Source organism: Vigna unguiculata, chromosome 1, assembly GCF_037176805.1.
Source record: "Vigna unguiculata cultivar grain cowpea cultivar isolate G323 ecotype 2 chromosome 1, ASM3717680v1, whole genome shotgun sequence".
Taxonomy (NCBI): Eukaryota; Viridiplantae; Streptophyta; class Magnoliopsida; order Fabales; family Fabaceae; genus Vigna; species Vigna unguiculata.
In genome coordinates this window covers 4,687,325-4,759,413 of record NC_140792.1, presented here as the reverse complement: position 1 = coordinate 4,759,413, position 72,089 = coordinate 4,687,325, and the positions used below count along the sequence as shown (strand labels likewise).

The following is a 72,089-nucleotide window of genomic DNA, read 5'->3' as shown; positions in this document are numbered from 1 at the left end:
TGTTCTTTGTATCATTTTGATCAAATGATGTATTATAACTTTTATTGGTGTATAAGAAAGAGATTCATTAGAATTTAAAAGATTGAAGTAAACAAACATTTAAAATATATTTTAATTTGAATATTTGTTTTCCTTTTATATTTTTTAAAATATATTTTTAAATTTTATCAACTAGGTTTCATTAATGTTTGTAAATTTAATAAATGTGTTGTTGGTTCTCATGAAATTTTATTTGGTATTATAATCTAAAATATAAACAATTATAATTTATTTTAAACTTTTATTATGATTATTATTTTTTCTTTGCATTATTTGATCAAATGATGTATTATGACTTTTATTAGTATATAAAAAAGATATTCATTAGAATTTAAAATATTGAAGTAAACAAACATTTAAAATATATTTTAATTTGAATATTTGTTTTCCTTTTATATTTTAAAAAAAGTTATTTTTAAATTTTATTAACTATGTTTCATTAATATTTACAAATTTAATAATTGTTTTAGTTCTCATAAAATTTTATTTGGTATTATAATCTAAAATATAAACAATTATAATTTATTTTAAAGTATTTAATATCGAAGAAACAACCATCCTTCTAGTATTGAGTATTTGATAATATTATGTTTTCTTTACCATAATTTTTTATTATTTTATAAAAAATAATTAAAATTAATATTAAAGTAGTAAGAAAATAGGTATGGGTACGAGATTATACCCGTTACCCGGTGGGGATGGGGATGGGACAAAACTTTGATACCCGTTGGGTTTAGGTATGGGGATGTGGATGAATTTTTTTTACGGGGATGGGTATGGGATAGCGAAACCCGTGCCCGCCCCGTCCCGTTGCCATCCCTAATCTTATGGGCCTAGGGATTGGCCCAATACGAATTCAGACCTAATGTGCCCTAACCCTAACCATTATGTTCACTTTCGTAAAAACAGAACTTTCACACCCTTGAGCTGTTGCCGTCATCCTCTACTAGGGTTTGGAATCACCATAGCCAAGCAAGCCTAGTCTCGTTCTTCCACTACGCGTAAGTCTCTTCCAACTCAAGCTCTTGGTCCATTTCATTTCTTCCTTGTGCTTGCAGCTAGAGCTTATTCTAGTGAACTCGTTTAGAACTTGTCCCACTGCTTTTCAGCTCTCGAAGCTGCTCTTTGAACTACTGTTCTTCACGGTTCAAGTGTCAAAGCCTTAGCTAACACTTCCCAGGTAAGGGAAGCTAGAGACTCTTATTTAAAACTGATTCTTGCACATTTGTCGCTGTTTTTCATGATTATATGGTTGTGGTGCTACTGTAAAATATTGGATGACGTGTGTTACTGTTGGGATGTGATTGTGTGGTTGTTGCAGGATGAACAGTGGCGAGACCCGACGTTCTCGCTCAAGCGACCCAGTCTCGCCTAGGCGAGACTTGCAGAAACTGATTCGAACTCGTGTTCGAGCTCTCGCTCAGGCGGAGAGCTTTTGTTTGAGCGAGACACAGTCTCGCTCAGGCGAGAGAGGCTCGCCTAAGCGAGGCCGAGTGAGGGGTTTGAGGCACGTTGCTGCATGAGTAGCTCAGGCGAGGAACCTCGCTTTTGAGCGAGGGGTACTCTCGCCCAGCCGAGTAGCAGCTCGTTTAAGCGAGAACCCGTGAGTCTTGCAGGGTCCTCTGTTGACAATCTCGCCTAAGCGAGAACCTGTGGCTTGGGCGAGACTGGCACGGGACTTCACTATAGAACTATTCCTTTCATGTTTTTGGGCTGTTAATTGTATGTTTGGCTTGGTATGCTTTACCTTGAGTATGAACTGTATGGATTGAGTGACTTTGTATGAATAAGATGGATTATGATTTGTGATTCATGAGTTTTAACATGATGTGAGCATGATGTTTGTATGGGATGATTCATGGAATTAAAATGATGAGTTTGGTATGGATTTGACATGAGACATGAGTGAAGGTTGGTAATGAATATGGCATGGTGTTGGTATGAAATAGAATTCTACATTCGTGGTTTGGGAAGGATGAATGCAATGAATTCAACATGGATTACAAATGAGGATGGATTGTAAAGGTTGGCATGAGATATATACATATGCATGTTAAATATTACTTGTTTGATTATTGTTGGTCCATGGTCAATGCGTAATTCCTTGAAATCTCTAGGTGGGGTTTCATGGTCGTGCTTCAGTGGTCGGGACGTAATTCCATGACCCTTGTTAGTGGGTGTCCATGGTGGTGCCTCATCTATATAATTTGGTAAGGATTCAAGGTAAGGATTGCATCTTGACACTCTAAGGAGTCAGTTAGTCTCACTTAGAGCGGACTGACTCTTGTGGTGAGAGTAGCAAGAGGCCTGAAACTCATTAAGGGCTAACCTTGTGTGTGGGGGATTGATTCATTGTAACACTAGTAACACTTAGCTCGGGGGTGAGCAGCTTGGGGGTGAGCAGAGGTATCCACCATAAGTGCAAGCATCCGCTGAATCCGACTAGATTATATGTATCCGGATGAGTCGAGTCGAGTCATAGTGTATTGATTGGAAGGTCATAACATGCTTGGATGATATATGTATATTGGACTGTGAAGGTATATCTGATTGCATGATAAAATCTTTTTGGCTCTAGCTTACCCTTTGCTTGTTTGATTGTTTTGTATGTTGTTCTTCTGTTCTTGCGATGATCATCAATTTATTGATGGGAGCAGATGCGAGAGATACTCGTGGTCAACAGAGGAGAGATGATTCCGCTGCATAGTCTACATGGGCTAGACTTCATGTTCTTAATGGGCTTTTCTTTAGGGATATGACCCATGTACCAGTCTGTCTTTTAGATTTCTATATGTTCTATTAAACTTTATAACTTGTTTCTTTTCGGGCATTGTGGTGTGCCTTGGGTTGTAAGGAGTTAAGTTTTAAACTCCAAGACTGCGCTGTTATATTATCTTTATGTGATGCTTCCTTTAATTTCGTTTATTAAATTAAATGGGGTGTTACAAATGTAGTTAAAAATATTCCATATGTTGCTTAGACGAGTATAAAAAAAATTATTAGACAAGTATAGGAATTCATTGAATAGATGAGTAAAGTAAAAAATATTGGATGAATCTATTGATATATTGATTAGACAAGTCAAATAATACACATTAGATGAGTCATTCATATTGATTATATGACTCTAACAATATACCATAACTAAGATCCGCCTCTAAGTCTAACAATGCACATTAGACGAGTGTGTCCATATACTGATTAAACGAGCCTAACAACACATATTTAACAATTATTCAATGCATTGATTAGAGGATCCTAACAATATACATTAGACCTATTCATACACTGGTTTTTATTTTTAGTGAGACTACTTTATATATTTCTCGATATCCTTTATATTTTTAGAATTTACTCTATATTTTTGCACATGTTTTATATCCTTTATATCTTTACAAACTATTTATATTTGTATAGACATAGAGATATTTATAAATAATTTCTCAGGTGATTGTATTCAAAACTTAATTATAAACTTAAAAATAATTGTTATTTCTTTCTTCAACCTCTAAATTTCTTTTAATAAACAACAACCAAATACCAATACGTGGGTAGACACGAGTTTAGAACTAGTTCTTAATAAAAATTAAGAATGTCAAAATAAACCAATCTAACTCACACGAATTGACTAACTACGAATTGGGTTAAAAATGAGTATAAATCCAACCTGACTAACTTTTTGATGAGTTATAATCTAGCTCAACCTATCACGAATTAGTGAATTTACTCATATATTCTCTCCCATTTTGACATATTAAATAACTTAAAACACATGTGTTATTTTTTAAACAATGAATTTTTTACACACTTCTATTAATCACATCAATTATATTGACTACAAAGTTCTATATTGTTTTTCAGGGAAATTAATAAAAAAAAATAAAAAAATATTATAATAAAATAATAATTTTTAAACGTGTAAGTTGGGAGTATGAGAAAATTTATTTCTGGATCTTTTTACAGAATATATTCAAATAGTTTCCACTGAAATGGAGATGTAGTAATATATATATCAAACTATCACTTTTTCACATTTTTTTTAAACGGTAGTTTCAAAACCAGTGAACATTAGCACAACACTGAACACAGAACGAGTTCAGAATGAGCACGGACAGTGGCAAAGTAGCGTGTGTTACCGGCGCTTCCGGTTACATCGCTTCCTGGCTCGTTAAGTTTCTTCTGGAACGCGGTTACACTGTTAAGGCCACTGTTCTCGACCCAAGTATGTGTTTTGATCGGATCTGTTAGGGTTAAGATTACTGGTTTTTTATCAGCAATCTAGGATTTAGTTTTGTTCCGTTTTGCAAAACCTGTTTAGAATAAGTTTCCCTCTTTTGTTTTGTAACAAGCAAAATACTTTTGATCCGAAAGATTATGAAATACATACATGTCTTCTTCTTCTTCATTGATTCCTTTTCTGTGTGTCTCTGCCATAATATAATGTGTGACGTGCAGATGATCCTAGAATGGTGGATCACTTGCTTAACCTTCAAGGTGCCAAGGAGAGATTGCATCTCTTCAAGGCGAATCTTCTAGAAGAAGGTTCCTTTCACTATGCCGTTCAAAATAAGCCATATGTGCCAATGTTTAAAGTTTCGAAGGAAAAAGCGAAGAGTTTGGGAATTGAATTTACTCCTGAAGGAGACTGTGGAAAGCTTGAAGGAAAAGAAATTTACCAAATTTTAATTTGTTACCCTTTGAGAAACGACGAAACCTTCTTTAGTAGTTCATTTGGCTTCTTATTCTCATGTTTATGAATAGGAAAATAATTGTTTTTACCGTTAAATTTTTGATAATTTTTTTTTATAATTTTAGGTGACAATTTAGAAGATAACACTTATATTATAAGAAAAAGTTATTAAAATTTAATAGTTAAAATATATCATTTTCGTTGCAAATATATTTAGTCCAAAATAAGACTTGAATCAGAACCGGTGAGTACTGAAATAAACTATTTTTTGTCTGAAGTAGTGTTTGTATTACAGTTATAGATTTATACCACTGGAATATTTTGATTGTGTTTTTAGAATTTTTGTTTATGACAATAAAAATAATAAACAAAATTAAACTTTTTTATACTATTATTTAACAAAAAGTAATTACTAAATTATAAAAAATAAAATACGAAAAGTAATATTCTATTTTTTTTAAATCATGAAAACAAAAAAAAATTAAGAGGTAAAATGTAAGGCCCTATTCTTTTATAACCCTTAATAAAAGGGGCTGTCCCAAAATCTGGTAGGCCTAAGAGCTGACCCAGTAGATAAAAATCCCCTTCGTTGTCCTAAGTCTCACTTTTCACTCATTTTTAGAAAATCTAAGACTGCAGCCGTCAACCCCCTCTGCTAGGGTTTGCTTCCGTTGTCACGTTAAGTTAAAGGAACTTGTACTCCATGTAAGTGTCTCTTCCAGCCGTGCTAGTTCCCTTTCTACTATCTTTTTGTATTTTCGATTAAAAGCCTCCGTTAACTCAGTTTCTCTGGTTCTGTTTCGCTGTTCCGCCAGTTCTGCAAGTCCATCACTCGAGCTGCTGTGCTCCGAGGTCCCGTGCCGAAGTGTTGTTAGCCCTTTTTCCAGGTACAGGAAGTTAGGATTTCCAGTTTTGAGTTATTTTGGCCTGTCCTTGAATTGGTTGTTGATTGTATGGATTAAACCTTCGTTTTGATGCGTGAGAATACCTTGTATGATTGGTTGGTTTGAAAAACATAGCTGTTGCAGGTGAAACAGTGGTGAGACAGTCTCGCCTAGGCGAGACAAATAGGGATTCGCCCAAACCAGTTTGCGCGAAAGGTCGCCCAGGCGACCCGCTCAAATAGTGAGCGGACATCTCGCCCAGGCGAGAGGGATCTCGCCTAAGCGAGATCCCGCATTGGTTTCTGCATGCTCTTTTGAGCCCTCGCCTAGGCGAAGAGGGCTCGCCTGAGCGAGACCCTTTAGCCTGAGCGAGGGGCTGGGCGAAGCAGTACGCTGTTTGGGTGCTTGTTTATTCTTGGATGATTGATATTGGTTTGAGTATGAATGTTATGATGAGAAACATGTATATAATGGAATATTATGTATGCTTGGCATGAATCATGAATTGTAGATGATGGGTTTGGTATGAAAATTGGCATGTGAACTAAATGAGATGGGTATTACTAAAGTGGTATGATAATGAGATGAGTTGGGTCCCATGTGTATGGATGGACTGTGACGAGTTGGGATGAGTTGGATCTGGAACGTGAAAAGATTGGCTTTAAAGGTTGACGTACTGGTTATATTCTTGCATGGTGAATACTTTTGACTGTGTGATCTTATTTTGGTCTGTGTTAGTGCATAATTCCTTGGGGTCTCTAGGTGAGACTTTCAGGGTTGCGCTTCAGTGGTCGGGACGTAATTCCATGGCCCCTGTTAGTGGGTGCCCATGGTGGTGCCCCATCTGTATAACTACGTAAGTATTCAAGGTAAGGTTGCATCCTGACGCTCTAAGGAGTAAGTTAGTCTCACCTAGAGCGGACTGACTCCTGTGGTGAGAGTAGCAGGAGGCCTGAAATTCATTAAGGGCTAACCTTGTGGTGAGGGAAATTGATTCATTGTAACACTTGTAACACATAGCTCGGGGGTGAGCAGAGGTATCCACCAGAAGTGTGGGCATCCGCTGAATCCAACCAAGTTATACGTATCCGGATGAGTCGAGTCGAGTCGTAGTGTATTGATTGAAAAGTCATAACATGCTTGGTTGTCGTATGGATATAGAATGGTGAAAGTATATTTGACTGTATGATGAAAATGTTGTTGGCTCTAGCTTACCCTGTTTGTTGTATGGTTGTCTTGTATGTGACTCTTCTTTCCTGCGATGATCATCAATTTGATTGATGGGAGCAGATGGGCGAGGTTCTCGTGGTCAGCAAGGAAATGGCGATTCCGCTGCTTAGCCATCTGGGCTGGATTTTATGTTCTTCATGGTTTCTTTAGGGCTATGGCCCATGTATTGTTTTACGCTTTACTACTCTATTCTCTTTTGGTAGACTTGTATCTGATTTCCTGTTGACATCGTGGTGTGCCCAGGTTATAGGGGTTATGTTAAGGACCCCAGGACTACGCTACAGTACTATTTTAGTGTGACGTTTCCTTTAATTTTGCTTAATAATTCAATGGGACGTTACATTTATGGTATCAGAGCGGTAATTCTTTAGGTCTGTGGACTTGGATGTCCGCTTAGCTTTCTCTATGTCTTTTGAGTGTTCTTAGTTAAATTATTGCCTTATTCGAGCCTAACAAAGTGATTTTCTGTGTGCCAGTAAACTATAGCACCTCCTCGTAGGAATTCGCAATCGTTCCAGGGTGACACACCCGATATCGCTAGGGCAATAGAGGCGATGGTGGCTGCCATGACGCAGCAGAGCACCGTGATGATGCAGCAGATGGAGGCCGCTAGGGCAGCTGCTGAGGATGCCCATCGGCAGCACATGGAGGCACTCCACAAACTGGAGGAGAACAGGGCAACTGCCCCTATGTTTGGCCAAGAGCCACGACCACCAGTCAGGGAGTGGAGTCTAGAAGACTTCCTGAAACACCATATCGTGAAGTTCAACGGGTGGACTAGTCCAGATGCAGCCGATCAGTGGCTGAAGGATCTGGAGAGAATCTTCGATGCGAAGATGTGCCCAGCAGATAACAGGTTGGCCTTTGCCGCCTACATGCTGACTGGGGAAGCTGAACACTGGTGGATGAGCATGAAGTCCATCATGGTGGAGAGAGGAGAGCCTGTGACTTGGGAGGCCTTCCGGGGAAAGTTCCTCTCAGAGTATTTCCCCGATAGCGTCAGATACGCCAAGGAAGTGGAATTCCTCCAGCTCACACAGGGAGGGAAGTCAGTAGCTGATTATGCTGAGAAGTTCAAGCACCTCAACCGTTTTTACACCTTGCCACTCGATGAGGAGTGCAGATGCTGCAAGTTTGAAAATGGACTCTGCGGAACATTCGCTTGATGGTAGCACCCTTGTCCATCAAGGATTTTGCTGCTCTGGTGGAGAAGGCCAGGGTAATGGAGAAGATGAAGAATGAGGTGGAGGGCCAGCGATCTCAGCAGCCTCAGAGGATTGGTGGGCCATCTAGGTCCAAGCCCATACATGATGATCGGAGGAGACCATACGACAGACCTCACCACCAGTCTCAGGGGTCTAGGGTTCTTCCTCCCCAACAAGATCGAGTCCAGTGCTATATATGTGGAGGTCCTCATCTGAGGAGCGCTTGCCCACGCATGAAGGGCTACCGTAGATGCAACAACTGTGGCAAGGAGGGCCACTTTGGGAAGGATTGTCCCACCCTTGATAGGGCAGCAGCATGCCCTCTAGTTCAGGCTTCTCACCAGCACCAGCGGAGAGATAGAGGCAACAGGCCTCAGGCGACAGGCAGGTATATGCCATGACCGGAGCAAAGGCCGCAGGCTCAGGCAATCTTGTTATGGGTCGATGCATGATAGCTGGTGAATCCTTGTGTGTACTGTATGATTCTGGAGCGACACACTCATTTGTGTCAATTGATTGTCTGGATGGTCTGGGTCTGCCGGTGCGCGAGCTGCAGTGTGAACTTTTAGTATCTACCCCGGCATCGGGTCTGGTCAAGACGTCGTCCTTATGTTCTAGGTGCCCAGTGGAGGTGGAGGGACGCAGGTACAAGGTAAATCTAATCTGCCTACCTCTATAGGAGTTGGAGGTAATCTTAGGGATGGATTGGCTCTCTGCCAATCGCATTCTGATAGATTGTCGGGAGAAAAGATTGTTGTTCCCCGACTCAGAGGAACTGGAGTTGGTGTCTCCTCAAGGAGTGGTGAAGGAGATCTAGAGTGGCGCGCAATGCTTCATAATCTTCGCCCGTATGGAGGTGGGAGAGAGAGAGGGAACTTCAGTGATACCGGTAGTGCATGAGTTTGAAGACATATTCTCGGATGAAGTACCGGGATTACCCCCAGTAGGGAAGTAGAGTTCTCTATTGATCTGGTACCAAGGACGGGCCCGGTCTCGATGGCCCCGTATCGTATGGCTCTGGCGAAGTTAGTTGAACTTAAGAAGCAGATAGAAGAACTAACGGAGAAACAGTTCATCCGACCCAGCACTTCGCCTTGGGGAGCACTAGTGTTGTTGGTGAAGAAGAAGGACGGGAGTTCATGCTTGTGCGTGGACTACATGCAACTAAACAAGATGACGATTAAGAATAAGTATCCGCTCCTAAGGATCGACGACTTGATGGATCAGTTGCATGGATCATCAGTTTTCTCGAAGATAGATCTGCGGTCGGGATACCATCAGATTTTGGTAAAGGCTGATGATGTATAGAGGACGACCTTCAGGTCCAGATATGGCCTTTTGGTGTGACCAACGCTCCAACAGTGTTCATGGACTACCTGAACAGGATCTTCCGGCCCTTCCTAGATAAGTTTGTCGTAGTCTTCATAGACGACATCCTTATCTATTCCAGGACTCAGGAGGAACATGCAGAACACCTGAGGTTGGTACTTGGCGTCTTGAGAGAAAAACAGTTGTACGCCAAGTTGTCCAAGTGCGAGTTCTGGATGGGTGAAGTTCAGTTTTTGGGGTATGTGATATCTACCCAGGGGATTGCAATAGACCCAGCGAAGGTCGAGGCAGTGGTAAAGTGGGAAATTCCCAAGTCGGCCACAGAGATCAGAAGCTTTGTGGGGTTAGTGGGCTACTATAGGAGATTCATAGAAGGATTCTCCAAGATAGTGGCGCCTCTGACTTTGCTTACTCGGAAGGACCAACCTTTCACTTGGACGGACAAGTGTGAGGAGAGCTTTCAGGAGCTAAAAAGAAGGTGGACGAGTGCTCCTATATTAGTAATTCTGGATGTGGGGAAACCATTTGAAGTCTATTGCGACGCGTCTCATCTTGGGCTTGGTTGTGTGTTGATGCAAGAAAAGAAGGCAGTGGCGTATGCTTCACGACAGCTTAAGGTGCATGAGCGTAATTACCCAACTCATGACCTATAGTTGGCAGCCATAGTGTTTGCTTTGAAGATTTGGAGGCATTATCTTTATGGTGCTCAGTTCCGCGTGTTCAGAGGTCATAAGAGCCTCAAGTACTTGTTTGATCAAAAGGAGCTGAACATGAGGCAGAGGAGGTGGATGGAATTCCTGAAAGATTATGACTTCGAGCTTCTATATCACCCAAGGAAGGCAAATGTGGTAGTTGATGCCTTGAGTAGGAAGACCGTACATGTTGCACTCCTTATGGTCAAGGAGGTGGAGTTACTAGAGAAATTCCGGGATATGAAGCTACAGGTGGAGGTAAGGCCTGAGTTCATTAGATGTAGTACCCTAACTATATCTAGTGACTTCTTGGGCTCAGTGAGAGAGAGGAAGTTATTGGATGCCAGTCTGAACAGAGTCAGAGAACAACTTGGGTCAGATGAGGCTAGAGATTTTGCTTTGGGTGATGATGGTATACTGAGGTTTCAGGGTAGGGTATGCGTACCTGATGATGTCGAGGTGAAAAAATTAATTCTAGAAGAAGGACACAAGAGTCGTCTTAGTTTGCATCCCGACATGACTAAGATGTACCAAGATCTTAAGGAGACCTTCTGGTGGCAGGGAATGAAGAGGGATGTTGCTCAGTTTGTATCAGCCTGTTTGACATGTCAGAAGGCGAAGGTGGAGCATCAGAGACCCGGTGGGATCCTACAACCCTTGGAAATACCAGTGTGGAAATGGGACAGCATCTCGATGGACTTTGTGACCCATTTGCCACGGACCTTTAGAGGACACGATACCATATGGGTGATAGTGGATCAGTTGACCAAGAGTGCCCACTTCTTGGCGATGAACTTGAGGATGTCCATGGCCAAGTTAGCTGAAATGTACATTAAGGAGATCGTGAGGTTGCATGAAATACCTTCGAGCATAGTTTCTGACAGAGACCCACGATTTACATCCCGGTTCTGGCAAACCTTACAGGAGGCTTCGGGGACCAAGTTGACTATGAGCTCAACCTACCACCCCTAGACTAATGGCCAGTCGGAGAGGACCATCTAGTCACTTGTGGACTTGTTGCGGACATGCATACTGGACCACCTGGGAGCTTGGGATGAGGTACTGCCTTTGATAGAGTTCACCTACAACAACAGTTTCCATGCGAGCATCGACATGGCACCGTACGAGGCTCTTTACGGTAGGAAGTGTAGGACTCCCCTGTGTTGGTACCAGGATGGGGAAGCAGTACTTGTCGGACCGGAATTATTAGAGCAGACCACTGAGAAAGTGAGTATGGTGAGGAACAAGATGCAGGCTTCTCAGAGTAGGCAAAAGGCCTATGCAGACCGTAGGAGGAGACCTCTAGAGTTTGCGGCTGGTGATCATGTATTCCTGAGGGTGACCCAAACCATGGACGTGGGGAGGGCTCTCCGCTCAAGGAAGCTTTCGCCCAAGTTCCTTGGCCCCTATCAGATCACGAGAAGGATTGGGTCGGTGGCTTACGAGATAGCCTTACCCCCGCAGTTGGAAAATCTTCACCCAATGTTTCATGTCTTGCAGTTGAGGAAGTATGTGTTTAACCCGGCTCATGTGTTGGAAGCCGAGGATATACAGATCAGGGAGGACCTCGCAGTGGAAGTACCACCCGTCTCTTTAGAGGATAGCAAAGTTGAGGAACGCCGAGGAAAAGCGGTCAGCCTTGTTAAAGTCATCTGGGATCGGAGGACAGGTGACTCGACTTGGGAGTTAGAGGAGGACATGAGAAAATCACATCCACATTTGTTTACCTGGTGAGTCTTTATTTTCGAGGTCAAAAATTTTTGTTGTTGGGGAGAATGTAAGGCCCTATTCTTTTATAACCCTTAATAAAAAGGGCTGCCCAAAAATCTGATGGGCCTAAGAGCTGGCCCAGTAGATAAAAACCCCCTTCGTTGCCCTAAGTCTCACTTTTCACTCATTTTCAGAAAACCTAAGACTGCAGCCGTCAACCCCCCTCCGCTAGGGTTTGCTTCCGTTGTCACGTTAAGCTAAAGGAACTTGTACTCCATGTAAGTGTCTCTTCCAGCCGTGCTAGTTCCCTTTCTACTATCTTTTTGTATTTTCGATTAAAAGCCTCCGTTAACTCAGTTTCTCTGGTTCTGTTCCGATGCTCCGCCTGTTCTGAAAGTCCATCACTCGAGCTGCTGTTCTCCGAGGTCCCGTGCCGAAGTGTTGTTAGCCCTTTTTCCAGGTACAGGAAGTTAGGGTTTCCAGTTTTGAGTTGTTTCGGCCTATCCTTGAATTGGTTGTTGATTGTGTGAATTAAACCTTCGCTTTGATGCTTGAGAATACCTTGTATGATTGGTTGGTTTGAAAAGCATAGCTATTGTAGGTGAAATAGTGGTGAGACATGTAAATCTCGCCCAAGCGAGCCAGTCTTGCCTAGGCGAGACAAACAGGGATTCACCAAAACCAGTTTGCGCGAAAGGTCGCCCAGGCGACCCGCTCAAATTTTTGAGCGAGCGGACATCTCGCCCAGGCGAGAGGGATCTCTCCTAAGCGAGATCCTGCGTTGGTTTCTGCATGCTCTTTCGAGCCCTCGCCTGGGCGAAAAGGGCTCACCTGAGCGAAACCCTTCAGCCTGAGCGAGGGACTGGGCGAGGCAGTACGCTGTTTGGGTGCTTGTTTATTCTTGGATGATTGATATTGGTTTGAGTATGAATGTTATGATGAGAAACATGTATATAATGGAAAATTATGTATGCTTGGCATGAATCATGAATTGTAAATGATGGGTTTGGTATGAAAATTGGCATGTGAACTAAATAAGATGGGTATTATTAAAGTGGTATGATAATGAGATGAGTTGGGCCTCATGTGTATGGATGGACTGTGACGAGTTGGGATGAGTTGGATCTGGAACGTGAAAAGATTGGCTTTAAATGTTGATGTACTGGTTATATTCTTGCATGGTGAATACTTTTGACTGTGTGATCTTATTTTGGTCTGTGTCAGTGCATAATTCCTTGGGGTCTCTAGGTGAGACTTTCAGGGTTGCGCTTCAGTGGTCGGGACGTAATTCCATGGCCCTTGTTAGTGGGTGCCCATGGTGGTGCCCCATCTGTATAACTACGTAAGTATTCAAGGTAAGGTTGCATCCTGACGCTCTAAGGAGTAAGTTAGTCTCACCTAGAGCGGACTGACTCCTATGGTGAGAGTAGCAGGAGGCCTGAAATTCATTAAGGGCTAACCTTGTGGTGAGGGAAATTGATTTTCATTGTAACACTTGTAACACATAGCTCGGGGGTGAGTAGCTCGGGGGTGAGCAGAGGTATCCACCAGAAGTGCGGGCATCCGCTGAATCCGACCAAGTTATACGTATCCGGATGAGTCGAGTCGAGTCGTAGTGTATTGATTGAAAAGTCATAACATGCTTGGTTGTCGTATGGATATAGGATGGTGAAAGTATATTTGACTGTATGATGAAAATGTTGTTGGCTCTAGCTTACCCTGTTTGTTGTATGGTTGTCTTGTATGTGGCTCTTCTTTCCTGCTTTGATCATCAATTTGATTGATGGGAGCAGATGGGCGAGGTTCTTGTGGTCAGCAAGGAAATGGCGATTCCGCTGCTTAGCCATCTGGGCTGGATTTTATGTTCTTCATGGTTTCTTTAGGGCTATAGCCCATGTATTGTTTTACGCTTTACTACTCTATTCTCTTTTGTTAGACTTGTATCTAGTTTTCCGTTGACATCGTGGTGTGCCCAGGTTGTAGGGGTTATGTTAAGGATCCTAGGACTACGCTACAGTACTATTTTAGTGTGACGTTTCCTTTAATTTCGCTTAATAATTAAATGGGACGTTACATAAAAGAAATGTGTTTGCCGAAAAATTAAAAAATTTTAACCTTAGTTTTACTTGTTATAAATTAGTAGAAAATAGTTGTACATATCTGGTATTGTTTGTAATATTAAGACAAAACTTGTAAATAAGACTTGTGAATTTGACTCATTTGAGAATGGAGTTGTCTAGAAATTACATTAATGTGAATTTGTACTATGGCCTACACCGGTAGATTTTCAATCTGAATGTATACAATCTTTAAATATTAAAGATAAATAGATTTACAAAACACATTAATTCTATTCAAAATACTTTTACTATACTTTTATCAAACACATTATATCTTTAATATATATATATATATATATATATATATATATATATATATATATATATATATATATATATATATATATATATATATGAAAACATAAAGTCCATACATTGTATTAAAATGGTAAAGCTTTAGAAAAACTTTATTTATTAATTTTAAGGGAATATACGACAATTTAGTAAAATAAAAGTTAAATTATGAAACATAAATGATTAGAAATTAAAATATCTTGAAGCATAGACAATCTAAGAGTTGCAATGATTTTTGTTTCATAAAATACAAATGAAATGTTAAATGTAAATCAGAAGATATATAAATTACCATGGATAGAAAATTAATATGCACAAGAAATATCAAATATGAGGATTAACACTGGGGATGACAACGGGTCAAATCGAACACGGATAATACCTATCCAAAATCAAAAAGTTCGTCTGCAACCCATCCGTTTACTTGTTGGATATCTGCTTAAAAAATACCCGTGAGTATTTTAAAATCCATGGATATCCACAAATATTAAAAAAAAGATATTTTATAAATTTTTAAAATAAAATTTAAATAAAATTACAAAAACATATATAAAAAAATATAAATTAAATTAAAACTAATAAAATATAACTTTAATTTTTTTCGTATCAAATCCCAGCAGACCAATCTCAAACTTTTGAAATTATTAGGTATTATTTTTTCGTTAAATCATTTCAGAAGCCCCTATTTTTGTAGCAAAATCTCAAGTAGGTCCCTCATTTTTACATGACTCAATTGAGTCCCTATTTTGGAAAATTCGTTATAATTAGGTCCTTTCCGTGAGTAGTACACTAACGATGTTAACTCTGTGTCATGTGTTAGCACGTGATTTTTTTTATAATTTAAAAAAAATAAAAATTGTCACGTGTCAATATTACATTGTGTCATGTGGCAATGACAATGTGATGAGACAATGACAATGACAATATGATGTTTGAATTTGATCCAATTTTTTTTAAAACTGAATCAATTTCCTCCGTATATCAAATTTAATTTTTATATAAATTTTACAGTGGTATTTTTATTATAATTGATATTTTTAACAAAATTAAGTTTATTTAAATGTAGATTTTGCATTGAACTTTATTTAAATATTGTTTAAAATATTTATATATCAATAATTTATAGACAAGTGTTAGAGTTGGTTTAAAAATGAAAACTTTATAAATTGAATTGTAAAATTTTAAATAAATATATTTATTTTAAATTGTTATAAAATTGTTTTAAAATTTTATATTTGAATTTATAAAGTTTTTAAATAAATATATTTGAATTTTAAAATTATTGATAAAATTTTACAAGAGATCCTCACACTTTGAAATATTTTAAATGTGATTCTTTTTTCTTTCATAACTCATAAAAAGTTTTATCACAATCTTTTGTGTTCAAAATATGGTATGCAGTATATTAAATTTCACTAATATAATGTTAGACAAGCTAGAATTTGTAGAATAACATTTACCATATCAAAGCATTTTTTTTCTTTCATTGCACCATTAGATTAATACTATATGAAAATGTTACTTAACGAATAATATCATGAGTTTCACATAAAAACACTTATTTCTAAAGACATATATTCATCACTTTCCTTTTTAATTAATTTTGTACCTTAAAATTTTATAATTTGAATAATCTCTAACCAAACTTCTCTAACAATTGTAATAATAGCATCTCATATATCACAACTTTCAACATTTGTAATAATCAAATACAAAAGTTACTAAATATTTTATTACAAGATAAAGGTACTTAACTCAAACAAATCATCACAAATATATATTTACCAATCAAAACACATGTCTAAAAATAATAATCATATTGCACTTAAAAATCACTTCATAACCTTGTGAACAACAAGAAAGTTTCTAAATTCAAAACATGAAAAACTCCTTTTTTTATATAAAAAAGAAAGATAATTTCTAGAAGACAAGTTTAGTTTGACTTGATCATCCATCAATTTTTGATATGAAGATTTTTTTTTTTAATCAGCACACACATGATCATAAGCATGATATCAAATAAAACATTTTAATTTCATGTCATAAACAATATTTTAAAATTCATAAATCTGATAAAATTATGCTTTTAGTCTTCTCCTTTATATTGTCTTTAATTTTAGAAAAGAATAAGAGTTTTTCTCTCTAAGAATGTTAAAAAATGTACAGGGTAATACAAATACACAATCATATATGTTTCAAATCATGTGTTTCTCTCCCAATATACAACAACTCATCAAATCGATCGAGTGCAGTGAATGATCTCCGAACCTTATGAACACCATTGTCTTAAAGATAATACAGAGAAGAAAAGAAGAATTGAGAAATTCTCTAGTGTTTTTTATTTTTTGTTGTCATTGTTGTGTCTTTAGCCATAAATAACGTTAACCCATAAGATTAAAAGTTCATGAAAACTTCACTATCAGTATGATTTTTATTTAAATTATTTATTTTTTAAATTATATTAAAATATTTCCAACATGTAAGATAATATAGAGAAGAGAAGAATAATATTTTTGAGAAAACTCTAGTGTTTGTTATTTTTTATTGTCATTGTTGTGTCTTTAGCCATAAATAACATTAATCCATAAGATTAAAAGTTCATGAAAATTTCACCAGTAATTTTTAGTTGTTAATTTTTTGTTAGCAGGGGAGTTAAATCCACAACCTCTGATATCCTCCCTACTAAACCCCACCGAACCAACCTTATAACTTTATGTCTTTAAATGAATTATTTATCTTAGTCTTAATGTGAGCTAGTTTATAAGAAGAGAATAACTTTGATTTTTGTTTTGGGTAAAAAGGGACTAACATTTTCTTACCCAATTTGTCTATCTTCACTTCCTAATATTCTTCTCTCTGCTAAGGTATCCCATTAAAGATAATATCTAACGAATTAAAACAGTTTTAAGTTTTAAATGCGTATTTAATATAATTTTGATGAAGGATTGACCCCAACCAAGGATGGAGGCACATGCTTAAGAAGACTAAGCATGTTTAGAAAGGAAGTTCATTAATCCTTCATCCCTTTCATTTGTGTTTGTTATTTTCGATTCCCTAAGTTAACTTAGTTAAATCAACTTTAGTTGACTTGTTGACCTTTGACTAGGTTTGACTTGTTGACTATAGTTGACTTGACTTAAGCCAACATGCTAATCTATGTTTATTTGCTTTGTAGGTTAATTAGGAGTAAGAAAGCAATGCTAGGTGGTGCATGGTGATTGGGGAGCATAAATGATGTGGAGGAGAGAGTAAAGCAAAGGCATAAAGCATAAAGTAAAAGCCATAAAACAAGTGTACCTATGTACCTTTGGTCTCCTTTGTTTTTAGCACACTTTGGCCACATTTTGGAGACATATGAGACACATTCTTTGTCTCCTTTTGTGCTAGAACGAAATTAGCCTTGCACACACCATAGTTAGCTCTTTTGTCTCTCATTTTTTGTAACCTTATTTGACCTAGTTTCTAGAAGCTAGGGTTAGGTTTTTGTAGAGACATCCTTAGGTATCTTTTATTTGCTTAGAGGCCCCTAAACTCTTCTATATAAGGGGTGCTCCTAGACATGTAAAAGGGTTGAACATTTTGAAGTAAAAACACTCTTGTGTCTCAACCATTTGTGAGAGTTTTCTCCCTTGGGAGTGAATACTTTTAAGTCTTATCTTGCATAGCAAGTGGCGGCACACATCCACTCATCTTCAAGGTTGCCATGGCTTCTAGCCTAGCCTTGTAGTGGCGTGTTTCTCACATTTTTACCATTTCTTTCCTTTCCATTTTATGTTTTCTTCTTCCTTTAATTGTTCTTGGTTTTCTATGGTTTATGTGCTTTCCATTTCCTTTTTGTTTTGAATACATCCATCATCTTCTTCTCTTGAGCTTTGTGAAAGGAACCTTCACATCTAGATAGCTTGCTATCTTAATGTCCAGTGGGGATTTCACTTAGCTTTCATAATCAACTCACACCATATTCAATATTCTTAAAAAGGAACAAGATAATCCTTCATCATTTGGTATCTAGAGCTTTGGTTGTCCTTGAATATGGTGTTTTCATGTTCTAACCTTGTCTTGTGTAGCTATCTTTTAATGGTTCACATAAAAACAATGCTGGCAGAAACTGTTCACGATTTTAAAAGATTAAACTGCACCTGCTCAGTGGTCCAAAAATTACGTTCTTGATGTCCAAAGAAAGCTCTGTTAGTCTAGTTTTTAACAAAAAAAGAACCAATGCATTTGGAGTTCTGTGGAGAGAGTTATGATTGAAATAGTGAGCAAAGGTCAGAGCTGCCGAGATCATCGCGAATCAACGTTTTTCAGGTTATGTTGGACAGTTTTGGCTACTGTTTTTGTTACTCTTCTTACTCCTAAATGTTGTTGGATAACATGTCTTTGTGTGCTTAATCATTGACCTTCATTTCCAAAATTTTAAATGCATGATAGCTACATGTTTGAGTCTTTAAATGTGCCTAACTTTTGCTTGAGTCATATGTCATATGTTAGCTTGAAGTTTTCTTATTCTTGTTTTTCCAAGTATTTGAATCTTGCTTTCACTTTATGTCTTGCTTGATGTATGCTCCATGAAATTGATTTTGGCCTAAAACTTGAGGAACTAAGTGTCCAAGCCACCTAAAACTCTTTCTCACCATTTTATGAAACTAGTTGTGAAAGAAGAAAAATTTGCACCAATTTTTGCCTAAAAACCGAGAGCAACCTTGCTCCTTAGTAAACTAAAAGTGTGTTTTTCACTAGGTGTTATGCTACTAGTTTTCATACTTGAGAATTGGGTGATATTGGCTAATTAGTTCCATGCTTTAACTTGGTTATGATCTTTCTTGGTGTATGCATGATTTAAGACTTGAAGATGCTTGTTAAGTGTTTTCCATAGAGTCTTTAAAATGTGCTTTTCTTGTTTTAGTCTTGTTAAAAGTTTTGTCTCAAACTTTTCTTCTTTAGAGTTTAGCTTTCCTTGTTTTTGTGCTTTTCTTGCTTGTCACTAGGTGTTCTTTGTTTTGTCTTAGTAGTTTTCTTTTCTTGAAACTCTTGGGATGTTGTGGCCGAATCACTTGCCTTGCATTTGAAAGGTTTTGAACAAGTTTTTAAAAGTGTTTGCTTCACTCCTTTGGAGGAGCTTTGAGTGTAGCCTTGCCTTATTACTTTGGGAGAGTGATCTAAACACTTGGGTTACTTCTTGGGTTGGAATTGGTCTCGGTTTTCATGTTATCTAACTCCTAATTCATTTATTTTGTCTTAGCTTTGAGTGTTTTGTTGTAGGAATCATGGCAAGTTCATCAAATGCATCTACTCTAAACAAAAACAATACATTGATGAGATTACTTCGGGATTTAGAGTTTTCTAGGAAGGAGTCCTTTGAACAATTGAGAAAAGAAAAGGAGCAAAGTGACCTAAGAATCCAAGAGCACATTGAAAGGCTTGAAGCTAAAGAGCAAGAAAGAGAGGCTAGGAAAAGAGGGCATTCTAGGCGCAACCCATCACAAGAGAAGCAAACTCCAAAGATTTATAAGTTCTATGGTGGAAGTGATCCAAAAATCTTCCTTGATTGGGAAGCTAAAGTTGATCAAATTTTCAATGAAAATCATGTAAAGGATCAAGCACAAGTTGATCTAGTAGTTTTAGGATTTTTGGAGTATGCCAATACTTGGTGGCATAAAGTTTGTAAGAATTATGACCAAGGGCCACCCGCGGCTTCTTGGATGGACATTAAAACTCTTATGCGCGCTAGATTTGTTCCTCCCTCCTATAAGAAGGAACTTCTTTTGAAGCTCCAAAGGCTTCACCAAGGTTCTATGAGTGTGAGTGAGTACTTTAAAGAATTAGAGTCTCAAATGCGTAGGGTTGAAATAAAAGAAACTACTAAAGAGAAAATAAAAAGATTTGTGAGTGGTCTTAGGAGAGACATAAAAGACCAAGTAGAGTTGTATGAGTACTCCACTCTTGAAAATGTTTTCACACTTGCCCTTGGGATTGAAATTCAATTGAAAAGAAAAAGAAGGGCAAAGAAGAGTTACTCACCCAACCACTACTTTAGTCACTCATGGAAGGGAAAGGATAAAAAGAAACATGATAAGTTCCCTTCTAACTCTCATCAAGAACCACCAAGTAAAAGTAAGTCTACAAGTGATCACATTCACCATTCCACTTCTTCAAGATCAAGTTCCATTAAATGTTTTAAATGTTTGGGTTATAATCACATTGCTTTAAATTGCCCAACCAAGAGGACCATGATCTTAAAGAAGAATAATGATGTTGAAAGTGAACACTCATCTCCCCATTATCTTTCAAAAGAATCTTCTTCCTCTAGTAAAACTAAAATTTATGAGAAAGACCCTATGTTATTAAGGCGCATGATAGGTCAAGATCAAAGTGAGCTTGAGCCAACTCAAAGAGAAAACATTTTTCAATCTAGATGCAAAATTAACAAATGGGTTTGCTCTCTAATTGTTGATGGAGGAAGTAGTACCAATGTAGATAGCACAAGGTTGGTGGAAAAGCTTAGCTTAAAGACCATTCCCCATGCTAAGCCCTACAAGCTTGCTTGGATAAGTAAAGAGGGAGAAATAGATGTCAATAAACAAGTCCTAATTAACTTCTCTATAGGAAGCTACAAAGATGAGGTGCTATGTGATGTTGTTCCCATGGAAGTCACACATATCTTACTAGGTAGGCCATGACAATTTGATAAACAAACTTTACATGATGGCCATACCAACCAATACATTTTCTTCAAAAATGGGAAAAAGACAACTTTACTACCTCTATCACCTCAAGAAGTTAATAAGGATAGAAATATAATAAGAAAAGATAAAGAAGAAAAACAAAAGGGGCAAGCTTTCACCAAGGTGTTACTTGCCTACAAAAAAATTCTTCCAAAGCAAGATGAAAATCACCCTTCCTTCCCTTCCCAAGCCAAAAAGGAAGGCCCAAAGCACAAGAAAGATAGGAAGAGTAGTCTAGAAAAAAAAGATGGCCTAACCAAAGCAAGGGGTAATACCCTTAGAAAGGATGGAACAAGAGCTCATAAAAGGGAGGTGCAAATCCTCCCCCAAATCAAGTCAAGCTCCATCTACAAAGGCTTAAGGAATTTGTGGTCAAATTCTCTCCAAGGAGGGGAGGATGATGAAGGATTGACCCCAACCAAGGATGGAGGCACATGCTTAAGAAGACTAAGCATGTTTAGAAAGGAAGTTCATTAATCCTTCATCCCTTTCATTTGTGTTTGTTATTTTCGATTCCCTAAGTTAACTTAGTTAAATCAACTTTAGTTGACTTGTTGACCTTTGACTAGGTTTGACTTGTTGACTATAGTTGACTTGACTTAAGCCAACATGCTAATCTATGTTTACTTGCTTTGTAGGTTAATTAGGAGTAAGAAAGCAATGCTAGGTGGTGCATGGTGATTGGGGAGCATAAATGATGTGGAGGAGAGAGTAAAGCAAAGGCATAAAGTATAAAGTAAAAGCCATAAAACAAGTGTACCTATGTACCTTTGGTCTCCTTTATTTTTAGCACACTTTGGCCACATTTTGGAGACATATGAGACACATTCTTTGTCTCCTTTTGTGCTAGAACGAAATTAGCCTTGCACACACCATAGTTAGCTCTTTTGTCTCTCATTTTTTGTAACCTTATTTGACCTAGTTTCTAGAAGCTAGGGTTAGGTTTTTGTAGAGACATCCTTAGTTATCTTTTATTTGCTTAGAGGCCCCTAAACTCTTCTATATAAGGGGTGCTCCTAGACATGTAAAAGGGTTGAACATTTTGAAGTAAAAACACTTTTGTGTCTCAACCATTTGTGAGAGTTTCCTCCCTTGGGAGTGAATACTTTTAAGCCTTATCTTGCATAGCAAGTGGCGGCACACATCCACTCATCTTCAAGGTTGCCATGGCTTCTAGCCTAGCCTTGTAGTGGCGTGCTTCTCACATTTTTACCATTTCTTTCCTTTCCATTTTATGTTTTCTTCTTCCTTTAATTGTTCTTGGTTTTCTATGGTTTATGTGCTTTCCATTTCCTTTTTGTTTTGAATACATCCATCATCTTCTTCTCTTGAGCTTTGTGAAAGGAACCTTCACATCTAGATAGCTTGCTATCTTAATGTCCAGTGGGGATTTCACTTAGCTTTCATAATCAACTCACACCATATTCAATATTCTTAAAAAGGAACAAGATAATCCTTCATCAAATTTTAAAAAATATATAATTAAAATGTTATCTACTATTTTGATGTATTTTTAATTTTATGGATAAATGCTATTTATAGTTAACAGTTATAATTGTAAATCAATATTTTATTTAATGAGACTTATTACAATTAACTTTCAAGTCTTTCTACTATCTATATATACACCTATTTTCAAGAGAATAAAAAAAATGAACAATAGAGTTCATGTAAAAGTGTTTTGTCCTCTTCTCTATACTTATATAAGGTTCAGAGATCATTTGCTCTACTCGATTGATCTGACGAGTTATTTTATATTAGAAGAGAAGCGCATATTTCTACTATTTCCCTCATTTTCTTTTCTGTCTCGTACTTCTAATCAATTGATTTGACGAGTTGTTAATTAATATTCTTTGATTCATATATATGTATGATTGCTCAAATAATTATTATATTATCCTTATTTTTATTATTACTATTAGTATTACTTGATTAATCATTTTAAACATTTATAGTATTCTTCAACGAATTTTGATTAGGTACAGTTTTATGACGGTCCAACCTCTCTTAATCATGTTTGTTGTCTTACTTAATATAATTCGCATACTCAAACATCTCTTCAATTTGATGAATAGAAGAGTTATGCCTTTTCAATTTGTTTTCACAAATAACATATCTTCTACACTTAACCATTCTATGTTTTTTTCTACACTTTTTCTATAAATAATGTAGTCATTTCTTTTACAATTTTTTGCTTAATTAATAACTTTATATCTTTAAATGAATTATTTGTCTTAGTTTCGATGTGAACCGGTTTATGAGAAGAAGTATCTGATTTTCATAGTTACATTCATTACTTTTGAAAACGATAACTGTTTTATATCAATATTGTTAGTGATTAAAAGTTATATAATTGTTTTATGTTATTTATTCACTTATAAAATAAGTAGAAGATGAATAGTAAATATCTTACTATCTTATTATTAATATAAAATGAATTCTAATAATTTCGTACAAACATCAAATATTGAAATTTTACTTAACGTATGACCAATAAATAAATAAATATATATATATATATATATATATATATATATATATATATATATATACTACAAAAACTCATGTATATAACGATGTTTTTAATATGACGGTTAATTAAAACTATCGTTTTTCACAGTATAATACGTCAGTTTGATAACTGTCATAATGGACATGTATAATATGACGTTTCTAACCACCATATTTTACATTGTCATATTATTATTTAAAATTATGTCATTTTGAAATGCCACTTTATATAAAACATTATTTGTATAATTTTATAAAATTATTTCCTGTCCCACTTTTGTCTCTGTATCCTTTTTTTGGGTAAAACTTTATTCCCTCTCTTTTCTATTTCTTTTTCCCACTCAACAGTTTAATATTTTCTTAACTAAGATTACCTTTCCAAAATCACTAACACCCAAATTACTCAAACCCCAAATCACTTCACTCTCACAACGTTCACTCAGCTCTTCGTTTCACTCACCTCTTCGTTCCAGCTCTTTGTTTCACCTATTTCTCCTTCATTTCACCTCTTCGTTTCACCTCTTTCGCCTTTCTCCTTCCTTCTCAATCTGTGTTTGCACCTCCACTTGCGCCTCAGTCCACGATTGCCTCCGTTCGCATTCACATTAGCGCATGCATTTGCTCGATTGGGTTCTTCAACCTCGTTCTGAAGGAGAAAGGTTTGATTGGATCCTGTAACCACTCCTTTTCTGTTTCTGGTATGACATTCATTAAATTAGTGTTGCCTTTCTGAATTTACTTTTGCCTATTTTTTATTTGAGTGGCCAATTGTACGATTAGGGTTTTCTCTTTGATTCTTTCGCACGGTGGACAACGCCAATTCGACATCGAAGGGCGAGGAACTCGCACCCGTTGTCTCCCCCACACTGAAGCTCGAAATCGATAGGCAGGTTTACAAGTCTGGTGTTAAATGAGAAAATTCTACAATATAGTTATTTGTGACACCATTAATTGTGTAATTAATTTTGTAGGCTTCTCTTCCAGAGGCTCTTGTTGCCTTTATATTTGCCAAAGAATATAATCTCCATGTAGACATACTCAGCACAATGTGAGTGTGTGAATGTTTTTATTATTAGAAATATATTATTCATCCATGGGTTAAAAGCATCTATATATATAAATTCTAAATGAATTTCACAAATTTTGCAGGGTTATCTTTGGAATGGTGGTTACTTTGCCAGTAATAATAATATACTACGTGTATAAGTAATTTTGGGACTGGAATTCTTAAATGCTTCAGACCTGAGATTCATATGCACATGGTTTTGACAACTTGTTTATCTTGAGTGCAGTATATCATGGTTCCTGTATGCCATGTTGAAACTTGAATGTCGGCAAAATGGAGATTGTAATTGCAATTATTCTATACTACCTACTTATATTAGATGGCTGATATGTTTTATACCAATTAACCATGTTAATGTATATAGGTGATAATGCATCAGTTGAGCTAAGGTAAATGTCAACATGGGTAGGTAGAGTGGATTAAGAAGTGTATGGTACTGTGATTCTTCTATTTTTATTTAATTTTTTTCGTTTTGTGTATTTTTGCATGTCTCTGCTAAGAAAAGCCGCATGAAAGGTCTTGTGTTGTACAACAAATAGGCCCCTATCGTCAAATATAGTCGCTAATTTATTATTGAGTGAAAGAAAAGTCCCTAAAATCTTGTGATTAAATTGACACGTATACAGATGTAGCTTATCTATTATTGCAGCTCCAGATTTGTTTATTCGATGAATTTGTTATTTAATCTACTTTCAGAAGTATCACATCTTTTCTTTTGAAAACTTTAGCTGAAATTAGAGAACGTGATTGGTGCAATGTGATTACTTGTCATATGGATACTGCCAAGGCATATGTTTTGCGACTTCAAAACTTTGTTCTTGGTGAGCACATATTGAATCCATGTCCTAAAAATCCAACACCTATAAAGGTTAGAAATCCCATTTTATTCAATATTTTCTGTTTCTCGGAAACCTTTGCTTTCAAATACACAAATATTATGCTTATTTTTTAGTACCTACTTGTTGCTTTGAATTCCTTTTTCTAGTAACAAAGTGTGTGGCGTTCTCTTAGGGTGTAAATATTTAAAAGTCTGTTGACAAGCGGGTTGGTTCTAGCTGACTACTGCTTTCATATGGTAGCAGGCTTGTGCTATCAGTGCTTGTGGCAATTTTGCCATTCTAGGGACAGCAGGTGGTTGGATTGAAAGGTTTAACCTTCAATCTGGAATTCGTAGGGGTTCTTACATTGACATTTCAGAATCAAGAAGTTGTGCTCATGATGGTGAAGTAGTTGGAGTTGCTTGTGACTCAACAAATACTCTCATGATTAGTGCAGGATACAAAGGATCAAGTGGTGGAAGCAAAACACCTTAGACTTAGGACTTTTAATGTTGTCTTTTTTTCTTAGATGCTTGAATATTTTGGTACTCTTAATGTTGTCTTCTTTTTCTTTTTTTCCAAATGCTTGAATTGGTACTTTGGTGTAGTTATGTTATATTGACAATGAAACAATTTAGTTTATCAATTTCTATTTGATAGTTCTATAATTTTTTATATATTTTAAATTATCATGAAAAAATAATTTTATCGAATTATGAAAGTATAAGAAATATTAAAAAAGAATAAATAATTAAATATTAAAATTACGTCACTTGATACACTTGATAATGACGTAATTAATCTTAGAATTAACTATAATTAATTAAATTGGTGACATTTAAAAATGTCATAATATAATGATAATAGTGTCAATTTAAAGCGTCATTTTTCACATTATATTTGTCATTCAGTAAAAATATTACGTCAGTTTTAACTGACATTTTTGGCCTCTTTAAATCGCCACTTTATACGTTGTATAAAATGACGATTGTTGCGGCAGTTAATCTATAACCGCCATATTATACTTTGTGACGGCAAGAATTACGACATTTCAGGAAACCGCCACTCAAAAAAAATAACGACAGTTAAAAATGACGCAAATTACAAAAATAAACGTCGATATATATATATATATATATATATATATATATATATATATATATATATATATATAATTCCTACATCAATATACCTTTATCTGAATAAAAAATAATTTTAAATTTTTTTAGTCACTCTAAAATTCATATTCATTCTTTATAACTTAACATCAATCCGTCTAGTTATTAATACATGGGCAAAAATTTTGTGATATTCCGACATATTTATAAAGACCAAGTAGTTTTGTGTGAATTTTATGGACACAAATCACCGACATATGTACCCGACGTATAAAATGAAGATTATTATTTAGTATAAAAGATGAGAGTTTATTATAAAAGACGAAGTGATAAAATTATGAAAACGACTATGTACCCGACATGCCTATATCGGCACAGAATCATTAGCAAAATAAATTATTAACCTCTCAAAAAATTTCTGAAATGTTGCCTCTAGTATCAATTGCTCTAACCAGCGCATAAGCTTCAATGGTGGAGGAGTTATATGAGAAGGTGTCATATCTATGCTCATACAGAAGAAATTATTAGTGTAACTTGAATAAACCAAAAACTTAGCTAAGGTCTTTGATACCATAAAAATGTGACATGCTATTTATTAGATAAATCTAATAAATAAAAAGTCGCATAATCATAATAAAATAGAGTTAAGACAAAAACATATCAGAATTAATCTTTTATAGTCATCCAAAATATATTGAAGAACTGAGGCACAAAACACATGCCATAAACAAAATTTAAACACAAATTAGTTTAAATTGGAAATTTGCTCACAAAGCAATACAAGATAACCGTACTTAAAAAGGGGCCCATCATAGAGCAAAATCCAACGAGCATAACTAAACTGCACGATAAACAAAATTTAAACATAGATTAGTTTAAACGGGAAATGTGCTCACATAGCAAGAAACTACAAGATAACAATACTTAAAAAAGGCTCCATCATAAAGCAAAATCCAACGAGCATAACTAAACTGCAGCATCTTGATCATCACTATGATCACCACGAGCTCCCACATTTGTTCACACCAAATATTTGGTGATTATTGCAAAAAGGAAAACACCACAAGAAAACATAACACGAGCAAAGAAAGGGTAAGCTAATTGCAAAAAGAAAAAGAAATACACACACACACACACACACACATATATATATATATATAAACACTTAAAAGAATTACAGAACAATGCACCAATTACACCAAGCTAAGCAATATCAACTAACCCATCACACAAAATGATACTCTAGACTCAATTATCCGGATCTAGACATTGATGTATGATTCTTGATGGTTTTTGCACTTGTGGTGGCCTCTAGTACCTGTAGAGTCATTGTCAATGGATTTCACCCTACCACACAAGGTTAGTCCCTTTAATTGTCATAAGAACCTTGGGATTGTTCTTAAAGACAGGACCTCCTGTCCCTCTCACCACATGACTCATTCTACTCTACATGAGTCTTGAATGATCATTAGAGTATCAGAATAAACCTTCAGTACTGACTCCTTACATCAATGAACACATTACTAATTAAATCAAATAGTTTTTCCCCCATGAAATCTCCTATATTCTTAGAGAAGCATTTGAAAACACATATTAAAAACCATACAACATATGTCTCTCTTAGAAAATAACTAATTCTTATAAATTTTATCCAATCCAAGTTAAATACATTATACAATCAATTTGGGATTTTAGAAATAAAACTATAGCTTGTGTAAAGCTCCAAAAATTTTGTATTTACATTCAAATTAAATATGATTGAATCAAGAACTAAATGCAAAAAGGACTAACTTAATTGAATAGCTATAGAGAAAGTTATGCACCAAGCAAGCAACGAAGGTCAATGTTGTCAACAACCAAAACTACAGGGATGTTGCGATAAAAATTGCTCTCACTACAGAACTCCGATTCAAGATCCGACCGGTCAAAGTCAAGAACTATGTGTCTAAGATCAGCTTTCAAAATTTCAGCTCGATTCAACGGTTAACAAAGTAAGAATCTTCATTTTACGAAAAGTGTGTAGTGTAGGAAAATGAGTAGCGCCACACCATATGCTTCTTGGTTGTGAGATTTTGACTTGTCCAACTGTACAATTTGGTATCTTGCACTTTTATCTTCTCAAACTCATTTCAAAGTGGTTTATAGATGATACCAAACTGAACAATTGCAACAATCAATATCTCTCATTTCAATTGCATTCTAAACTACCTAAAATTCTCTAACCCATAGATACCCAAATATGAAATTCATTCACATTCAATGCAATCATCAGTCAAACATACTCAGCACATTCAAGAACAAAAATAAGTACAATCCATTTCAAAGAAAAAGAAGGATTTCTAGCTTCTCTTACCTTGACAGGTGCTAACCCAAGAACAAGCCCCAAAAGAAGAGTACTATGACACGATTATAGCTTACGGAGCTGGAAAACAGAACCAAAGGAGGTGAAAACTGAGACCCTAGCAGAGGTTAAAGTGGAACTGAAGCTTCCAAACAAAAAAGAAAACGAAAGGGAGCATGAGTTTAAAGTTCTACTTAAGCGGAGGATAACATTCAGTAAGCTCGAGGGAGGATCTTGCTTGCTGCGTCCTAGCAAAGCTTCTATTTTAGACAAGGGAGAAAAGAGGTGGACCGTTTTTGAAAAGAAGATAGAAATGAGAATTAGGGGCTGAAAAGGGGTTCTGAAAGTCTCTAGTGGGATAACCCTTGACTATCTAGTAAGACTAGACCCAAAACCTTTTTAAATCAGAAAAAAAAGGGTCTTACAGTTTTATTCACTTATAAGAATTTTTGTCTTTCAAATAAAATAAAATTACATTTATGGTAATTAAGTCAAGATTTATTTAATATTATAACTAATTATACACTTTTATAAAATTTAATACATATAATACACTTTTATAAAATTTAAGACATTAATTATCTTATAACACAAACCCTTTCATTTTTAGCTAACGTTACGGTAGTGGTTAGGGTTTTAAAGGACATGGTATTGATGTTTTAGCAAGTGTTACGGTACGAGTTGCGATTAAGGGACATGGTATTGATTTTTTCTTTATTATTGGAAATTGAGAGGAATTCAATGAGACGTCTGTTGTGAGTATTAGATTTAGGGATGTCAAAAAAATTCGTACCCGTGGTATTCGCGGATAAAACCCGCAACGGGTAGGAAACAGATATTAAAAATGGATACCTGCTATCCGCAGGTACGGGTATTTTTGATACTCGCATGTTAACGAAGCGTATACGGGTATTATAGTATCCGTACCCGCTAAACTTTAACTCACAAAAATACCCTTATATATATATATATATATATATATATATATATATATATATATATATATATATATATATATATATATATATATAAAGGGGATTCCTCTTTTTGCATCCACTTTTCATTTTCCAATTTTACCCTTAATTATATTTTAAAAATTATTTATTTTATAATTATTTTTTTTAACCGTTATTTTTAAATCTTTTTTATTTTGACTGTTATTTCAAAAACCTTATTTTAACATTTATTTTATTTAATAACTATTTTAAAATTTGTTATATATGTTTTAAAAATAAATATTATTGATCTTATAAAAATTAAAAAATGCGGATACACAGGCGTGACAGCGCCTGTGTGTTCGCTAGTATTAGTAAAAAACATTCTGACCTAACTTTATCTAAACTGCACATCTTATCTTGTCTTCTGTCCTCATTCTTCCAGCTTCAAGTATTGGTGCGTTGTCTTCTTTCAAGTACACCCCTTGACATTCTTCTCTTTTCTTTCTTTGAAATTTGGCATATACATCAACCCCTATATAGACAATGACGTTTATGGTATGCTTGTTGTCAATGAAATCAAAATAAGAATACTTAGCACGTGGCAGTTGAGATTTATTATTTGTTTATTTATTTTGTTTATTTTTCAGGAATCAATCGGTGAAAATGTACTTATTGATCAAAGCACTAATTAAAGAATTTCCATTGTATTGAACGTCATTTTATATTTACTTTTGTAATTATTTGGACTTGTATGAACTTGATTTTATTTAAACTTTATTTAAAATTTATGACAATGATGTATTTTATTTTATTTTATTTAAATTTATGATTAAATATTTGTTTTTTAAATAATTTTGTAAATACCCGTGGATACCCATGGACACCACGGATATGAAAAAAAGGTGAGTATCCGCATAACGGATACCCGACGAATATGGATACGGGACGAATATTTATTCAACAAGTAGGGTACAAAGGAGTTACCTCTCGTACCCTACCCACCTCGTTTACATACCTAATTAGATTCACATATTCAAAAGCAATTTGCAATGTAATCTTTTAATTGAATTACAACTATAATTTTATTTTTCTCATTTATTATAGCAAACTTTTATATAATCTATGCTTCCAAGAATATATATATATATATATATATATATATATATATATATATATATATATATATATATATATAATTCAGAACATTATAGGTAATTATGACATTATTTGTTTTTATATAAAATTAGTAGATTATTCCGTGGGTACACATGAGTTATTTTTTTTATATATTAAAATAAATAAAGTAGTAAAAATATTATATAATTAATTATTATGAAAATTAAGTTATATTATTTTAAATATAATAAATAAAATTTATATCACAATATGGTGCAGCTAAGCTAATTGAATCTATGAAATAATTATAATAGTTTGTGAGTTGTACACACGTTCTTTTATGTTTTTTTTTTCATTTCAAATATTTTTAGAATAATAATATAATTATTATTATATTCATTTAACCAATAAAAATACTAATAATAATATTAATATAAATTATAAATTAATTTTTTTGAAGATTAAAACTCTATTTAGCAAAAATATTTAGTATAATAACATTTTTTATAATTAAAAAAAACACTTATAATAATAACACCACTATGAATAGTAATAATAATAAAAATAAAAATAATAATGATGTCAATAATAACAAACTAATGATAATAATAATAATGTTTATGCTATAAATATTAATATCATTGTTAATACTAAGACTGATGTTAATGATAATAATTTATAATTATATAAAGATATACATCAACAAAACAAATAAAAAACTAATAATTAAAATAAAATCTCGTAGTAAATAAAATTAAAATGTGTGTCTAACTATAATAAGAATAATATCCTATAGTGGTAAAAAAAAACAATAATAATACAACAACTATATGTGTAACACCCTAGATGGATACTACTAGATAAAACATATATCATAAAATTTCTTTTTCATTTAAGACATTATATAAAGTTCCCAAGCACGGGAAAATTTAAAACTTATCGTGCTGTAGTTCAATCACACTACTCCATCTTTATTACATGTTCATGATAGAGAAAAAACATCATAAAATTTATTACAAAGTGCATGAAATAAAACATAGAGAAAATCCCCCATCGTCTGCCCCGCTCTGTCACTATGCATCGGTGTTCTCATCTGGATTCACATCTGCTCCCACGTGACAAGTCACCACGTGATCATCGCTAAACACAAACACACAAACAGAAAGGGTGAGCTGAGAAAGAAAAATTATACAAATAATAAGATAATAAGAATTGACCCTCACCCAATCTAACTTAGTCAATTTTAGTTTATTGACCTTTTTATAACATTATACCCCAATCTCATAACCTATATGAGAAAGATCCATTCACAACCTTGGTCCTTAGGGATTATCATGCTCCCACGAACCTGTCCGCTCGTGGTCCAACTCTACGGACCTCCCCGCCCGTAGTCCAACTCTACGAACCTGCCCGCTCGTAGTCCAACATGCGTGAACACCTACTATGAACCTCCCCGCTCATAGTAGCCTCAAGTTTGAGCATAGAAATACGAACCTCCCCACTCGTATCCCCACACAAGAGTACAACAGATACAGACCTCCCCGCCCGCATCAATCACGCATCTCAAATCTTCGTTACGAACCTCCCCGCTCGTAACTAATCTACACTATCGCCTGGCGCTGCCTAAGCGCCGCCAGACAAAAATTGGGCTGCAACTTTAGCCCACAATACCATAATCACCTAATATTATTATATTATCTTAAAATAATATAATAATTCAAAATTTTATATTATATTGTCTATATTTAAATACCCCATTAAAGTAAAAATGCATGTAATAATTGAATTTATAATCGCAACTACTAAAATAATAAATTAACCTTTTAACCTTTATATTCATATAATATTTTATCAACATTATACAATTATAAAATAATATAAAAAAAACATTTACTGCACTTGGAAGAAGAATCCACTACCCGTAAACTAAAACTTAAGACACCCAAAAATATTCTTACTCCACTAGATCATCCAACTTTTATCTCTTGTACACTATGATATATTTAACTTTATACAAATTATATTACACATAAACTTTAATATAACTTTAATTTTGGTTTACTTATCCAATCTAACTATATTATTGCATTATTGCTAGGATTCCAAAAATTACTCACCACTGATTTCATAATAATTAAAGGACTCAAACACCTTAAATATCAAAATAACCAAAAAATAATAATTAACTAACATTAACACTTTGAAAGCAGTTTTTTCTACTATCTCATGTGAAAATAATGCAGCGGAAACAAGGCAAGGAACTCCCTTTTCAAGCTGCAACTCATCTAAGCAAAATCAATTCTTCCAATGGTCATAAAATAAAAATAATAATAATAATTTAGTACCATGTAGTAAACCAAACAACAACCAAAATAGAACTATTCTATAATCTATTTTGTCCACACAGAAAACTACTCTCCTGCACTCAATCATTTACCACTCAATCATATTATTCTTATAATAATAATACTTATAATATACCATTTTTAATCAAAGTGAACCATGACTTCCATTTTGAAATTACGTAATCCATCCATCATGTAAATTGTATATGCATTGTAAAAGGTATAAACCACACAAATATCAAGGACAATATAATACTACTTTAATACATCTTAAACACTAATGGGACCCGCAACTAGAATAAAAGAAAGAACTTGGATTCATGGCCACACAAGGAATCCACACGTACTGACACTTTCCATGGGAAAATTCATAGACCCCCTTTTAGTGTACTAAAGTGGTTTTGCTTGGTTACTTTATTTGAAACGAAAAAGGCTTGCAAGTCATAAGTCACCACACGTAAAATTAGAGAGAGCACCAAGGGTTAGGTGAAAGTGTCCCATCAAAATAACCATTGTCTTGAACCTATTAAAGAAAAAAACTTATTTATTTAATTCTACCCTTGCAGTGCCACCAATGAAAATGTAAGAACACACAAAACGAAATAGATCACAGATATGTTTTTTTTTAACACCGCATCAGGTTATGCGGAAAGAACTAGGTTGCACCACTAATTCAACCCAATCCCCCAATTGCACATAAAGACCCCAATTATGCTTTCAGATTTCATTTGTGTACAGTTTAATCACGTGATCTCGATAACACACAGTTATATGTGAATCTCATGATTTTCACATCAAAAATTAAAGAAAAAGACTCTCATGCATTCAACATACAACCAAAACATGAATTATTCACACATTAATCAATTAGGTGCAGCTCCCCTTACCTGGTGTTTTAGCTTCAAACAATTCCAATGAATTTTTCCTTGTTTTCCAAAGCTCCCCTCCTTGCTATAATAATAATAATAATAATAATAATAATAATAATAATAATACCACTATAATAATATCTCGTAGTGATAAAAATGATAATAGTAATAATAATAATAATAAATATTAATGCAACTATATACATAAAGAGATAAATATATTTGGTGTCTTTTTTTTCGATTTTATTCTCTTAATTATTATATTTTAAATTTAAGTAATTATTTATGATAAAAAAATATTTTTCAGTTTATTATTTTACTAATTTTAGTAACTATTTTTTGAATTGAAATAATTGTTCAAATATATATAATCATGATCCCTACGTAGTAAGTAAAAGTAAAATGTGCATTTAATCATAATAATAAAAACAACAACAACAACAATAACAATAATAATAATAATAATAATAATAATAATAATAATAATAATAATAATAATAATTTATAACAATATATAAAGATGATTCTTTTTTTTTGTGCCCACATTTAAAAATACCAATTTTACCCTTCAAATATATTTATTATTAATTTTTTGAAAATTAAATATTACATTTACAAGCTTTTTTTTTTATAAAACCGTTTATTTATGCTTCTTCTTTTTTATCTTTATTTTGTCAATTGTTATTCTCTCATCTGTTCTGATATATTTTACTTTATTTTTAATAAATATAATTTTATTTATATATTAACTTAATAACATTACAATATCATTACTTACTAATAAAATATTACGCATATTTAAAAAAAATGCATACACACACGCATGATAGCGCCTATCACGCCTATATTTATACTAGTAACTATTATAATAATTATAGTTCTTAATAATAATAATAATAATAATAGTAATATAATAATAGAAATAATTATAGTTAATAATAATGATAATAATATTTCTAGTTGATAATAATAACGACCATAATAATTATAGTTAATAATAATAATTATAATTAAAAATAATAATAACTATAGTTATAGTTAGATTTAATAATAATAATAATAATAGTTATAATTGATAACAATAGTAATAATATAAAAATAAAATAATAAATATCATAGAAATTAAGTTATATGGTTGTAAATGTTATTATTAAAGTAATAAATAGTAAATTAGGTTTTAAATATAATAAATAAAATTAATATTAAAATGTGGTGCAATTAATTGATTTTACGAATTAATTATAATAGTCTATGACGATGCATATACGCACAATTTTTTTTATTTCAAATATTTTTAAAATAATAATATAATTGTTATTATATTTATTTAATCACTAAAAATAGTAATACTAATATTAGTATAAATTATAAATTGTAAATTTTTTAAAAGATTAAAAAGCTATTTACCAAAGTATTTAGTATAATAACATTTTTTATAATAAGAAAAAACACTTCTAATAATAACACCACTATGAATAATAATAATAAAAATAATAATAATAATTATACCAATAATAACAAACTAATGATAATAATAATAATGTTTAAGTTATAAATATTAATGTCAATGCTAATACTAAGGTTAATTTTAAAGATAATAATCTATAATTATATATAAATATATACATTAACAACAAAACAAATAAAAAAGACAAATATAATCAAGTAGTAAATAAAATTAAGATGTGTGTCTCACTATAATAATAATAATAATAATATCCCGTAGTAATAATAACAATAATAATAATAATAATAATACAACAACAACTACGAGATACTCATTTTTTGTGTCATCTTTTATTTTTACAATTTTATCCTCTTAATTACTATTTGTTAAATTTCAATAATTCTTCATAATAAATAATTATTTTTTAATTTTATCCTTTTACTTATTTTAGTAACTATTTTTTAATTCAAATAATTACACAGACATAGAGATAAAATGAACAAAAAACAAACAAAAAGTGCGAGTAATATAGATATGATCTTGTAATAAATAAAAGTAAAATATGTGTGTAACTATAATAATAATAATAATAATACCACTATATTAATAATAATAATAATAATAATAATAATAATAATAATAATAATAATAATACAACTACATATATAAAGAGATAAACATCTTTGGTGTCTTTTTTAGTTTTTTCAATTTTGTCCTCTCAATTATTATATTTTTAATTTAAATAATTATTTATAATAAAAAAATAATTTTCAATTTTATTATTTTATTAATTTTAGTAGTTATTTTTTTGAATTAAAATAATTGTTCAAATATAAAGATAAATGAACAATAAAACAAATAAAAAGGATAAGTAATTGAAACATGATCGATACATAATAACTAAACATTAAATGTGTATCAAACCATAATAATGAAAATAAAAAAATAATAACTATTATGATAGTTATATTTCTTATTAATAATAATAATATTAAAAATTATAGTTAATAATAATAATAATAATAATAATTATTATTATAATTATAGTTAGAGTTGATAATAATAATTATTATTATAATATAATTGATAATAACAATAATAACTATATTATAATTGATAATAATAATATTAAAATAAAATAATTATAATTTATAATAATGATAATAATAATAACAATTATATTTATAATAATAATAATTATTATTATTATAGATAATAATAAAAATTAATATGTGGGTTAAAAATATAATATTTTCAGAATGCCAATTTTTAAAATTAAATATGATGGTAATAATAATAATAATATTTATAATAATAATACCTATAATAATATTATTTATAATTAATATTATAGTTAAAGTAATAAATAAATAAAAATTAAAAATAAATTGAATTTTTTATGATTTGAATCCGAATACTTTTGTATCAAAAGTTTAAAATAACGAAAAAACTAATTATTCGCATATTTAGAATCGCATAGCTAACTATGGGCTATAATTTAATTTGATCCGCATGGTTCGCGTTTTTTGCATGTCTATTTGCCTATGTATTTCTATCGAGCCATGCGCTCTTCCGAACAACACTTTGTTTCTTTTAAAACCTCAGTTTGAGATTCATTGAACATTGCACAAACTCAACACTCGGCTAAGAGCACAGAGCAGAAGAACATAACCCATGGAAGAGGAAGAGGAAGAGGAAGAGGAAAAAGTGAAAGTGGAAGATGAAATGGAAAAATTAGTGTGTGTTACCGGAGCTTCCGGTAACATTGGTTCCTGGATCGTCAAGCTTCTTCTACAACGCCGTTACAATAACGTGAGGGCCACCGTTCGCGACACAAGTACGTGTTTTTTTTTTGTGTTCTATAACTTTTGTTTTCGTCGGTGATTATTAGTGGTGATGGTGATGCATTACCATTTGGAAGATTAAAGATTGGATAATTTGCGATGTGCAGATGATCCCAAAAAGGTAAAGCACTTGCTCAGATGTGATGCCACGAAGGAGAGATTGAAACTCTTCAAAGCCGATCTTCTAGAAGAAGGTTCCTTTGACTCTGCCGTTGAAGGTTGTACCATTGTGTTCCACACTGCTTCTCACTTTTTCGAAGATGCCAAGGATCCACAGGTTTGTTTCGATTGCAATTCGATTTGTTCACTTGTTTCATCTGTGGCCGTATAATAATTTGTTTTCGCTTTTATGTATTTCAGACTGAGTTGTTGGATCCAGCTGTGAAGGGGACTCTGAATGTTCTGAAATCGTGCGCGAAATCGCCGACGCTGAAGCGAGTGATTCTAACTTCTTGTATTGCTGCAGTTGCGTTCAACGAGAGGCCTAAAAACCCTAATGTAGTGGTTGACGAGACTTGGTATTCTGACCCAGAATACTGTAAGAGAAATGGGGTATGTTCTGTTTCATCTCATAAACTTTCATTACATCTTAATCCTTACTACTATACTATATTATATCACCTTGTTCTTCACATTTCTTGCTATTTCTTATTTGTGTTTTAGTTATGGTATAACCTCTCAAAGACTTTGGTCGAAGATGCTGCCTGGAAATTTGCGAAAGAAAACAATATTGACTTGGTTATAATGAACCCAGGATTGGTTATCGGACCTCTCTTGCCACCAGTACTTAATACTAGTTCTGCTGCAATTTTGAATTTAATTAATGGTAATTACTATTTACTTTTTGATCCAACTCAAGCTATGTTATGGAAGTAATAAAAGAATAATTAAGGAAATAAATTAAAATGGAATATGAAAGGGAGGGATAATAGTTATGTTACGATATTTTGCTGAACTAATAATTCTTTTATAATTGAAGAAACTGTTCCATGTCCTTTGATACAGGTTCGCAAACATTTAAAAATGAAACTTTGGGATTTGTGGACGTGAGAGATGTTGCATCTGCTCATCTTTTTGTAATGGGGTATCCTGCGGGGCATCCTTCGTACAGTGGAAGATATTTACTAGTTCAGAGGGTGGCACACTACTCAGATATTGTGAAGATTTTACGTGGTTTATACCCAACATTGAAACTTCCGGAGAAGTGAGTATAATTATTTTCAGTTTCAAGATTGCATACAATTCGTGTAAAACCTGAACATCCATTATAATTTACTAAAATCAAAAAAAAGTTACTATACAACTGGTGTGGGATAGTATATCCTTTCTTAGCATGGGATTATATATGATGATCTTAAGTCTAACTTAATCGTATAAAATCAGCTTCTAATTAAGTGAGGTTTGTATTCTAATTATATATTATGAAATTATCTTATATCTAATCAAGACGAGACTTTCAATACAATTCCTCAAGTTGAGGTATATACATCTCATGTGTGAGACTAAAAATGAGTGGTCCAATAACGATCCGATTATGTGTGGAACAATATGTCCAAAAATTCTGGTTAGGATAGACTGTGACCTCAGTACGATATTATGATTTTATACGTAAATAATTGAAGCTTGTCTTGGGTTTCATCTTTCTAATATCGTTTCGCTCTGTCAATATTACCAGGTGCATAGATGATAGGCCATATGATCCAATCTTCCAGGTTTCGAAGGAAAAATCAAAGCGAATTTTGTATTTCCATTTTTCTTTCGAAAGAATTCTCAAGGATACTGTAGAGAGCTTGAAGGAAAAGAAGTTTATCAAATTTTAAGTTGTTTCCCTTCAAGAAGCGTAGAAACCTTCTTTAGTTGTTCACTTGGCTTCTTATGCTCATGCATGAATATTATATCAGAACTGATATTTGTCATTCGTACTCTAATTTCTTATTTTAATATCTAAATTTATCTCAAATACCACACAGAAAGTGTCTTTGACGGGAAGAAAATATACATGGTTTGTGTTTTAGGCCTTGGCTAAGAGTAGAATAAACAAAATGATAGTATTGGGTGAATGGTAGTAAATAATTAGCACTTGACAGACATATATTTCATACCAATGGGTTCTCTGAGCCGTTTGGGTTACTGGATGTGTAGCTTTTGTGAGAGGATATGATGAATTGGTGGAGCAATTATCCTAGAAAGGGATGTCGACTTTTCCCATTTTAAGAAAAAAATTAGAATGATTAAAGCAAGATTCAAATATTTGGAACACGGTGGAGTTTGTAGATTTAAATCATTTAAAGCAAAACATTACTAAAAATCGGAGAATTAAATTAATTGGACGAGGAAGATGGGGTTTTTTAACCGGGCGGAATTTATATATAACAAAGATTTGAAAAGAAGATATCGAGGCAAAATTCTTTTGTTTCCACGGTCTCTTTTATGTTTCTTGTGAACCTTAGTTTTCTAATTCCTTCATCACATATTAATGTTTTCATGCTGATTATCTATGCTATAATATTACTTTATGATTTTGCATAAGTACTTCAATTTCAATATCACATACATTGATTATCATGCAACGTACTGTTGATTTTACTTGAAAGCAAATTATATTGTTTGATATAACTAGTATTCTTAACGAGATGAAAACAATTGTTCTTTCACATTAGAGAATGTCGTGAGAAAAATAGATAAAATATGAAAGAGAGAAAATAAAAGAAATTCTTTAACATAAATTAAAATATATAAAAAAGGAAGGAGAATGTGAATAGTAATTGATGATGGGTGAATTGTAAAAGTAAAATTTTACTGATGTGTTAAGAAACTTAAACCTTTATTCTTTTTTGGTTGGAAGCATTGTCGTCTCAAGATTTTCGTTTTGAAAATCAAATTTGAACGAACTTTTTTCCACTCGGTGAAACTCCGGTTCTTTGTTTTAGGTAACCGTTGTAACATGCATTGCAACAGGTTTTCTACTTCTGTGGTTTCCTGCACCTACTGTTCCCCTCTAACATGCTCCTGTAGCGCTGGGTCCACATTGTTCTATGGATTTTCTGATCAATTGTTGATCTTAGATATGTGGAGAAATTAAAATAATATATTTAAATAAAGTATAATTTTAATATTTAAATTTCATGTAATATTATTAGAGTTTATTTAAAATTATACGTGGATGAAATTATGTCTTTGTACTATTTTTTTAAATAAATTATATGAAAAAAGTAGTATTTTCTTTAACTTTAATTATATTATAAAAAATTAATTAATAATTTGATTCTATATTTAGATTTATGATTTACATTGAGCACTACATATTTTTTTATAATATTCATTAAATAAAATTAATTTAACCCTTTTATTAAATTGATGTTGTTTGGAAGTGAGGTGGTGAGAGTTGGAGGTGTGGTGAAGGAAGGTGGAGAAAGATTAAGGAAGAAAACAAAACACAGAGAAATTTCATAGTAGAGGATAACTTAATTTTTGATTATAATATCAATTTAATGTGAAAGAGACCAAATTGATTACTTAACAAATACCGAGACTCAATTGTATTAAAAATATATAAAATATATATCTAAAAGTAAATATCAGATTACTAATTATGTAAAAAATTAATCTAGTAATGGAATTAGTACCAAATCGCTCCACTCCATGTAAAGTCAACGATGTTCATAAGATGTCTTTCATATGTTGTTCTAAATTCATTTTACTACAAGAAAAACTTTAAATAATGACTAAATTTAGTGACAAAAAATAATTAGTCATTATATGTTAAAACTCCGACAAACGTACCAGGTCATGCAAGTAGCAACCGATGAGACTAGAATATCATTTTCTAAGAGACTCGTGTAATACTAATCAATAGTACAATTAATAACTAATTTAAACTAAAGAATGAATATATAATTTTGAGTTTCATGTAAGAAAGAAAATTTGTGCAGAAATGATTAAAGATGAACTTTGGAAGTTAAAGGCACTTAGCGAATGGAAGATATTAGAAATGATATGAATTGATATTGTCGAGCTTAGAACTCACTTACTTCGTTCTCATGCATATACAATTTTACATTCTCTACATCAATATGGTAATGTCAACCCACAAATCTACTCAAACCCTAATTCCTTAGTGGAATGAGCCTAAATTTCCTTATTAAGAGTCAATCCCTTGAACTCTTAATAAGCAAACCCACTTTATGCACTAGACTTATTATAAAAGGCTTACACAATTACATATAAAAAAAAATCCAATATTTGCTTGAAGTTCCTTGTAATTATCAATCAAAATCTTGTAACACAAATCCTCTTGTTTTGCCAACAAGAAATTTGGCTAGCCTCCTTTAGTGGGATCTCTTCTCCTAGTCGGATCTTATTTGTCCACAATATTCAAATTCGACACAACATTTAGATAAATGTATTCATTATATAATGACTGAAATAAATAATTTATATTTTAGAAAAATAAAGTAATGAAGAAACTAAAATTTAAATATTTTATTTTGTCACTAATACAATTTTGACTTTTTAAAACGCCTTAAAAGGGACAACATTGTCATGTGTAAGTATGCAATTCAACTTAAGTTTTGAAAAATATGATACATGTCTATTTCAGATTGCCAAATCGTCGTTCTTTAAATGTCACTTACACTAATCTAAGAAAAGAGACCAAATTGACTCTATTTGAAAAATATAGAAAAATATAATAAAAAATTTAAATATAGGAACCAAATTTAAATTTAAGTTTGTTAAAAGATGAGTAGAATTTTACTTTTACAATTCATCCATCATGAATTACTATTCACATTCTCCTTCCATTTTTATATATTTTAATTTATGTTAAAGAATTTCTTTTATTTTCTCTCTTTCATATTTTATCTATTTTTCTCACGACATTCTCTAATGTGAAAGAACAATTGTTTTCATCTCGTTAAGAATACTAGTTATATCAAACAATATAATTTGCTTTCAAGTAAAATCAACAGTACGTTGCATGATAATCAATGTATGTGATATTGAAATTGAAGTACTTATGCAAAATCATAAAGTAATATTATAGCATAGATAATCAGCATGAAAACATTAATATGTGATGAAGGAATTAGAAAACTAAGGTTCACAAGAAACATCAAAGAGACCGATTTAATATGCATGATAATCTAATTCTCCGATTTTTAATAATGTTTTGCTTTAAATGATTTAAATATACAAACTCCACCTTGTTCCAAATATTTGAATCTTGCTTTAATCATTCCAATTTTTTCTTTAAAATGGAAAAAGTCGACATCCCTTTCTAGGATAATTGCTCCACCAATTCTTTACTAATTCATCATATCCTCTCACACACATCCAGTAGCCCAAACGGCTTAGAGAACCCATTGATATGAAATATATGTCTGTCAAGTGCTAATTATTTACTACCATTCACCCAATACTATCATTTTGTTTATTCTACTCTTAGCCAAACTATTTATAGGCCTAAACCACAAACCATGTATATTTTCTTCCCGTCAAAGACACTTTCTGTGTGGTATTTGAGATAAATTTAGATATTAAAATAAGAAATTAGAGTACGAATGGCAAATAACAGTTCTGATATATAATATTCATGCATGAGCATAAGAAGCCAAGTGAACAACTAAAGAAGGTTTCTACGCTTCTTGAAGGGAAACAACTTAAAATTTGATAAACTTCTTTTCCTTCGAGCTCTCTACAGTATCCTTGAGACTTCTTTCGAAAGAAAAAGGGTAAGACAACATTCGCTTTGATTTTTCCTTCGAAACCTGGAAGATTGGATCATATGGCCTATCATCTATACACCTGGTAATATTGTTGACAGAGCAAAACGATATTAGAAAGATCAAACCCAAGACAAGCTTCAACTATTTACTTATAAAACATAATATCAAAGTGAGGTTAGACTCTATCCTAACCAGATTTTTTGAACATATTGTTCCACACACAATCGGATCGTTATTGGACCACTCATTTATAGTCTCACACATGAGATGTATATACCTCAATTTGAGAAATTATATTGGAAGTCTTACATCGACTAGATATAAAATCATTGTTAGGAATTTTAGGTCATGCATATATATGACACATAATTAAATGTGTTAGGGCCATTATTTATTAAGCCAAATAATAAAGTGATGAAATACTAAAAGTATTAACATTTTAAAATGGTTGTGGTCCCCTTCTGAAAGCATATACAGATATAATGTACTTACTTTTCAATTATCTATTCCTTTCTTTCTATCGTCATCAAGAGAGAAAACCAAAGGTAGAAGAAATACGGGTACGGGAGGAAGAGGAAGATCAGTAAAGCAAGGAACATCATAATAATGGCTAATTCAGGTACATGATTTGAAATTAGTATGTGACCCCAAACCTTTTTTTTTTTTAATTCCTGCGCGAACCATGATATCTTCTTCCTGTGCGACGGTGGTTCGTTTTTCTCTTTCACGGTGAACCTGTTTTCCTTCTTTGCGTGGGCTCGAGATGATGTGGTGCGGTGGTCTGTTTTTCATCGACGTTTTTCGTCTCCGGCAGCGTCATCGTCACAGCGGAGCGCAATCTCTGTTGCGGTGGTTCGCGTCGAGGGTGGGATTACATCGCGGTGGAGGTGGCTCGCAGCGGCGCCGATCTGATTCGCAGTGGTGGTTTTTCACTGTAACGACGATAGGGGTTTTGCATCAGCGCCAGTGGTGGTGGTTCTTCGATGGCGGCTCAGGTGCGCGACGTAGAGCTCGCATCTCGGACAGTTTTTCGAATCGTAGTGGCTGGTGCTTCCTTGTCGCAGGTGGCTGCATGGTGGGTCTGCTCGCGTCTGTGATGGTGGAATGCGGTCCTGGTTTTTTGGCCGTGGTGAAGCTGCAGAGGATGTGCGCTACTCACGGTGGGGTTTCGCATCAGGTGCAGTGATGGTTCGCAGAGGTGGATATGCAAACTGCGACATGAGTCACGATGGTGCGTTCGTAAAGGAGATAGATAAAACCCTAATTGAATTAAATTAAATTAATTCATTTGAATTTTGGGTTTAAGATATTTGAACATAAGTATTTATTGAAATATAAATAAATATATTTGGTTTTGGAATAAATAAATAATTAAATTCTAGTTTTGTTTAATTTTAAATGAGTTAATTGAATCAAGAAGTCATCAAAGTGACTTCTCTTGAGTAGATAGTTCATACGGGTATTGATTGATCCGAAGGAAGATTAATATTTGGCTGGATTGTATACACACTTGTGATGATAAACATGTGATAATTATAAGAATTTGCTTTGTCGATGATAAATTAATCCAAAGATTGGTTTGTTGTTGGACGTGCTTTATTATCAATGTTTGATCATTACAACAAGATACCACTAGCAGTTGATATTACTGTCCAAAGACTTGATATTAATGGTGCATTGGGTGTCTTGGAATGTGTTAAACCATTATTTGAATATATTTATAATGATTTATTTTATTATGTGAGCTTAATAAGTTAATTCCTCTTTTTTTATATACAGCTACAATTGCTTCTGTATTTGTCAATGTGAATTATGTTCCGATCCTCAATGGAACAAATTTTAAGGACTGGAAGGAGAACATTGAAATTATTCTTGGCTGCATGGATCTAGATCTTGCGTTAAGGACTGAGCAACCCCTTACTCTTACGGCGTATAGAACAAAGGAGGGATTATGAGAAGTGGGATTGCTCAAACCACATGAGCATAATGATCATTAAGCGTGGCATCCCGGAGGTGTTTAGGGGCACTATTTCTGAAGACATAACAACTGCCAAAGAATTCCTTGCTGAGATTGAGAAGCGCTTTGCAAAAAGCGATAAGGCGGAGGCAAGCACTCTTCTTCAAAACTTGATCTCCATGAAATATTAAGGCAAAAGAAATATCAGGGAATACATTATGAGCATGTCTAATATTGTTTTCAAACTCAAGGCACTAAAGCTTGAACTCTGAGAAGACTTACTCATTCATTTGGTGTTGATTTCTCTTCCTGCACAGTTTAATCAGTTTAAAATATCTTATAATTGTCAAAAGGATAAATGGTCTCTTAATGAACTTATTTCATACTGTGTGCAAGAAGAGGAAAGACTAAAGCAAGACAAGACAAAAGGTGATGATTTTGCAAGCACCTCAAAGGCTAAGGGTAAAAGGAAGAGATCGGAGGATCCCAAGAAGGAAGCTGCTAAGGGTCCAGAACAAAAGAAACAATCTCAGGAAAGCAAATGTTTCTTTTGCAATAAGACTGGACACGTAAAAAAGAAATGTGCCAAATATCATGTTTGGCGTGCAAAGGAAGGTATGTTTCTTACTTTGGTCTGTTCTGAAGTCAATTTAGCGTCAGTACCTAGTAACACTTGGTGGTTAGACTTAGGTGCAACTACTAACATCAGTGTTTCTATGAAGGGTTACCTAAACTACCGGAAGCCAACTGATTATGAAAGATGGATATACGTTGGAGATGCACTAGTGCAAAATTGCATTTTTACCTCGCTTTATAGGTCTCGGTTGGTAAGGAACCGAAGCATATAACGGCGCGGTGACATTTTTGCAATTTCAAGCAACTTTTATGCCTCGGTTCAAGAAAAGCCCGAAACCAAAAGGGGTTATAGGCTTCGGTTCAAAAAAAACCGGTGCCAAAAGGTCCTTATATGCTTCGGTTGAATAGACCCGAAGCCAAAAAGGTGACTAGAAATTTCAAAAATGCCACTAGCGGTTACGTCTTTGGCCTCGGGTGGCACTGAACCGGGACCAAATAGGGCTATATGCCTCGGTTATTAATTGAACCGAGGCCATATACTTTAATTAGGGCATCTCCTTTACTTCTTCCTCGCGCGCCGCTGCTCCATCTCTCTCTGCGACAACACTCTCCTCACTCTTCCCCTCTGCGCACACTCTCCTCACTGTTCCACCACCACCCCACACTCACTGTTCCCCTCTGCGCACACTCTCCTCACTCTCCTCACGGAAGAACTGGTTTACGAAGAGGAGAACAACGCAACGCAGAGTCTCCGTCACCCTCGGAACCGCCGCCGCTACAGTCTTCACGGTGGACAACGCAACGCAAACCCTAATCCCTCTCACGGCTGCGCGGCCCTGCTCGCCTGGGACTACGTCAACGATTGACGCCGGCACGCATTCGCTGCCACCACGCCAGCCACCGACACTGGGTCCGCGAGCACCAAGGAAACCAGCCCTCCGGCCGCCACGACAACGACCACTCCTGTCCGAGACTCCGACTCTCTGTTTCTCTATTTCTGATTTGTTCTTGGGTGTGAACGTTTGGGGAAGATGAAATGTGAGAGCTTTGTGCTGGGACGGGGTTCTGATTCGGTGTGATGTTGTATTGCAGGGAAGCGGAGGAGGAGGCGGAGGAGGAGGAAGAAGAGAAGGAGAATGAGGCGGATGACGGTGGTGACGCGGAGGTCCGTTAAACCTATCATCAAGAACGTGCAGAGGGACATGTCTCGTGAAAATTTTAATTAAAAAAAAATATTTTTACCTATGGCTCCGGTTCAGTTAGAACCGAGGCATAAAAGAGACTTTATGGTTTCGGGTAACAACCGAGGCCAAAAGAGGTACCTTTTGGCCTCACCCCAATATGCCTCGGTTCCAGACCCGAGGCAAAATGAAGAAAATGACCGGGGCAAAAAGCCCTTATTGCACTGGTGATGGCAAATCGGTGGAGGTGGAGACTATTGGGCATTTTAGATTATTGTTATGTACTGATTTTTATTTGGATTTGAAAGACACTTTTGTTGTGCCATCATTTAGACGAAATTTAATTTCAGTTTCTTATTTGGACAAATCAGGTTATTCTTGTTCATTTGGAAATAATGAATTCAATTTGTCTTTTAATTCAAATATTGTTGGAACTGGTTCACTTTTGGCTTATGATAATCTATATTTGCTTGATACTGTGACCACCTATAATGAAACCCTCAATACAGAATCTCGTGGTACTAAATGTAAAATTGACAATACTCACTCGGGAGCATTATGACACAAGCGCTTAGGTCACATCTCTAAAAATAAATTTAAACGACTTGTGTCAAATGGAATCTTAGAGTCCATTGACTTCACAAACTTTGATGTTTGTTTTTAATGCATTAAGGGCAAACAGACCAAAGCGGAGAGATTAGGTGCATATAGAACTTCAGGCGTCTTAGAGTTGATTCATACGAATATTTGTGGGCCATTTCCTACACCTTCATGGAATGGTCAGCAATACTTTATATCATTCATAGACGATTACTCAAGATATGCATACTTATTTCTTATACATGAAAAATCACAGTTTTTGGATGTGTTCAAATCTTTTAAAGTTGAAGTTGAAAATCAACTCAACAAAAAAATTAAGTCTGTTAGATCTGACCGTGGTGGTGAGTACTATGACAGATATGATGGATCAGGTGAACAGCGTCCAAGACCTTTTGCCAAGTACCTAGAGGAATGTGAAATTGTCCCACAGTACACCATGCCGCTGAGAAACGAAACTAGACTCTTAAGGATATGGTAAGGAGTATGATTTGTCATTCCACCTTACCAGAGTCACTATAGGGGGAGGCACTAAAGACAACATCTTATATTCTAAACAGAGTACCAACTAAAACAGGTACCAAAACACCTTATGAGCTTTGGATTGGGCGAAAGCCTAGTCTAAAGCAATTCCATGTGTGGGGTTGTCCAGCTGAGGCAAGGCCTTATAAGCCAAATGAAAAGAAATTGGACTCTCGAACAGTAAGTAGTTACTTTATTGGTTATTCTGAAAGATCCAAGGGATATAAATTTTATGATCTCACATTAAAGACAATTTTTGAGATAGGGACTGCTGCATTTTTTGAGGATATTGAGTTTGGGGGAAGAATAAGATTAGGAAATTTGTCTTGGAGGAAGAATCGGTAAAAATTCCAGAACTGATTCAAATAGTTACTTTTGATGAAGTAAGTTCGGAACCTCCACAAAACATTGCCGATGAACCCCATACTCAAGATGATTTGGGTATTCGTGAAGAACAAACTCAAGATCCTCAACAACCTATGCTTCATGAGCCAACACCTTTGCGGAGATCCATGAGAGAAAGGAGAAGTGCCATTTCAGATGATTATGTTGTATTTCTCCAAGAAAATGAAGATCCTAACAATGGTGTGATGGAAGATGATCCAATCATCGTCCGTCAAGCCATACATGATCCTAATTCAGAAAAATAGATTGAAGCAATGAGTGAAGAGTATAAATCCATGCAAGACAATAAGGTTTGGGAACTTGTTCCATTACTAGAGGGTGTGAAACCCATTGGTTGTAAATGGTTATTTAAGACCAAACGGGATTTTAGAGGTAATGTGGAGAGGTATAAAGCTCGTCTTGTAGCTAAGGGATTTACTCAAAAAGAAGGGATTGACTTTAAAGAGACTTTTTCTCTAGTTTCATCAAAAGACTCTTTTAGAACAATTATGGATCTTGTTGCACATTATGATTTGGAGCTTCATCAAATGGATGTCAAAACGGCGTTTCTCAATGGTGACATTGATGAGACGATCTATATGGTGCAACCAAAAAATTTTGTGTCAAGAGACCTAAAGAATATGGTTTGCAAATTGAAAAAAATTCATTTATGGACTAAAACAAACATCCCGTCAATGGTACCATAAATTTCATCAAGTAATTCTGTCATTTGGCTTCGAGATGAATCTTGTTGATGATTGTGTGTATCACAAGTTTAAGGGGAGCAAATATATTTTCCTGATCTTGTATGTTGATGACATTCTGCTTGCCACTAATGATATATACATATTGCACGAAACCAAGAAATTTCTGTCAAAGAATTTTGAAATGAAAGTTGTTGATGACGCCTCCTTTGTATTATTAGGAATTCAGATACACCGAGATCGATCTCGGAGTATTTTAGGATTATCACAAAGGAGGTATATCGATAAAATTCTTAAAAGGTTTAGCATGCATGAATGTAAATTCGGGGACACTCCAGTTGCTAAGGGAGACAAGTTCAGTCTCAATCAGTGCCCAAAGGGGAATTTGGAAATTGAGGAAATGTAGAAGATTTCTTATGCATCAGCGGTAGGGAGTTTGATGTATGTCCAAGTATGTACGCGTCCAGACATAGCATACATAGTTGGGGTTCTAGGCATATACTTAAGCAATCCAGGAATGGACCATTAGAAAGCAGCAAAGAGCGCCATGAGATATTTAAAGAGAACAAAAGGTTATATGCTCACATACAGGAGGTTAGACCAGTTGGAGATCACTGGTTTTTTGACTCAGATTTTGCAGGATGTCAAGATAGCTTGAAATCTACTTCATGTTACATTTTTATGTTGGCAGGTGGTGCAGTTTCTTGGCGCAATGTCAAGCAAACCCTTACAGCTTCATCCACCATGGCAGCAGAATTTGTAGCATGCTTTGAGACATCTAATCACGGAATATGGCTGAGAAATTGTCACAGGGCTGAAAATTGTGGAAGGCATTGAAAGACCACTTAAGTTATATTGTGACAACAAATCAGCTGTATTGTATTCCAACAACAATAGGAGTTCGACTAAGTCAAAGCACATCGACATTAAGTTCCTAGTTGTTAAGGAAAGAGTACATAGTGGGCAAATTTCCATAGAACATTTAGGGACAACCTCCATGATTGTAGATCCTCTAACCAAAGGACTTCCACCCAAGGTCTTTCATGAGCATGTTGCTCACATGAGTGTTTTACAATTTGAGGAATCTGAGGTTTAGTGGGAGATAGACATTTTCATATGTTTTGTGTTCTATGTTTAATTTCTTGTATGCATACATTGAACTTTCAAACATATTTGATTATCTATAAATATGTGGTTTTAATTATTTCACTTTGTACATTAAGATTATTATATCAATCTCATTAAGTTAAAGTTTGGGCCAGTTGAAAATAGATGTGTGTGTACAAATCACCTTCACATAATTTTTCATGCTACACATTTCATGATGAATCCATGTCATTTGGTTGTGTCAGAATTAGTGATCATTGTTGGTTTTAGTTGCGATTGATGCAATAAAAAAACTGGACGGGACTTTTGGAGTATGCTCAAGTAATATAATGACAATTTTGAGCTCATAAAGTCTAACACATTTATAAGATTGTAAGGACATATGTATTTGTGACCAGTGGGAGATTGTTAGCAATTTTGGGTCATGCATATATATGATACATAATTAAATGTGTTAGAGCCATTATTTATTAAGCCAAATAATAAAGTGATCTGACTAAATTAAAGTTTTGGCTAAAGGCATATGTCATGAAAATAAATATTGTGTAGAGACCATAAAGTAATTTCTAATTTGATGAGGGGTCAAATTAGAAATACTAAAACTTAAGTAATTAACAGTTTAAAATGGTTGTGGTCCCCTTCTGAGAGCATATAGAGACATAACGTACTTCTGAAGTTCATGTTCCTTTCTCTCTATCCCCATCAAGAGAGAAAACCAAAGGAAAATAAGGGTGCTCTACAGGAAGAAGATCAATGGATCAGTAGTGCTCTAAAGAAGGGAACATCATTATTATGGCTAATTCAGATATGCTTCTGTTTACAATTTACAGCATGTTAATGAGTGATATAACTTATGATTAATTGTTAGAATTAATATTAGGATCATATTCTGTATATGCTAACAATAATTTTATAATATATAATTGGAATGAAAACCTCACCTTAATTTAAGCTGGTTTTATATAATTAAGGTAGACTTAAAATTTTTTATTCCTGACCATTCATGTATGAAAAACATCATCATATATAATCCCATGCTAAGAAAGGATATACTATCCCACACCAGTTGTATAGTAACTTTTTTTTGATTTTAGTAAATTATAATGGATGTTCAGGTTTTACACGAATTGTATGCAATCTTGAAACTGAAAATAATTATACTCACTTCTCCGGAAGTTTCAATGTTGGGTATAAACCACGTAAAATCTTCACAATATCTGAGTAGTGTGCCACCCTCTGAACTAGTAAATATCTTCCACTGTACGAAGGATGCCCCGCAGGATACCCCATTACAAAAAGATGAGCAGATGCAACATCTCTCACGTCCACAAATCCCAAAGTTTCATTTTTAAATGTTTGCGAACCTGTATCAAAGGACATGGAACAGTTTCTTCAATTATAAAAGAATTATTAGTTCAGCAAAATATCGTAACATAACTATTATCCCTCCCTTTCATATTCCATTTTAATTTATTTCCTTAATTATTCTTTTATTACTTCCATAACATAGCTTGAGTTGGATCAAAAAGTAAATAGTAATTACCATTAATTAAATTCAAAATTGCAGCAGAACTAGTATTAAGTACTGGTGGCAAGAGAGGTCCGATAACCAATCCTGGGTTCATTATAACCAAGTCAATATTGTTTTCTTTCGCAAATTTCCAGGCAGCATCTTCGACCAAAGTCTTTGAGAGGTTATACCATAACTAAAACACAAATAAGAAATAGCAAGAAATGTGAAGAACAAGGTGATATAATATAGTATAGTAGTAAGGATTAAGATGTAATGAAAGTTTATGAGATGAAACAGAACATACCCCATTTCTCTTACAGTATTCTGGGTCAGAATACCAAGTCTCGTCAACCACTACATTAGGGTTTTTAGGCCTCTCGTTGAACGCAACTGCAGCAATACAAGAAGTTAGAATCACTCGCTTCAGCGTCGGCGATTTCGCGCACGATTTCAGAACATTCAGAGTCCCCTTCACAGCTGGATCCAACAACTCAGTCTGAAATACATAAAAGCGAAAACAAATTATTATACGGCCACAGATGAAACAAGTGAACAAATCGAATTGCAATCGAAACAAACCTGTGGATCCTTGGCATCTTCGAAAAAGTGAGAAGCAGTGTGGAACACAATGGTACAACCTTCAACGGCAGAGTCAAAGGAACCTTCTTCTAGAAGATCGGCTTTGAAGAGTTTCAATCTCTCCTTCGTGGCATCACATCTGAGCAAGTGCTTTACCTTTTTGGGATCATCTGCACATCGCAAATTATCCAATCTTTAATCTTCCAAATGGTAATGCATCACCATCACCACTAATAATCACCGACGAAAACAAAAGTTATAGAACACAAAAAAAAAACACGTACTTGTGTCGCGAACGGTGGCCCTCACGTTATTGTAACGGCGTTGTAGAAGAAGCTTGACGATCCAGGAACCAATGTTACCGGAAGCTCCGGTAACACACACTAATTTTTCCATTTCATCTTCCACTTTCACTTTTTCCTCTTCCTCTTCCTCTTCCTCTTCCATGGGTTATGTTCTTCTGCTCTGTGCTCTTAGCCGAGTGTTGAGTTTGTGCAATGTTCAATGAATCTCAAACTGAGGTTTTAAAAGAAACAAAGTGTTGTTCGGAAGAGCGCATGGCTCGATAGAAATACATAGGCAAATAGACATGCAAAAAACGCGAACCATGCGGATCAAATTAAATTATAGCCCATAGTTAGCTATGCGATTCTAAATATGCGAATAATTAGTTTTTTCGTTATTTTAAACTTTTGATACAAAAGTATTCGGATTCAAATCATAAAAAATTCAATTTATTTTTAATTTTTATTTATTTATTACTTTAACTATAATATTAATTATAAATAATATTATTATAGGTATTATTATTATAAATATTATTATTATTATTACCATCATATTTAATTTTAAAAATTGGCATTCTGAAAATATTATATTTTTAACCCACATATTAATTTTTATTATTATCTATAATAATAATAATTATTATTATTATAAATATAATTGTTATTATTATTATCATTATTATAAATTATAATTATTTTATTTTAATATTATTATTATCAATTATAATATAGTTATTATTGTTATTATCAATTATATTATAATAATAATTATTATTATCAACTCTAACTATAATTATAATAATAATTATTATTATTATTATTATTATTAACTATAATTTTTAATATTATTATTATTAATAAGAAATATAACTATCATAATAGTTATTATTTTTTTATTTTCATTATTATGGTTTGATACACATTTAATGTTTAGTTATTATGTATCGATCATGTTTCAATTACTTATCCTTTTTATTTGTTTTATTGTTCATTTATCTTTATATTTGAACAATTATTTTAATTCAAAAAAATAACTACTAAAATTAATAAAATAATAAAATTGAAAATTATTTTTTTATTATAAATAATTATTTAAATTAAAAATATAATAATTGAGAGGACAAAATTGAAAAAACTAAAAAAGACACCAAAGATGTTTATCTCTTTATATATGTAGTTGTATTATTATTATTATTATTATTATTATTATTATTATTATTATTATTATTAATATAGTGGTATTATTATTATTATTATTATAGTTACACACATATTTTACTTTTATTTATTACAAGATCATATCTATATTACTCGCACTTTTTGTTTGTTTTTTGTTCATTTTATCTCTATGTCTGTGTAATTATTTGAATTAAAAAATAGTTACTAAAATAAGTAAAAGGATAAAATTAAAAAATAATTATTTATTATGAAGAATTATTGAAATTTAACAAATAGTAATTAAGAGGATAAAATTGTAAAAATAAAAGATGACACAAAAAATGAGTATCTCGTAGTTGTTGTTGTATTATTATTATTATTATTATTGTTATTATTACTACGGGATATTATTATTATTATTATTATAGTGAGACACACATCTTAATTTTATTTACTACTTGATTATATTTGTCTTTTTTATTTGTTTTGTTGTTAATGTATATATTTATATATAATTATAGATTATTATCTTTAAAATTAACCTTAGTATTAGCATTGACATTAATATTTATAACTTAAACATTATTATTATTATCATTAGTTTGTTATTATTGGTATAATTATTATTATTATTTTTATTATTATTATTCATAGTGGTGTTATTATTAGAAGTGTTTTTTCTTATTATAAAAAATGTTATTATACTAAATACTTTGGTAAATAGCTTTTTAATCTTTTAAAAAATTTACAATTTATAATTTATACTAATATTAGTATTACTATTTTTAGTGATTAAATAAATATAATAACAATTATATTATTATTTTAAAAATATTTGAAATAAAAAAAATTGTGCGTATATGCATCGTCATAGACTATTATAATTAATTCGTAAAATCAATTAATTGCACCACATTTTAATATTAATTTTATTTATTATATTTAAAACCTAATTTACTATTTATTACTTTAATAATAACATTTACAACCATATAACTTAATTTCTATGATATTTATTATTTTATTTTTATATTATTACTATTGTTATCAATTATAACTATTATTATTATTATTATTATTATTATTAAATCTAACTATAACTATAGTTATTATTATTTTTAATTATAATTATTATTATTAACTATAATTATTATGGTCGTTATTATTATCAACTAGAAATATTATTATCATTATTATTAACTATAATTATTTTTATTATTATATTACTATTATTATTATTATTATTATTATTATTAAGAACTATAATTATTATAATAGTTACTAGTGTAAACATAGGCGTGATAGGCGCTATCATGCGTGTGTGTATGCATTTTTTTTAAATATGCGTAATATTTTATTAGTAAGTAATGATATTGTAATGTTATTAAGTTAATATATAAATAAAATTATATTTATTAAAAATAAAGTAAAATATATCAGAACAGATGAGAGAATAACAATTGACAAAATAAAGATAAAAAAGAAGAAGCATAAATAAACGGTTTTATAAAAAAAAAAGCTTGTAAATGTAATATTTAATTTTCAAAAAATTAATAATAAATATATTTGAAGGGTAAAATTGGTATTTTTAAATGTGGGCACAAAAAAAAGAATCATCTTTATATATTGTTATAAATTATTATTATTATTATTATTATTATTATTGTTATTGTTGTTGTTGTTGTTTTTATTATTATGATTAAATACACATTTTACTTTTACTTACTACGTAGGGATCATGATTATATATATTTGAACAATTATTTCAATTCAAAAAATAGTTACTAAAATTAGTAAAATAATAAACTGAAAAATATTTTTTTATCATAAATAATTACTTAAATTTAAAATATAATAATTAAGAGAATAAAATCGAAAAAAAAGACACCAAATATATTTATCTCTTTATGTATATAGTTGCATTAATATTTATTATTATTATTATTATTACTATTATCATTTTTATCACTACGAGATATTATTATAGTGGTATTATTATTATTATTATTATTATAGCAAGGAGGGGAGCTTTGGAAAACAAGGAAAAATTCATTGGAATTGTTTGAAGCTAAAACACCAGGTAAGGGGAGCTGCACCTAATTGATTAATGTGTGAATAATTCATGTTTTGGTTGTATGTTGAATGCATGAGAGTCTTTTTCTTTAATTTTTGATGTCAAAATCATGAGATTCACATATAACTGTGTGTTATCGAGATCACGTGATTAAACTGTACACAAATGAAATCTGAAAGCATAATTGGGGTCTTTATGTGCAATTGGGGGATTGGGTTGAATTAGTGGTGCAACCTAGTTCTTTCCGCATAACCTGATGCGGTGTTAAAAAAAAACATATCTGTGATCTATTTCGTTTTGTATGTTCTTACATTTTCATTGGTGGCACTGCAAGGGTAGAATTAAATAAATAAGTTTTTTTCTTTAATAGGTTCAAGACAATGGTTATTTTGATCGGATTCAAATATTATAAAATTTAATTTATTTTTAATTTTTATTTATTTATTACTTTAACTATAATATTAATTATAAATAATATTATTATAGGTATTATTATTATAAATATTATTATTACTATTATTATTATTATCATATTTAATTTAAAAAATTGGCATTCTGAAAATATTATATTTTTAACCCACATAATAATTTTTATTTTTATCCATAATAATAATAATTATTATTATTATTATTATTATTATTATTATAAATATAATTGTTATTATTATTATCATTATTATAAATTATAATTATTTTATTTTAATATTATTATTATCATTAGTATTGTAATTATGGAGTTGTATCTCTTGGGTCATTATAACAAAATTGCAAATTAGCAAGGGAAATTAGTGAGGGAATATACTTCTAACTAATTTCTCACTAATTAGTTAGGGATCTACGGCAAAATTATTTTGTAGCTAATTTGTGAGGGAAATTAGCGATGCAATTTATTTCTTACCAATTTCTCGCTATTTAGCGAGGGATCAATGACAAAAAAAAATCGTAGCTAATTTGTAAGGGAAATTAGCGAGGGAATATATTTCTCACTAATTTCTCGCTATTTAGCAATGGATCAACAATAAAAATATATCGTAGCTAATTTGAGACAGAAATAATTTCTCACTAATTTTACACTATTTGGTGAGGGATTAACTACAAAAAGTTATGTAACTAATTTGCGATAAAAATTAGTTCTCACTAATTTCTCGTTATTTAACGAGTGATTAACGACATAAAAATTTTGTAGCTAATTTAAAGCTAATTAACTAATCATCAAGAGAGGTTGGTCATTTTATCGTTGTTCCCTCACAAAATTTCAATTTATTTAGTTATATTTTTTTTCACAAATATTTTTATTATTATATAAATTAATAACTTTATTATACTTTTATATGTTAGTTCATTAAAAAAAAGATATTAATTAATTTATATTATTATATATTATTAAAAGAATATCTTTTATTTAAAAAATTTAAAAAATTGTCTATAAAAACACTATACTATTTCCTATTTTTAATAACTTTTTCTAGTTACGTATTAAATGTTACAAAATATAAATTTTACATACTTTAGTAACTTTTTCATTCAAACACTAAAAAAATTATTATTTAGTGAGGTTATAAAAACTTTCCATAAATTAACATTATTAAATATGATTATGTTAGGTTGTCTAAATGTTAAAGTTAGTGGAGGTTTTAATTGTTTTTGGAAGAGGTACATGACCTCCACAAATTATTCTATACTTTTTTTCACATTTTCCCTTCAGGGTTTTACACTATCCGCTCATTCTGTTGTTTCCCCAAATTCCCAAACCCTGCATTCGTTTTCGTTTTAGACTCCCAGTGCTCGTCGTTTCCCGGTGCTCTAAATTGAACTCCTTATCTCGTTTTGGAGTCATCAAATCGACGTTCAGTGCTTGTCATCGCTCGTCGGCGTTCAATGCTCGTCATCGTTGGTCGGCGTTCAGTGCTCGTTATCGCTCATCGGTGTTCAGTGAAATCATCTTCGTCATCGCTCATCGACAGTCCTCGTCGATCAATGCTCGTCTCCTTCAAGGTACGAACTATCTGAGTTGGATTGTCATCATCGTTTTTACAAATTCTCAATGCTCTTCGTTTTCGGATTGTCACTTAATAATTTTGTGCAATGCCACATTTCCTTACATAGGATTACATAGGAAGTTGTTTGCTCTTTTTATTTTGATTGCAAAAGCTTCGATCACTCTTTCGATTGCACCACAACAAAATGTTAGGTTATCAAAGAGCTTTCTTCTCTGATATACTTAAATTTATCACAAAAAAAAAAAATTAAGGAGCTTCTGATTTTGCAATTATAGTATGCAAACATTTTGTTTCTGTTGTAAAATTATAAATTAGGTTACCAAGTTAATAACTCAATTTGAAGTTAGAAAAGTCATGAGTCATGATCGGTCACCTTATATTAATTCAAGGCACGTGTTTGGGCTGTTTCTATTGAAAGGAAATATGCATTCTGCCACGATCTGATTGCCCTTGTCTTATTTGGTCTCAATGCTCAAATTTGGTACTACTTAAATGTTTTCCTAAGCCAATCACTTATATTTTTTCATCCTTACAAGGGAACCTCAAGATTCTGACATATTTTTGCAAATAGATTTAGAACTTGGAACGAAAAATTGTACTATTGTTTGGTGTGTGCTTTGCAGTGCATTGGCGAGGCTTATGGAGGTGAGTTTTGAGCAATGAATGCCTTTAAATCCCTTTATGCACATACGCATTGGGTGTATAAAAATGAGTACAAATTTCTCTTATGTTTGTATGTCATTCATTATTAACTTTATTTTCATTTTTAATTGCATTTAGATCTTTACCATATAATCTCCCTTTATCAACCACATTTCTTTGAACCTGAACCCAGGTCAAAATTGTTATTCTAGGACATTTATACTGTTGTTAAGCTTTTTTCTTATGAAATTTACAAGGTTAACTATTAATTATCTATTTTCAACACCCAATTTCGTCCGGGTGATTAAATTTATTTTCAAAAAAAATGAAATAAAATAAATAAATAAAAGAAGGTGAAATAATTTTTCTTCAAAGATTTTCAAACTTTTAGCAAAAAGAAAAAAAAAAGAGTTGAAAGAATAAAGAAAAAGAAGAAGAAGGAAGAGCCCAATTTGTTATTAATTATAACACTTCTTTTCATGAGCCCAACAACTCTCAAATATTTCTTACCCTTTGGTCCTGATAGAGAAATTAGTTATATGAATATAATAATTAGAAGCAATATCTCTTCAAATGGTAATACTCAATATTACTAATTGGGATTGATTTTGTGCTCTAATTTATTAATGGTTAGAATCAATATTTTCGATCTTGATTGATTTTGCGCTCTGATTTATTAATGGTTAGAATCAATATTTTCGATCTTGGTTGATTTTGTGCTCTGATTTGCTATGATTTGATTCCCATAATGTGCTACTATCATGACCAATTCCTTGCTTATATTGTTCATTACAATTAAGGCCGATATTGCATTGATATTACAAGGTGCGAGTATAAATACGCACTTTGACCGAAAAAGAAAAAAAAAATTCTACACTTCTCTAATTCTTTTCCATCACCACTCCCACCTACACACCTCCTTTTTTATCTCTCTTTAAAAAAAACATATTGAAGGAGGTAGAAAAAAAAAACATTCTCTACACTCTCTCTTTCTCTCATTACCACCCACATAGACACCTCTCATCTTTATTGGAAAACCAAACACAAAAATATTAGAAAAGGAAACAAAAAAAAAAAGAAAAGAGAAAAGGTGAGGAGATATTGGAATTTTTTTTAGGTACGTCACTCTCAATTCTTTCATCTTTTGATTTAGTTTTTTTCAATTTTCATTCTTTTTTTAATCATAAAAAATATTTTTTTCCCTTTCTTTATTGTCTACTCGGCCGCTCACGTCCCTTGACATCCAATTTAGAATTTTGTTTTTCCTAAAAATATATAGAGATGATCTAAAAATAAAAAATAGTTTTATTTATTTACTCTTTTATATCTATTTGGTTGCTCACGTCCCAATGACATCCACAACTACTTTAAAATAACTTTAAAAAATATTAAAAAATTATAAATGATTAAAAAATAAAAAATAAAAGATTAGAAAAAAAGAATTTATTTCAAGTGTCTATGCAGTCCCACGCGTCGCGTGATACTTATTTTAAAATAATACTAAAATTTAAATAAATATTAATTTATTGTTATTTTTGGGGAAAATAAATATTTTGGAAAACCACAAAACTTGTGGGGGTGCTAATATCTTCCCCACGCGTAATCGACTCCCGGACCCAAAATATGGTTTTTTCGTAGACCTTGTTTCTTTTTTGGTTTTTTCCTTAGTTTTCCAAAATAAACTATGGTGGCGACTCCAAACTCTCTATTTTTCTCAAATTTTATTTTTGGTTCGTCGTCTCGTCGCGATTTCGATTACGACAGATGGCAACTCCACTGGGGACGTTAGAGAGTCTGGCCATTTATTTGGATGTGCAAAATTGATTTGGTTTTTCTTCATATTTTTTCTTTCCCTTTTTTTTTTCCTTTTTGGGTTTGTATATTTTTATCTCTTTTTATATGTGGAATAATTGTATGTGTATGTTATTTTTTATTTGGTATTTGGAATAATTGTCAGGTGTGGGTTTGGGTATACGTTGCATTCTCCCTTCACACACACATTTTGTTCATTACATGAGTGAGGCTGTAACATCCCGTCAGGATATTACTAATTTATAAATAAATAATTGGAATAATTAAGACAACATGTTTAATAATACCTCATTTTCCCAAAACGCGGGAAAATTTAAAACTTTATTAATTGCTGATAAAAACTTAGAACGTCCATCACATAATTAAAATCCAATGTTATTAAGTCACCCATCCGGGTTTACAAATATTTCCAAAACAAGTAATACAAGTAAAAAGTTTCCCCAACTCAATCCCCTCTCCACGCCTAAGCTGCACATGAGCCACCTGCATCACCAGCATCTGCTCCCGTGTACCGCGTACACGATCATCGCCACACACACGCAGATAGGGTGAGCTTAGCAGATAAAACACATATATATTCAAAGCTATAAACATATATATATAAATCAGTATACATACACATAACATCACTTAAATTTAACTTTCCACATTGCCCTATATTTTTATTCCCTCGATTCAATCTCCAATACGTTTATTCGTGTTCTACTTCGTCTGTTAATTACTTCAAGGTGACTTGCTGCCATACCTATCGGCCACAACCGATAGAGCACGTGCGGGAATACATGCTACGGATCATACACCGCAACGCCAGGTAGAGTTCCCACATACGAACAAAGTCCGTATCGTCCCAAGACTACCTAACTCGTCAGCCAACAACTGAGGAGGGCAATCTATCTGGACCCATCCGTACTGGCCACAACCAGCACACTCATACCGGCCACACTCGCCAACCCGAGCCACAACTCAAGGGTTCCTCGTGTTCGTCCGCCATCCCGAGCCACAACTCAAGAGATGCTATTCCGAGCCACAACTCAAGGAATACCACGTGCTTAACCCCTATCCCGAGCCACAACTCAAGGGATACGTTCCGAGCCACAACTCAAGGAACTCCAGCAACCTCACCTCTAAAGCACTACCAGAAGCCTTGTAGAACACCCTATGAAGTCCAACAACTGGGACGTACAGCAGCTAAACCGCCTTGCGGGGGACACGTACCGCTAGGCGCCACAGCTTCCAGACCGCTTGGGAGCTATGATGAGTCGAACCTTGGCTCACATTCAATAATTAACTTTTGGGGAATTTAATATTATTTTTGCGCTTACAAATTTGATATTAGTTGCATCAAATTTATTATTAGATATTCTTGAGTTTACTAATGCAAGTGTAATTTAATTTAGGTCCTTAAGGGTGTAAATAATGAATCTTTTAATTCATAGATTAAGTCCCAAAATAGGAATTTTGGAGAGAAATAGTTCAGGTACTAAATGCACTCCCAATTCTCATGTTTACACCCCTTTTTCGAAATGGAATATCTATTATTAAAATAAAATATTTCTAGGGCTAGCTGCACCCCCTGATTTCAGGTTTACACCCCCTTCTGTAATTTAACTTTAAATTTCTGCTTTGCACCCCTCCTTTTTACTAAGCTGCACCCCTAATGTCACTTAAACTCTAGTCCACCAGATTTCGCCACGTGGCAATCCTCCACTTACTAAATTAACCATTCACAGTTTGCCACATCATCAATCTTCCATTAACTCAAATCACCAATCGAAACATGCCACATCATCACTCTCTCTCTCTCCTTCAAACAACCAAAACCCTAACCCTAACTCTTTCTCTCCTTCCATCTCCATGCTGCAGCCGCCAATCCCGACGCCGGCCGTCACCACTACTCCAACCGTCGTTGCAGCTTGTCGGAACACGGCCACCAGAACTCCGGCAATGCCTGCGCCACTGCCCACATCTTCTCGCACCAACTGCCATTCTCGCGCCTCTTCCTCTCCTTCATCCCGATGCAACCACCGTCGCTCAATCGCCGGAAAACATAGCCCTCGTGGCTGAACCAATTCTGCGCGACATCTACGTCCTCTTCGCAGTCCTGCAACCACCACCACACCGTGATAGCTTGCGTAGGGACAACGGCTGCCACCTCCTGCAACTCTCGCACCACCGTGAACCACCGTTGCGTCTTCTTCATCACGAAGTCACCACCAACGCGCGTACACCAAAACCGCAGCCCCTTCATCTTCGCATCATGCCAGTATCACCATGCCTGCAGCATTCTCTCACACGTCCAGACCCACCACTGCTGCACCAGGTCTGCTCTTGAGATCTGCAACGACCACTCAAAGCTCCGCTGCGTTGCCATCGCCACCATCGTCTTCGTTCAGGATACTGTGGGAAACACCATTGCAGCGGCACTCGCGGCTTCTGCAGCAGCCACGGCCACTCACGGAACCACCACCAAACCCTAATTGCGGAAAGGAAAACTGATTTGGGAAGAGAGAGACTGCTCCGACACGTGGCAGCCTCTAGTTGGGTTGTCAAAAAGTCAAGACTGGTCAACCAGTCAACTCTGAGCAAAGATTTGGTCAACAGTGGTCAAATTATCTATTTTATGCTATATCTGGCAGGTGGTTCCTCTATAGGAACCCTAAATTGGCCTAGGAAGGAAAAGATAGTCTGGCGGCAGTTCATCACCAACCAGACTAATTCTGGAAATTTCCCAGAATCACAATCTTTAAAAATGGAATATACAAATCCTACATAATCATACCAAATTCAGCATACCAATCAGAATTAAATTAATCAACGCATGAATTACCCTATTTAGCATGCCATTCAAATTAAAAATAAAGTTAACGCGTAAAAGCTCCCCTAACCTGGTTCCTTAGCTTAAATTAGAACAATTGATGAAGCTCTCCCTTGATCACCAATGGCCACCCTTGGTTTCCCTCAATTCTGCCTTCAACTCCCTCACGTCAGCCCCTCTCACTCACCCTTGCCTCTGTTTTTCTAAGTCTAGGTTCAGCCTTGCCAAAACCTTGCCTAAACTCTAACTTTTTCCTTTTAAACTAGTACTTTAGGTTACTTAAAAATATTAAAACGAATTTAATTTCATTTACCTTTTTAATAACCCTCCATCTCTCATCATGAATGAGAATGCAGCCCCCCCTTGGCCGTACTGCTTCCCATTGCCTCTGTTAACCTTTCCCATTTCCCTCTAAAGTCACCATTAGCAAAATAAAAATAAGCATAATTTCCATTTAGCCTTTCCAAGGTTTGAACCCATGACCCCATTGTTACCACTCAAGTGCATAACCATTTCAACCAATCATGTTTCATGCTAACCATCACAATTCAAGTATCATAACATACAAGAACATGTTTTCATAAATTTAAATAACAAAACCATAACATCAAAAGTTAGCATACATAGGACTCAAACCCAAGTCCTCTCGCACAATCAAAGTGCTCTCAACCATATGAGCTAGCACTTTTCCACGTCTTACCAATCATAATTTAATGTCATAATTATTACCCCTCCAGTATTTATTAATTAATTATTTATTTAATTAATTAAATTCTACGGGTCTTACAGAGGCCCTATACTCGGGTCTGAGTTGCTTAGAATTAGAGGGAATTGTGTAGCAGTGTCATAGTGGATGTACTTCCCAAGTGGTCATTATGAGAACCCCAGCTAGAGTTTGTTTACTTCATTGGTACTCTCACTTCTTATTGTTTACCAACCGTTGTGGGAAATGCCATGAAGTGGGCCATAGCTCTAGTGACCTTAATATTTAGGTATCAGGAACTATATTTGTGAGCACATATACTTTCCCTTAGAACTTTAAGCATCAAACCCATGTTAAATAAAGGCACTAAAGGGAGACTATTTGCGTCCTTTACCCTCACCTTTCCTTGTATATAATAATAAATTCATCACAATCACACCATTATAAAAAAAAGGAAAAAATGCCTCCTAAGGCATAAGCATACATTTCATTAGCATATCTTATGAATAAGTGTCCAACGAGGTACAACCATGCATTCCATTCCCATTCTGTGGTCATTCACGATACCCTATCCAAAGATTCAAACACATAGCATGCATCGGCATAAATTTTGGAAAATAAACAAAAAAAAAATACTAAAATAAATTCAAATTGTTTCCCATCTTATCACTAAATTCTTGGAATCTTTCTTGTCAAAAATGATAAAATAACAAAACATTCTTTGGTCAAATTAATGGATTTAATAAAGAAATAAAATATTGTTTATTATCATTTCTTTTGAAGTACCCATCTAATCTTGCATGCATGGAATTGCTCAAATCTATTTCCCTATCCATCTCTCTTCCACCATAAACTTTGTTTTCATTTCCACGGAGGATCATCATAAAGGGGACATATACCTTAAAATGATTTCAAGAAACTCTTTGAAGACAAAAAACAAAAACAAAAAATGAAGAAAAGTCTGCTAGACTAAAAACTTTGAAGGATAGTCTAGGCAAAAATAAGACAAAAAAGAAGTAAAAAAAAAAAAGAACAAAATAAGGGACATCTTGTCACATGAAATAAATTATTTTCCTCTGAATTAAAGTTTTTGTTAAGAAAAACAACCATGATTTGAAATGATGTGTGGTCATGTTTCTTTATCAAAAAAAAACAAAAGTAATTATCCTTTGCTACCCAATTTGAGCATTCCAAAATATTTCTTTCAAATTACCCTAAACAAGGGTCATCCTCACACTAAGGGTTGACATAATATTTGCATTTGTTTCATCTAAATGGTAGTTCACCAATACAAAAGTATATTAAAAAAGGAAAAAAAGAAATGGTTATATCAAGAAAATAAAAGAAAAAGAGAAGCAAAAGATGAACAAGAAAGAAGTCAAACAAATTCTGAATGAAACATTATTCAAAGATCCTTGTTTGAAACAACCCTCACATCACTTGTTGGGCCTTTACTATCATTTACATAGAAGATTGTGATCACATTAAGGGCAAATTATGAAGACCCTGTCATTTTTTAATCTCCTCATTTGGGAAAAGTCAAACACGCTTTTGCACCCTAAGACCATCCTAGGCTCTCACACTAAGGGCAAAGTTTTTTAAGTTCCTATCATTTCCTTCATACCATCAATAACTGGGAAAATTTCAAACACATTTTGTACCCCGAGACCAATTCAAATTGGGACAACTCCCTAGTTAATCTTCATCACCTCATCCAAGCCTTTTCAAGCCTTTGGTAATTTCATGGATGTCATTCAAATAGTGAAAGAAGGTGAAATAAAAAAAAGGAAAAAATAAAGGAAAGTAAAAAAATGAAAATAAAAAATAAATAAAAGAAGGTGAAATAATTTTTCTTCAAAGATTTTCAAACTTTTAGCAAAAAGAAAAAAAAAAGAGTTGAAAGAAAAAAGAAAAAAAGAGGAAAAAAAGAAAGAAGGAAGAGCCCAATTTGTTATTAATTATCACACTCCTTTTCATGAGCCCAACAACTCTCAAATATTTCTTACCCTATTGTCCTCATAGAGAAATTAGTTATATGATTATAATAATTAGAAGCAATATCTCTTCAAATGGTAATACTCAACATTACTAATTGGGATTGATTTTGTGCTCTAATTTATTAATAGTTAGAATCAATATTTCTGATCTTGATTGATTTTGTGCTCTGATTTGCTATGATTTGATTCCCATAATGTGCTGCTATCATGACCAATTCCTTCCTTATATTGTTCATTACAATCAAGGTCGATATTGCATTGATATTACAAGGTGCGAGTATAAATACACACTTTGACCGAAAAAGAAAAAAAAATTTCTACACTTCTCTAACTCTTTCCCATCACCACTCCCACATACACACCTCCTTTTTTATCTCTCTTTAAAAAAAAACATATTGAAGGAGGTAGAAAAAAAAACATTCTCTACACTCTCTCTTTCTCTCATTACCCATAGACACCTCTCATCTTTATTGGAAAAACAAACATAAAAATATTAGAAAAGGAAACAAAAAAAGAAAAGAGAAAAGGTGAGGAGATATTGGAATTTTTTTTAGGTACGTCACTCTCAATTCTTTCATCTTTTGATTTAGTTTTTTTCAATTTTCATTCTTTTTTAATCATAAATTTTTTTTCCCTTTCTGTATTGTCTACTCGGCCGCTCGCATCCCTTGACATCCAATTTAGATTTTAGTTTTTTCTAAAAATATATACAGATTATCTAAAAATAAAAAAATAGCTTTCTTTGTTTACTCTTTTATATCTATTTGGTTGCTCAAGTCACAATGACATCCACAACAACTTTAAAATAACTTTAAAAAAATATTAAAAATTTATAAATGATTAAAAAAATAAAAAATAAAAGATTAGAAAAAAAGAATTTATTTCAAGCGTCTATCTGGCCGCACGCGTCGTGTGTCACCAATTTTAAAATAATACTAAAATTTAAATAAAAAGGTTTTCAAAATTATAAAACAAATTAAATCATCTTTCAAATAATTTTCCAAATAGTTTTTCATAAAGAACTATGTAACCCTGATTCTCCATTCACATTGAGATACGTGGGAGTGAGGATTCATTCTCGTCGGGCCCAAAAAACCAAAAAAGATATTTTTGTTTCTTTTGTAAATTCATTTATTATTATTTTTGGGGAAAATAAATACTTTGAAAAACCACAAAACTTTTGCTCATTTAATTAAAGGTACCGTCTTAGGACGGTCGTTGTGGGGGTGCTAATTAAACCACAAAATCTGATTTTTTCGCAGACCTTGTTTTTTTTTTGGATTTTTCCTTAGTTTTCCAAAAGAATCTATGGTGGTGACTCAAAACTCTTCGTTTTTCTCAAATTTTATTTTTGATTCGTCGTCTCGTCGCAATTTCGGTTGCGACATCTATCATAAATTTATTATAACCCTATTAATGCAGAGTCAATTTCTGAATAATATTTTTTTGTTATCTTTCCTTTAGTATTTGTGGTATTCTCTCAAATCTGAGTTAATGTTTGACTTCAACAATGCATATAATAAAGTTGTGTGTTTTTATAATTACGTAAAAATATTATAAATTATGTGTTGTTTTAAACTTAAGTTTAAACACTTATTCTATGATTTTTCTATTTTTGATTATCTAAAATAGCAATGGTTACGATTTCTTATAAATTAGTGGGCAAGATTTATAATATTTTTACGTAATATTCATAATTAAATGTATTTTATAAAGGACAAAAATAATAAGAGCATGAAATATTTTGGCCTGATATAATTTGCTACGATTTTGGTTAGGATTAGTGAGAGATTTCCTATAATCATTTTGCTAGGAATTAGCGAGGGATTTGCTACAACCACATTGCTAGGGATTAGCGAGGGATTTGCTACAACTAGTTTGCTAGGGATTAGTTAGGAATTTGCTACAACTAGTTTACTAGGGATTGGCTATAACTACAACTACTTTGCTAGGGATTAGTTAGGGATTAACTACAAACATTTTGCTAGGGATTAGCTTGGAATTTGCTATAACTAGTTTGCTAGGGATTAATTAGAGATTTGCTACAAACATTTTGCTAGGGATTAGCTAGGGATTTGTTACTAACATTTTGCTAGGGATTAGCTACGTATTTGCTACAACCATTTTGCTAAGGATTAACTAGGGATTTGCTACAACTAGTTTGCTAGGGATTAACTACAACTAGTTTGCTAGGGATTAACTAGGGATTAGTTAGGAATTAGCTACGGAGTAGTTTCCTCACTAATTAGCTACCTATATTTTAGCTACAGTTGAAGGTCCTCGTTGTTTCCTCGCTAATCCTTTTCTAAATCATTTTGCAAGGGATTAGCTAGGGATGTTTCCCTTGCAAATATGGATATTTGTAGTAGTGGACAACATTGTGCGGTACCTATGCTGATGTGGGAAATTTAACCTATTTCTTTTGGATTTCTCAAGTGGAAGGCATCTTTGGACGCGAGAGGCGCGAGAAAACTCATTTTGGAAAGCTTGGAGTTCTGCTAGGGCATGTAAGAACAACTCCTTCTTCCTCTTTGTATCTCCTCTCTCTTCCATTCTTCCATATGTAAGCTTGAGCTATCCATGACAATGGAGAGCTAAACCCATTTTTGTTGGAGTTAGATGTAGCCAGTAAACTCTTGTGTAAATGCAAAAATTTTGAATATATATATATATATATATATATATATATATATATATATATATATATATATATATATATATATATATATATATATATATATATATGCCTATCTCACTAAATGCTAGTCTTCTTGTTTCTTCACTTAATGCTTGCATTGATTTGGCCATCAATTGCATGATATTTGGTTCATTGGGTGTGGAAATATCTTTTGAAACCTTTATTTAGAACAATAAAACTCAATGGAGCTTGTATCTAGGAATGGGGTTTGACCCATTGGTTATCTTAAACCCTAGTGCATAAAGCGGGTTTGCTTAGTAAGAGTTTAAGGGATTGACTCTTAATAAGGAAATTTAGGTTCATTCCACCAAGGAATTAAGGTTTGAGTAAATTTGTGGGTTGTCATTAGCATATTGATGTAGAGGATGTAAAATTGTATATGCATGAGAGCGAAGTAGGTGAATTCTAACCCCGACAATATCAATTCATATCATTTCTAATCTCTTCCATTCGCTAAGTACCTTTAACTTCCAAAGTTCATATTTAATCATTTCTGTACAAATTTACTTTCTTACATGAAACTCAAAATTACGGATTCATTCTTTAGTTTACATTAGTAATTAATTTCCCTATTGATTAGTATTACACGAGTCTCTTGGGAAATGATATCTCGGTCTCACCGGTTACTACTTTCGTGACCTAGTACGCTTGTTAGAGTTTTAACATATAATGACTAATTATTTTTGTCACTAAATTTGGTCATCATTTAAAGTTTTTCTTGTAGTGAAATGAGTTTGGAACAACATATGAAAAACATCTTATGAACATCGTTGACTTTACATCGTTGAATTTAGTACTAATTCCATTACTAGATTCATTTTTTTACTTAATTAGTAATCTGGTAGGTTAAAATACTTTTTTGGTCCCAATTTTCGTCAAGTTTTTTCAAAGAAGTCCTAATTTTGCTTTTGTGTTCAAATAGGTCCCAATTTTCGTCAATTTTGTTCAATTGGGTCCTTTTTTGCTAACATCGTTTAAATCATTAACGACCATGAATAGTGACTGCCACGTATCATTTTGTAGTTTTTTTGAATTTTTTTTCTTTTTCTTTTTATTTTTTGTTTATTTTGTTTATTTTTATTTATTTTTTTGAATTTTTTTTAAATGTACACGTGTCAATCCAGTAGCATGCCACGTGTCACTTCATGGTTTTTTGAATTTCTTTTGATTTTTTTTAAATGTCCACGTGTTAAAGTCAATGTTCTATAATCAATTTGGTCCCTATATGTGTTATTTTTGTTCAATTTAGTCCCAATTTTTGTTAATATTAACCAATTTGGTCCCTCTCCAAATTGAAACCAAATTTAATTTTTATATTAAAATTCACATTTTTTATTAAATATTTTTATATAATATATTAAAATTCACATTATTATAACTTAGATATAAAAATTAAATTTGATCACATCTTCGATAAGGACCAAATTGGTTAATGTTAACAAAAATTGAGACTAAATTGAACAAAAATAACAAATATAGAGACCAAATTGAATATAGAACATTGACTTTGACACATGGTACACTACTAAGTTGACACATGGACATTTAAAAAATTAAAAAAAAATAAAAAAACCACGAAGTGACACATGGCACGCTATTGGATTGACACGTGTAAATGTAGAAAAAATTTAAAAAAAACTTAAAAAAATAAAAATAAAATAAAATAATAAAAAGAATTAAAAAAAAGCACAAAGTGACACGTCACTGTTCATGGCCGTTAATAATTTAAATGGTGTTAGCTAAAAAGGACCCAATTAAATAAAGTTGACGAAAATTAGGACCTATTTGAACACAAAACTAAAATTATGACTTATTTAAAAAAACTTGATGAAAATTGAGACCAAAAAGAGATTTTAACCTAATCTGGTATTTATATTTAGATATATATTTTATATTTTTTTAATACAATTGAGTCTCAATATTTGTTAAAAAGTCAATTTGGTCTCTTCGACATTAAATTGACATTATAACTCTTTGAAAGTATCACATGTCAAAAATTAAATTATCTTATACGATAGAATCTCTGTTTGTTTTGTTTTCTTCCTTAATCTTTCTCCACCTTCCTCCACCTTCCTCAACTCTTACCACGTCACTTCCAAACAATATCAATTTAATTGAAAGGTTAAATTAACTTTATTTAATGAATATTATAAAAAAATGTAGTGGTCAATGTAAATCATAAATCTAAATATGGAATCAAATTATTAATTAATTTTTTTATAATATAATTAAGATCAGTGTTGTTGATAATTAAAGAAAATACTACTTTTTCCATATAATTTCATCCACGTGTAATATTAAATAAACACTAATAATATTACATAAAATCTAAATATTAAAATTATACTTGATTTAAATATATTATTTTAATTTCTCCACAAATCTAAGATCAACAATTGATCAGAAAATCCATAGAACAATGTGGCAATGGACTCACTAGGGATATCAAAAAAATTCGTATCCACAGATATTTGCGGATAAAACCCGCAACGGGTAGGAAACAAATATTAAAATGGATACCCGCGGTATAGGTATTTTTGATACCCGCATGGTAACGAGGCGGGTACGGGTATCATAGTATCCGTACCTGTGGATACCCGTACCCTCTAAACTTTAATTTACAAAAATACCATCATATATATATATATATATGTATATTAGTAAAGTGTTCAGTAATGGTGATCGGATTCTTACCCCATATCGAAGTAGATTACTTCTACATTACTGTGGAGACATTGATGTGTCTTCAAGACGAGTTATGGATCAACATGGAAGGTAATGAAATTGACATTTTTACTTAGATATTTTAATTAAGTGATTGTTAGAAATTTTTAATGAACTTCTTATGTTTTCAGGCTCTTCTAGATTAAAATTGGACAACATGAAACTTTATACAGTGTTGCAAGATGTGGACATTGATGAAGTTAGTGATTTCTTTAATATTTCATTCAAAAATAAACTACAATATAAATTGTTAGTGATTTTTTATTTGTTTATTTTTCAGGAATCAATCGGAGAAGGTAGACATGTTGATCCAAACACTAATTATGGTTAAATATTTATTTGTTTAAATATTTTTGTAAATACACGTGGTTACCCGTAGATACCCGCGGATATGGAAAAAATCGGCGGGTACTCGTATAACGGATACTCGACGAATATGGGTATGGATACGGGGTGAATATTTATCTAGCGGGTAGGATATGGGGGAGCTACTACCCGTACCCTACCCGCCCCATTGACATCCCTAGACCCAGCACTACAAGAGCAGGTTTGAAGGGAACAGTAGGTGCAGGAAACCACAGAAGTAGAAAACATGTTGCAATGACTGTTACAACTGTTACCTAAAACAAAGAATCGGACAACATACAACTTGAGTTTCACCGAGTGGAAAAAAGTTCGTTCAAATATGATTTTCAAAACGAAAATCTTGAGACGACAATGCTTCCAACCACGAAAAACAAAGGTTTAATTATGCTTTGGTTGACTATTAGTATTACGATTGTCTACGAAAACTATATTATATACATATTTGTTGGGAGACCGGTGAAACTCTTAATCAATGATCAATCTATGGTTATATAATTATATATTATAAGGCTTATAATATCACAAATCTGCCTCTTTTTTTTTCATTTCAAGTAAACTATATTTATATAATTATAAATACAACGAAAATAGATGATAAAAAAATATATAAGAGATTTTTAGAAATGGTGGAGATTT

At 33.0% G+C, this 72,089-nt stretch overlaps 2 protein-coding genes and 1 long non-coding RNA gene across 8 annotated transcripts; 2 read left to right on the top strand and 1 right to left on the bottom strand.

Annotated features, from left to right (window-relative positions):
- Positions 1 to 23,796: 23,796 nt before the first annotated feature.
- LOC114181251 (uncharacterized) lies at positions 23,797 to 25,965 on the top strand. 5 transcript variants are annotated; one of them, XR_014986606.1, is made up of 4 exons: positions 23,797 to 24,315; positions 24,401 to 24,477; positions 24,579 to 25,363; positions 25,578 to 25,965. It is a non-coding gene; the product is annotated as an uncharacterized LOC114181251 (long non-coding RNA). The 5 variants fall into 5 exon arrangements; XR_014986610.1 differs by having other exon boundaries at positions 23,798 to 24,088; positions 24,191 to 24,315; positions 24,579 to 25,965; XR_014986605.1 differs by having other exon boundaries at positions 23,799 to 24,127; positions 24,210 to 24,315; positions 24,579 to 25,965.
- An 11,106-nt stretch (positions 25,966 to 37,071) lies between these two features.
- On the top strand, positions 37,072 to 39,253 carry LOC114181242 (cinnamoyl-CoA reductase CAD2-like). Its single transcript, XM_028067647.2, has 6 exons — positions 37,072 to 37,324; positions 37,439 to 37,608; positions 37,692 to 37,883; positions 37,995 to 38,157; positions 38,337 to 38,535; positions 39,007 to 39,253. Exons 1-6 carry the CDS (start codon positions 37,162 to 37,164, stop codon positions 39,149 to 39,151), a joined length of 1,032 nt encoding a protein of 343 aa, XP_027923448.1. The 5' UTR covers positions 37,072 to 37,161; the 3' UTR covers positions 39,152 to 39,253.
- A 3,651-nt stretch (positions 39,254 to 42,904) lies between these two features.
- Positions 42,905 to 52,714, bottom strand: LOC114196166 (cinnamoyl-CoA reductase CAD2-like). Of its 2 annotated transcripts, none has more exons than XM_028086722.2 (6): positions 52,462 to 52,714; positions 52,178 to 52,347; positions 51,903 to 52,094; positions 51,629 to 51,791; positions 51,251 to 51,449; positions 42,905 to 43,136 (listed from the first exon to the last, which is right to left on the bottom strand). In XM_028086722.2, the coding sequence occupies exons 1-6, from the start codon at positions 52,622 to 52,624 to the stop codon at positions 42,992 to 42,994; spliced, it is 1,032 nt and encodes a 343-aa protein (XP_027942523.1). In that variant the 5' UTR covers positions 52,625 to 52,714; the 3' UTR covers positions 42,905 to 42,991. The 2 variants fall into 2 exon arrangements, with proteins under 2 accessions (XP_027942523.1, XP_085526368.1); XM_085670242.1 differs by lacking the exon at positions 42,905 to 43,136 and adding an exon at positions 50,628 to 50,821.
- Between the last annotated feature and the right edge of the window lie 19,375 nt (positions 52,715 to 72,089).

Excerpts from the sequence above, each read along its gene's own strand:
- LOC114181242 (XM_028067647.2), top strand. The coding sequence starts at position 37,162 with ATGGAAGAGGAAGAGGAAGAGGAAGAGGAAAAAGTGAAAGTGGAAGAT. Across the intron at positions 37,325-37,438 it reads GGCCACCGTTCGCGACACAA|ATGATCCCAAAAAGGTAAAG; the intron begins GTACGTGTTTTT and ends TGCGATGTGCAG. Across the intron at positions 37,884-37,994 it reads AATACTGTAAGAGAAATGGG|TTATGGTATAACCTCTCAAA; the intron begins GTATGTTCTGTT and ends TTTGTGTTTTAG.
- LOC114196166 (XM_028086722.2), bottom strand. The coding sequence starts at position 52,624 with ATGGAAGAGGAAGAGGAAGAGGAAGAGGAAAAAGTGAAAGTGGAAGAT. Across the intron at positions 52,095-52,177 it reads AAGATGCCAAGGATCCACAG|ACTGAGTTGTTGGATCCAGC; the intron begins GTTTGTTTCGAT and ends TATGTATTTCAG. Across the intron at positions 51,792-51,902 it reads AATACTGTAAGAGAAATGGG|TTATGGTATAACCTCTCAAA; the intron begins GTATGTTCTGTT and ends TTTGTGTTTTAG.